Below are 61,613 nucleotides of genomic sequence, written 5' to 3' on the forward strand. Positions count from 1 at the left end.
TTTTCAGTGTGTCATTATGAAAGTGTATTTGTCAAGGTAGGAGGATAGATTTCTTGCCATTGCTTTTCTATGAGAAGCCCCTGATTCCCTTCCACGTGTTCCTCTGCTTTCCTTAGTGTAGACTGGATGCTTTTTGTTCCTGTGCTCTATCTAAAGGCCACTTAGTGAAGACAGTGGTGGAAGGTAGAATGCTGGAGATGTTGTTGATAAAGACGGGATGATGCAAGTGTAGGTGATAAGGCCTGGAGCACAATGCAGTTGGGGCTGACCTCCTTCCAATCCTTGCTTGGGTCCAGAAGACTTGGAAGTCCTGCCCAGCCAACAGAAAAGCAAGGCAGGAGGGCCAGCGGGCAGGGAGAGCAGACTTGCTTGAGCCCCGCCTGAGGGGTAGAATCGAGACAGGCAGTGCTGCTCAGTGGGTAAGAGCCGGCTCTGGAGTCCCAGCTCTACCATCTGCAAGCTGTGTGACCCTAGGTGAGTTACTTTGCCTCTCTCTGCCTCTGTTTACTCACCACTTCACATGGGGTTTTGTGAGGAGTAAGAGAGGTACTGAGAGTCAAGCACTTAGCAGAGAGCCTAGCACAGAGTAAGCGCTCAGTAAATGCAGCTGGTTTTGTTCTAACTCTAGGTTATAAGCTCCTGAGAGCAGAAATCCTATCTGTTTTATTTCCGTTGTTCGTTAGCATCTTGTACGTGTTCCGGGGGAAAAATGTTTAATGACTCCCTCCTCCCCTCTTCGGCCGCCCCCGCGGCGAGTACCCGGCAGCAGGCGGCGCCGGCTCTGCCCAGAAGCCACACCCCTCGGAGGGAGAGGGCGCGGGAGCCAGGCTATTGTTGTGGCCGAGATTCCTTCCGAAACGGAAAGCCCGGAATTGGGGGATAGCGGCTCTAATCGGTACGGGGCTCACCCACGGCCGGCGTAGGGGGGCTCCTCCTGTGATGCCGGGGCGTTACAGACCCCAGTCTGAGCCCCTCCCTCTCTCTGAACTCTCCACCTCCCACTGAACCCCCGTCCCCTGCCCTGAGGCCCCACCTCTCCTCTAAGCCCCCTTCTCTCACTGAGCCTGCCTTTGCTCGGTGTCCCCATCGCCTCCCTGCGCCCATCTCCTCACAGAAACCCCTCTCTTCCCTGTACCCCCTCTTCTTTCTAAGCCCTCTTGAGCACCGGCCCACATTCTCTCTCAGCAGCCGCCTTCCCTAGCCTCTTGCCCTCACTGAGACCCTGGCTCCTGCCGTCCCCTTAGCCTATTGCTCTCACCATCCCTCCCTCAACGCCCCCCCAACCCTGCCCTCTACAGCCTCCCCTCCCTCCCATCCCACCCCCATCAGAAATCCCCTCCAGACCCAGATCTGATACCCCCTCCTCTTTGAAAGCTCCCCACCCCAGCCCGGGCAGAACAGATGCCCCCCCAAGTGCCCCTGCTTTGTTCAACTTTGTTAACAGCAGTGCTGCTCACACTTGAGCTGTGATCAGTCCTTCACACTTATGTTCCCCCCACCCCTGCAGCAGGGTGAGCTCCCTGAGAGCAAAAGCCAGGTCTGACCCATCTGCTGCACAGGGCAGTGTTCAAAACGACTTGGTGATGTGGCTGAGAGTGAGACTGTGGGATGAGAAAAAGACCTAGGCCGTTGGGGTCGGGGAAGGCGCTGGAGGGTGAGACCTGAGAAGCCAAGACTCCTGAAATTTACAAGCACCTGAGGCACCAGGTGCTTTCTCAGGCACCACTTCTTTGCGCCACACAAAAGCTGGTCTTACTCCCATTTTACACAGAAGGAAACTCAGAGAGGTTAAGTTCTTGCCTGAGGCCTCAGAGCCAGTGACTGACAGACCAGGATTAGAATCAGAGGCACCGAGGTGTGCTTGCCTGTGGTGAGGGGGCAGTATCTGGCTGGTGAGGGAAGTGACACATTTCTCCTCTGCGACAGTGTGGATCTGGGGCCTGAGGCTGGAGCTGAAGGTTCTCCTGACCTGTCCTCATCACTCCTGACACTGACCAGAGATGTGTCCCCACCCTCCCACCACCCTCTCCTGGAAGGAGCCGGTTCTGACTCAGCCATTCCCATCTACCCTCATCCTCAAGGTGATCCGGGAATGAGCTCGGAAATAGGAAGGAAACATCCCTCAGATTTGGCCTCCCCCCTCAACAAAGGTCCTGGCTCTAGGGCCAGAAGGAGTCACTTTAAGGCTCTCCCTGGGGACCCATGACCAGAAAGACAGATGATCCGGTTCAAGTCAAGTGTGACCAAGAGACAGGCAGGGCAGGCAGCTGGATCTCCCACGATCTCCCCCACCTCCCACCTCTTTCAGGGCTGACTCCTTCAGGGCTCGCTCAGCCGAAAGCCAATCCAGTCAAACCTCGCCCCCATGACTCTGCTCTCCAGGATGGTAGTGTCTATTGACATCCTGGGATAGGGTACCATCACCCCTCAGACTGGGAGCTCCTGAAAGCAGGGTTCTTTGACCAGTCTCCACCCCCAGACTCCTGAGGGCAGGGCTGTGTCTGGCCCTTCTGACTGGGGACTCCCAGGGCTGGGGCTGTGTCTCCCTACTCTGAGCACTCCTGAGGGGAGGTGGGCTCACTTTTAGTCACCCTCATCAGACTGGGGGCTACCCCAGGGCAGCACCTGCATTGTACTCTGAATCCCCCTCTTTCTGTAGCCCAGTATCTGTCCGGAGCTGAGAAGGAGGCCCCTGCCTGCCCTGCCACCCAACCCGGATGCTCCTTTAAGACCAAAGGGATGGGGGTTGTATAAGAGTCAGACACAACAGCCCCATCCTCCCCCTCCTTCACAGGCCAGGTTTCCTGCCATTGACAGCATCCCAGCTGGGCCCTGCCCGGCCTCATGCTTAACCCCTTCATGACCAGATCTCAGGGCTACTGGCATGCACCTGCAAACTTCATCTATAAAATTAGGAAAATAATTGGGTTGTTTTGAGGATTAAATGTGTTAATCATTGTGTGAAGCACTCAGAACAGTGCCCTAGGATATATTAGTCTCTCAATAAAAATTAGCCGTTCTTCCTAATTGTGTGAGCTTGGGTTAGTCATTTCACATATCTGAGCCTCAGTCTCTTAAGCAGTCAAATGGAGAAAATAACAAACCTACTTCCGAAACATAGTCCTGGGGATGAACTGTGATAATGTATATGGGAGCATTTTGTAGAGTGCTGTAACAACACAATATGGAACTATCTATCATGAACAAAAAAAAATACTCCCTCTAACTAGGTAATAAAAATCTCTTACCAGGAGATGGGCCTTCTGGTTTTCAGACTTATTACCTTTCTTGACAGGCAGAAGGTACAGTGGAAAGAGTGGATTTGGGTTGGAAATAAGTACCCCCCTTTAATCCTGTTTCCTTACCCATAAAGTGGGGTGGTCACTCCTGCTGGGTCCTCTGTTTAGGGTCCTTGGGAGGGACAAAGGAGATCAGAGAGCACAGGTGTGAATGTGCTTTGCAAACATTAAAAAGTGCTAGAAGGGAGGGAAAGGGATTTGTGAAAAGTGGCCATGGGGTGGTGGTGCAGGAACCTCTTGGCAAGGACATTGGTCTTTGAGCTCTGGGTACTGCAGAGTTTACCCACTGGGGAGAGAAGAGGGGCTCTCTTGGAACCAGCATTGTGGAGCCTGGGCTCCCCCTTGAGACATGAGGTGTCAAATAAGAAGCTGTGCTAGCTCTAGAATTTCCCAATGGGGGCAGAGAAGGAAGGAGGTCCTTTACCCAGGCTTGGCCCCAGAATCATCCCTTCATCAACCTCTTCCCAGACAATCCCATTTGCCATCAGAGGACCTTGAGCAGAGGCAGCTCCAATGGGCTCTCTTGTGACCTTCATGCCAAGACTTGCTGGGAGGGGCTCACCCGGCACATCTGCAGCACCACTGCCCCCACCTTTAGGTTGCAGATTCCTGGCCTCACCCCTCGGGAGAGCAAGCTTGACACCATCCACACACCTGGACCAGGACAGGTCTCAACCTGCTACAGAGGGGAAAAGCTGGTTAACTAGAACCCTGCGCCTTCTCATCTGAATGAGGAGGATCTGCCAAGGCCCAGCAGAGGGGGCTGACCCCACGTGAATCGCATGTCCCCACCCCAGGCCTCTGGAGGAAGCTTGGGAATCAGGAGACCTTGTCTGGGGTGCTGGCTGTGCCCCAAGCTCACTGTGCCTCTGTGCAAATCACTTAACCTGTCAGGGACCGTTTGACCATCTGTAAAGTAAAGGAGCTGGATGTGGTCCAAAGGTCCTCTCCAGCACTGAGACTGTGACCAGGAAGGAGTTAACAGAGGCCAGGCTCCAGGTCAGGAAGGCAAGGGTTAACCTGGGGGGGTGGAGGCTCTCTTGGCTTTTCCTGTGTAGCGTGAGGTTTGGCTGCCACCAAAGTTACTTCCAGTCCCTGCTGTCCCTCCTGCCTTCAGTCTGGACCTGCCTGGGGACCCTGGCATTCAGCCTCACCATGCAGAGGTGAGTGCATCCTGAGCCCAGGGCTGGGGTGGGAGGGCACCCAGGGACCCAAGGGCAAGGAGGCTGGCACCAAGCCAGTGAGCACAGTCCCCTAGCCTGCATCTGCATCCAAAGCCAAATGCTTGGGCAAAGTTCGGACCACTAACCCCAGTACTGGAAGAGGGTGGGCAAAGGGATGGCGGGCACAAAGATGTCTGCCAGGCTTCTAGGGTGGAATGTCTGTGGTTGGGCACCAAGGCAGCCCAGAAGGCAGGGAAGAGGCAGTGGACAGCAAACTATTTTCGTCCCTGTGTTTAGGAACTTTTTATAGCCGCCTGCTCAGGGCTCGGAAGAGAAGGAGGGGACGGGAGGGTACCCTTGAGGTCAGACAAGCACAGTGCCCTCCTGGGACCTTGGAATCTGACCTACTGCCAAGTTTAGTCCTTGGGAGGCAGGAAGGAGGGCACTGCTAGGCTTCCCTTGCTGCCTGGTTTCCCAGTCACCAACTACCTATGGACTGACTTGCTAGACCCTAGATGGGTGTATGTACGTGTGTGTGTGGGGGGGGGAGTGGGTGGGTGTTGGTGTGTGTGTGTGTGTGTGTGTGTGTGTATACACACAGGCTGCCCTGGGGTGGGTAGGGTTGGCAGAGTCTCTGCCCCAAGGCCCCTTACCAGGGCTCCCCTCCCCCCATCCCTGGCAAGTTCTGTTCCTTTGTTGCCTGCAGACCCGAGGTCTCCTCAGCCCCCAGAACTGATGTGTCCCTCTCAGCTGAATGGAGGATGGGGGGAGCAGGGAAATGGGGATGGGGTAGAGTGTACTGAGCCGTGTGGGTGGCCCATTCTGTTACTGCCAAGGGAACTGTCAGCTCTTGATTTACAACCCCTCCGGCCCCCCTTCCCCAGCAGAAGGGAGCTGGATGAGAAGGGTCACGGGTTTTAGGATGAGGGACCCTGAGGGCAGATTTCTGGGAGCGCAGGTTATCGGGAAGAATTAGTGGAAGGACATTTTTAGTGAGATAAGGGGCCAATCTCTAGCAGAAAGTGCTTGGTTTTATAGCAGCAGGAATAGAAGCAAAACATAGAGGAAAGTTTTGACAGGCAAGTGAGATACTCATTTTGAACAAGTTCTGGACTGCAAAGCAAGAGATCTGGGTTCCAGTCCTGGGCCCAAACTCTCAGTAAGACCTGAACAAGCCTCCTCCTCTCTGGGCCAGTTTTCTCTTCTATGAAATGGAAATGCAGAGGTAAACAAGGTGATGTATACAGTTGGGCATTGTGGAATTCCCTTCGCAGGGGCACAGAGCAGGTGGCAGGTAGCTGGCTGAAGTGACCTGGTGACCATCTCCCTCTCTTTCCCTGATGGCCCTGCTGGGCCTGGGCAGGGCAGTTGGCTGCAATTACTGGAGGCTCCTACCCTGTGGTTATATCCCTGACCTCTGTGTTTGGGGGCGGGATGGGTGGGTCCTGCTGGAGCCAGCATGTGGCTGGGAAGCTTCCTTGTCTTGGACTCAAAGTTGCTAGGTTGGGAAGAGGTATTTTTTCCGGTTGAGGCTACTTTCGGGAATTGGGCAGGGACCAGCCCCATTTCCTTTTCCAAGTGTCCTGCTTGCTGATGCTTGCTTGGCATGGCCCTGTGGCCAGAATGGGGCACCCTCAAAGGGGCATATGTTTCTGGGTGGCCAGGGAGCCCCTGCCCATTGTCTCTGAGGGACGGGCGTGGGAGGGATACCTGAGCCTCTGCCCCCTGGGCATGGCACCTGGCTGACTTGGATGGGGGAGGGGTGGCTGGCTGAGCCTATTCCCAGGAATGCCCGCAGGAGACGGGCAGGGACATTTCCTACTCTCCCCCTGACCATTCCTCTTTCTCCGCAGGTCCCAGGAGGCCCCAGCCAATTGCTCTCAGCTCCTCAACTATCTGCCTACCTCCAGTGGCTTATGGGGCACTGTCCTGCCCAGTTCTGCTAAGATGCTCCTGGCCTCTCCCTCCACCCCATCCAGGGGACGGACCCCCAGCGCTGTGGAGAGGCTGGAGGCCGACAAAGCCAAGTACGTCAAGACGCACCAGGTGATAGCGCGACGCCAGGAGCCAGCTCTGCGTGGGGGTCCCGGGCCGCTCACCCCGCACCCCTGCAACGAGCTGGGGCCCCCTCCATCGCCCAGGACGCCCAGACCTGCCCGCCGGGGCAGTGGCAGGCGGCTTCCAAGGCCTGATTCCCTCATCTTCTACCGCCAGAAGCGGGACTGCAAGGCTTCAGTGAACAAAGAGAACGCCAAGGGCCAGGGGCTCGTGCGTCGCCTCTTCCTGGGCGCCCCCCGAGACGTCGCTTCAAGCAGCCCAGGCTCAACGGAGCGACCCGCGGCTCCTGGGGGTTGGGCCGCGCCCCAAGATGCCCCAGAAGCAGCGGGAAAGCGGGCATTGTGCCCCACGTGCTCGCTGCCCCTGTCGGAGAAGGAGCGCTTCTTCAACTACTGCGGTCTGGAGCGCGCGCTGGTGGAGGTGCTGGGCGCCGAGCGCTTCTCTCCGCAGAGCTGGGGCGCCGACACCAGCCCCCAGCCCGGAACGTCGCCGCCGCCCGGCTCTGGGGACGCCAGCGACTGGACGTCCAGCGACGGCGGCGCAGAACACCGGGACCGTGCGGAGGGCGGTGGCTCGGAAGCGGCGGGCTCGGCGCGGGACGGGCGCCCCCAGGTGTCGGTGGTGGAGCGCAACGCGCGCGTCATCCAGTGGCTGTACGGCTGCCAGCGCGCCCGCGGCCCGCCGCGCGAGTCCGAGGTGTGACTGCCGCCGCTCGTGAGCAGGCTCTGGTGGAGTCCGGAGTCCGGGGAAGGGCAAGGGGTGAGCGCGGGGCTGGACCCAGGCACGGGCGGGGACACCCTGCCTCTCACGCGCCGGGTGCTTTTGGGCAAACCCTTCCCTTTGGATCTCGGTTTCCCCTCATGAACCTTGGGAGGATGGAACAAAAAGATCCTGAAGGCCCTTCCCAGCGCAGGCGGCGGACGGGGAGGGGGCGGCCTCGTGGCCCCTGTGGAGGCCGGGAGGTTAGTGAAGACTGGGCGAGTGAAGACTGGGGTGGGAGATCAGAGAACCTGCTGAATAAAGTCAAAAAGTTATTTAAAGGAGTCGAGAGGCTGGATTACAGAGCAGACGCGCGAGGGTTTTTGGAGTGTGGGTTCCAGGCAGACTGTGCCTCTCGGGACCGCAGACACACCTCTCGGTGATCAAAGTATATTTGAAATGGTCACAAAGCGCTTGGCAAAGTTCCTGGCATATAGAAAGTGCTCAATAAACGAAGCCGCTATGACCACTACCGAATTAGCACTAACACTATTATGATCGTCTCCGCCACCGACCCCCCGGAGGGTCCAAATTAGAGCCGGGAGCCGGGAATCGCGCGTTTGGGGAGTTTTGGGGAGGGGTCTGCTCCAGAAATCTGGGGTTCACCAGCCCCTGACGGCTCCCATTCCTGGAGCTTTGCTACCCATTTTGGTTACTAGATATGAAGGGCTGAGATGTGGAGGATCCAGAATCGAGGACAATAAAGGACTCTTCAAACCAGGACTTTGCCAACCCGCAGCCTCACATCTTGTCACCGTCTTCCTTTCCCTCAAAGACAAACAAGGTCACCTGTTTTCCTCACACGTTCACACCTGTAAGTCTTTGTTCAAGGCCTCCTCCCTTTGCCTGGGTTATCTTCCCCTTTCTCTCCACTCATCCTTCTAAGATTACATATACGCATTCTCTCTCAGGAACTCCTGAATTTCCCAGCCGGGGTCATCTCCTCTGAGCTCCCAGCTACAGCCTTATTTTTGTGCCTCACCTTATCACCTTGTGTGGGACCCGCTGGTAGTCTGGGTTCTCTTGTTAGTCACTGACCTTCCCCTAGTACAGGGACAGCCCACGTAGCGAGGCCACAGGAAACGTTTGTCGAACTAAAAGGGGCTGGAGAGGGCGGCGGGACTTGTCCTTTAGGGTTCCCCAGATTCCTGGAAAGTTGGACCCTAAATCGAACACAATCTATCCTGATACCTAGGAGGTCTCTGGTCATTTTCTCCATGTACGTTTGTGGGGGGAGAAGGCGAGGACCACTCCAGCTGGACCCTGCCCTGAGGTTGCCCACCCAAAAGCAGCCTTCCCCGCCGTATGGACAAAAGCACGCGGTCACACGGGGTGTCGGGCCAGGGTTTTTTTTTTATCGCGGGAGGGGAGAGGCGGTCGCCCAGTTAGGCCGGCAGACTAGTCGCCCTTGGGCGCAGCTTTCACCCTCAACTCGGCCAGTTTGTGGGTGAGGAAGCCCCACTTGAAGCCGGCTGCGGGATCGGCTTCCCGCGTCTCGGGGCGCTCGGCGGCCTCGTCCCCGGCTTCAGGGTCCTGATCCGGAGTGGGTTCCGCGTCGCGTAGCATGGACGCTGCTGCCGCCGCCTGCTGCTGCTGCTGCTGCCACCTGCTGGCGAACGCGTCCCAGAACCCGGTCCCGCGCGTCTCCGCCGCCGGCGGAGAGGAGGGCTGCGCCGCCAGCGGGCTGCAGGAGAGAGGCGGGGTCAGGGGCTGGCCGAGAGGCCCCGGAGAGGACAAAGGACAGGAGGCGGGGTCAAGGGGCCAGTAGTGGGGCCAGTGGGGCCCGGGTGAGGTCAGGGGCTGGAGGGGCCCGGGAGACTGGGGGCAGGGCCTGGAGGCAAGGGGAGGGCTCAGAGGCACTGGGAAAGGGGGCGGGGGTGGGACAGGGTCAGGGGATTAGGTGAGGGGTCTGGGAAGAGGGGACAGGGATCAGGATCCCTGGGGAGAGAGCTGGGGTCAGGGGTTTACGGTAGAGGAGAGGGGCGAGGCCAGAGGAGGGGAGCCAGAGGCGCAGGGTCTGGGAAGGTGGAGGAGGAGGAGCCCTGAGAGAGGGGCGGGCGGAAGGATGCGAAGAGACTGTGGGACCAGAATGGGAACGTTAGATCCGGGGAGGGGGCGGGGTCAGACTCTGGGGGCGGTCGTTCCGGAACCCGAGGGCAGAGCCCTGGGGAAGGAGACGGGGCGGGGACAGGGGTCTGGCTCTGGGATGGAGGAAAAGAGGATGCAGAAAAATGAGGGACGCTGGGTAGAAGGATGGGTGGAGCGACCCCGAAGGGAAGGAGAAAGGCCTAGATCAAAGGCTTACGGGAGAGGGGGACTAGGGAGGTAGCAGGTAGATGTGGGGGGGAGGGCAATCAAGGAGCAGTGATGAGGCTTGAGGTAGGGAGAGGGAGTGAGCAGGAGGGAGAAAAGGAACCCTGGGGCAGGAGAGATGGGTGGGTCAGGGGGAACCTAGGGAAGAAAGGAATAGGGGAATGCCAAAAGGGAAGTGTGACTGGGCTGGAGGAAAGGGCAGAGATGGAGTGTGTGACAGAATAGAGCTAGGAGGAAGACAAGGCCCAGGGTCTGACCCTCTATGCCCCCAGCATCAAAGACCTGTTAAGACAGTGGTTCCTAAACTATTGTCCTCAAGTCTTCAGGGAGCTCGCTGAAAATATAGATACCAGGCCTCAGCCAACACCGGCTGAATCAAAAGCTTTGAGGGAGGGTCTGGGAATTTGTGTTTGTCTCAAGTTCCCTGGGAGGATGAGGATTTAGACCAATACTTGGGAACCACTGATCTGAACCACTCTCTGTTTCAACACCTAAAGCTTCTCTCCTGGGTTCCCTTCTTCTAGGGAGATGAGCCCTCCCACATGGATGGGGAGAGAGAGCCCATAATATCTTTTAGCATCTCAATCCCAACTGCTGGTAAATTCCTCCTGAGATCTAACCTAATCTCCCAGATATGCTGATTGGGCCTCTTGCCTGCTGAGAGAAACAGAAACAGCCAGGGGCTGGCCCTCCCTAGTCCTCCGTAGTCGGAAAGACAAACAAACCAGAAGGAAAGGACATGGGAGAAGGGGATCCCCAGGCCCATCCCAGACCCCCTCAACACACACACGTACTGGTCAGCACAGGGCTCTGGGGGCAGCAGCTTGTCCTCATCTTCTTTGTTAAACAGAGATGACATTGTCAGCCAGCCTCTCGCCCCAACCCCCTGAACCTGGGAGAGAGAGGGGCTGGGAGTCAAGGAGGGGTCCCCCAGGACTCCACAGCAGCTTCTGCCAGGCTCCCCAGGGTTGGGGTGGAAGAAGGGAGAACTCACCCGGCGGGCCAGCTGTGACATGGGATTGAAGGCCTCTTCAGCTGGTTCTGCTGCCTCAGACTCCACTAACGCTGGGTTCTCCTTCTAGGACACAAGACCCCTACCCAGCATGAGAGAGGCCCCAGAGGAATATGACTTCCCTCCCCCACTGCTAGCCTGATACACATAGACCTGGCACCCCAAACCCCATGGAACAAGACGCACACCTAGGCCCCTGACACCCTCCAAAAATACACGCAGCTGTACCTCTACGCAAAGCTACCTGTCACATATTTCCTGTACAGTTAATCCTTGCAGACACCTTTGAGCTCGCATACTGCCCACCCACAGACACATGCATACACCTGCAAAACATGTGGACAAGGGCTTGCACGCCAGTGTAGACACGCACCTGTACAGGAGCGTGCCTCCGCATGGCTACAACTCTTCACCTGTATGTACAGAGATATATGTGCTGTGAGGCACCTACACAAGGACACTTACACAGTTATACCATTCACACCTGTGCACTTCCACAACTGAAGACAGCTGCATGGAGGCCCACTCACAGCACACAAAACCTCTCCACCCATCCACAGACACCAAGACACAGATGTTCACACACACCCAAACACACATGCCATACAAACATGTACCTGCAAATGCCTGCATGCCTCTGTAGACTTCTGCCCCCCCAAAACACACCTGAAAATACCTGTAACCGGTTCACACCTGCACGCACACCTTAACTGGGGATTCCACACAGACGCCAATCCCAATACTGACCCACAGATACTTCTACACAGGGCCAGCCCTAGACACCAACCTGTGTAGACATACACGTGTTCACACTGACATACACACACCCCAGCACTAGTTCCTGCCTCTGCCATATCTGTGTGTGCAACTGCCATTTATCACAGCCTCCAGAGGTAAGACTGTTTTGGAGCCTTTTCAATTTTTCTTTTTAAATGTCAGAACAAACATGGTCCAAGTATGGCTCTGTTCTGTTGCTGCTACAGTAACCCTCAGTGTACAAGTGCCACTTCCCCTACTTCCCGGGGGCTTGCTTCCTCTCAAGGCGAGTCATCCTGCTTTTGCTCAGCTCTGCCCATTAGAAAGTTGTGTCAAGCTGAGTGTATCTGCGTGGGTACTGCCCATGGGTCCTAAAAGGATCCCTTCCGTGTGGCAGCCCTTGAGATCTTTGGAGACAGTGACCACTCTTCCAGTGCCCCCCAAGTCTTTTCTTCCTTGGTTTTCTGGAACGTCCTGACTTTCGGACACTGCACCGTGCCATTGGTCATCCATGAATTGCCAGTTGCTTTTGCACAAATCTTTCTCCCTCTCTCATAGCCAGTCCCTTGCCCTTCTTAGTATCTTTCACTCCTGCTGCCCCTCTGCCCATGCCCCATCCAGCAAGCAGGATACTACCCACCTCCTCTGCCAGGTCCTCCTCAGATTCCCCACTCAGGGTCTGTAGCACTTTGGACTTGTAGGTTTTCCAGAAGGTTTGGTTCATGGCTGCAGGGGAAATGGGCCTGGCACCCAGGCACAGGAGGCACCCAGTGTGTCTGGCTCCAGGAACTTGGTGAGGCTGAGAGCCTGTCCCAGGGATCAGGTGACCTCATTAAAGATGCACCAGCCTCCCCAGATGGCACAGTGCCCAGCAGGTGAACCCGATCCAAAGGAGTCTGTGGTGAGAGCCAGCTTCTGCCACCTCAGCCCCTCGTCTTGACCCATATTCGCCAAGAATAATGAAGACATAGTGAAGACTCCCTCCACAGAAGCCTCCTTCCTGGGCCTAGGAGTTCTTGAATTTGATCATTTGGAATGGCTCCAGAAATATCCTCTTCCATTCACGAATTCCATTTACAAAGTCCTTGGGCTCAGGACCCACAGTGGTTCCCCTGTGACTGTAGCCATACCAGCTGTGCCCTCAACAGGGCTCTGCCCTATGTCTGCACTCAGCCTCTGTGAACTGGAGTGGGAAGGTCCCAAGGCTCCCAGTCGGTGCCCTGGGCTTACATTTCACCGCTTTGTCTGGGCTGGAAACTGATTCCTCTCCCCAGGGATGCACGTGCTGGTCTCCCTGTTTCCTGGCAACAGGTTCCAAAGAACCCGGAGCTCCTGAATTATTGCTGAGTTCCTCTGGTCAGCCTGGAAGGCACCAGGCTCTGGTGCATGGGGAAAGGCTCTCTGGCCCTCTCCCCACTCTGAGCACACAACACCTGGGCTGTATCTCTCCCTTTGATGCCAGCCCACGCCTGGGAGTCCAGGGCTCAGAGAAGGGGCTCAAAGATGGGAGGTCCTTCTGTGAGCATCTCCTTTTCCTGTGAGAGGAGCCGACCCCTCTTGAGTCTAACAGTACGCCTAAGCACTGTGATCTCTGGGGAGGAATAAGTGGGGAGGGGTGAGAAGTGGCGAGGGCTTTCTCAGGGACTAGATGTATTTCTGTGGGGGCCGGGATCCCAAACTTACTCACTCTCATTCATTTATTAATGTATTAACATTGCAGACATTTTTCAGTGCCTCCCAAAGATGCAGCATCCCCCCCACACACACCAGCAACGCGGAGTCTAAGATCTGGGAACCAGGAAGGGGTGATAAGGCCAGAGGACGGTGCTGTGAGCCAGGCGGGGCGGGCAGGGCAGCGGACGGGCCGGCATCCCCCCAGGGCACGCACCACCCTGCCCTTCCAGCGACGGAAGAGGACGCTTCGTGGGGCCCGGCCCCGAGCTCCGTCACTGACGTCGACGGCCGCCTGGGGGCGCTCGAGGCGCGGCCAGCGCAAGTGACGTCATCAAAGGCGGTCTGGCAGAGCCTGATCATTCCCAGGGCGTCACAAGGCGTCATTGAGCAGTCCGGAAGCGCCCACACGTGTTCTCCCACCTCGGCTCTGGGACCCCTAGTCTTGCTGTCACCCGCCATGGGTCGCTCCCGCCGGACGGGCGCGCACCGAGCGCACTCCCTGGCCCGCCAGATGAAGGCGAAGCGGCGGCAGCCAGACCTGGATGAGATTCACCGCGATTTGCGGCCCCAGGTTGCCGCACGGCCCCGGCCAGACCCAGGCGCGGAACCCGATCCGGACCTGCCAGGGGGCGGCCTGCATCGCTGTCTGGCCTGCGCGTGAGTTCCGGCCGGGCCCAGCCTGAGGAGGAGAAGGGTCCGCGGTACGGGCCGGGGGTGTGAGATCCGGGTCCCGGGACGCGCAGGGTCTCTTCTCCTGGGACCAGTGGGTCTGCCGGCCTCCCATCCCTTTAAGCCCGGAGCCTAGCATCAGGGAATGAGCTAGGGTCAGGGAAATAGGCGTACCTGAGAGGTATCACCTTCTAACTATCCTCCTTACCCCCCATCCCTACAGGAGGTACTTCATCGATTCTGCCAACCTGAAGACCCACTTCCGATCCAAAGACCACAAGAAAAGGTATGAAGGAGTAAGGAGAGGATTGATGGATGTGTGCCGGGCAGACAGGGCTTGCATCTGGTCAGCTCTCAACTCCTGTTCTTTTCCCCAGGCTGAAGCAGCTGAGTGTGGAGCCCTACAGTCAGGAAGAAGCAGAGAGGGCAGCGGGTATGGGTTCCTATGTTCCTCCCCAAAGGCTGGCAGTGCCCACAGAAGTATCCACCGCAGTCCCTGAGATGGACACGTCTACCTGACAATGGCCTGAGGATGCAAGGCAGAGGAGCTGCCCATGGACAATGATGCAAGGGCCAGGCTGGGAGAGACTGTGCCAGCCTCTTTTGGTTTGGGAAGTAGATGGCCTCTTCCGGGTGCTCTCCCTCCCAATAAAAGAACTGGATAAAGAGGACTTGCCTGTGACTCGCTAACCTCCAGGCCACTCCTCCAAATTCAAGCTCTGTAAGGGTTTCTCTCTACTCCTGTGTACAGGGTCCAGGGTGTTTGCTCCCTACTTGATTCAGCTTTAGAACCTGCATCCTTTCCTTTCTTCAGGGGTCCTGGCATCTGAGCTGAAGCCCCCCATTGCAGCCCAGGTGTGTGGGGGGACGGGTAGGATCAGGTTTATACTTCCTTGCTTCCAATGAGGGCAGGGAGTGACCCCCCCACCCTCAGAAAAGAAGTAGGCTCCTGAGATTGTAGCCCCCGCGAGTCACCTACCCCGCAGGGCCGAGGTGAGAGGCTGCCCACTTCATCATGGAGCCTGTGGCGGCCGCCGCTGCCCCACCATCTTCCAGACAGCATAGCAGGAGCCGCCCAGCCCGAGGATAGCCAGCAGTGCAGCCACGATCCCCACCAGCGGACTCCGGGGCTCTGCCTTCAGCTCCCCGGCTATCTGCATCTGGAGGTGCACAGAGGGTCCACCTGAGGGGTCAGCTGAGACTTCTGGGAGGGTGGGGGGTGGAAAGGGGCTGAGAAGCTACAGCTGAGGGAAGGAGATATGGATACCATTGCTGCCCCAGGGAGATTCCACCCCAATCCCTCTCGCTTCACTGCCTATGTGGGCCCTGGCTGCTCAGGCGGCAGGGAACGTGACAGCCTGGCTGCTGGGTATCATCCCAGCCATGGTAGGGGGAGGAAGGGGTCGGTCCCAGAAGCCACCATTTGGGGTGCTTACCTGTAGCACTCGGAAGTAGCCAGGTGTCAGGCGTCGAAATCGCATGGTGGGTGCTGCTAGTCTTCCTGACGTCCTGTGGGATGGAAGCGGGAATGAGTACCAGTGGCGTTCATGGTGCCAAGAAGCGGAAATCAGGACAGAGAGGATGCTCACCAGCGTCTGCCTTCCCAGGTCTGGCAGGGGGCGGGGCAGCTAGACCTTTAAATCTGTCCCTTCCCCCGCCTGCCCGCCCTGCCAGCCTTAGGAGCAGCTGTCAGGAGAGATCAGCATCAGGCCTGAGCAGCACCTCCCCCACCCACCAGGGAGTCCAGGCCGGGTAGGCAGGAGATGCCTTGCCTGGCAGTGTTGAGAAGTCTCAGGCCTGGACCAGGTATGGGAGGGCCTCCCAGCCCTGGTCATGGCCCTAACCCTACCTCAGATGATTGGATGTCACCAGTCAGCTCTCAGCAAAGGAGGAGTTGGGTGCCTTATTAGCACCCCCTCCAAACAGGAATAGGCCTTTTTGACTTGGTTTCTGTTGGATCAACCACACCTACCTTGGGGGAAGGCACATTCCACCCCTTTCCCCAAGATGGAGTTCCTATAGGGACTTACTTATCTCAGCTTGGGGACAATAAAAGATCTGCATCTTAAGAAAGCTGTCTGGGGGCTTCCCTTGTGGCGCAGTGGTTGAGAGTCCGCCTGCCAATGCGGGGGGCGCGGGTTCGTGTCCCGGTCCAGGAGGGTCCCACGTGCCGCAGAGCGGCTGGGCCCGTGGGCCATGGCCGCTGGGCCTGCACGTCCGGAGCCTGTGCTCCGCAGCGGTGAGAGGCCCGTGTACCGCAAAAAAAAAAAAAAAAAGAAAGAAAGCTGTCTGAGGGCTTCCCTGGTGGCGCAGTGGTTAAGAATCCGCCTGCCAATGCAGGGGACACGTGTTTGAGCCCTGGTCCAGGAAGATTCCACATGCCGCGGAGCAACTAAGCCTGTGCACCACGTTTACTGAGCCTGCGCTCTAGAGCCTGCGAGCCACAACTACTGAGCCTGCGTGCCACAACTACTGAAGCCCACATGCCTAGAGCCTGTGCTCCGCAACAGGAGAAGCCACCGCAATGAGATGCCTGCGAACCGCAACGAAGAGTTGCCCCCGATCACTGCAACCAGAGAAAGCCTGTGCACAGCAGCAAAGACCCAATGCAGCCAAAAATAAATAAATAAAAATAAATAATAATAACATTTAAAAAAAAAGAAAGCTGTCTGAGGTGTGCTGAAAAATAGTAGCTGACTGGGAGTTCCCTGCTGGCCTAGTGGTTAGAATTCCAGGCTTTCACTGCCATGGTTTGGGTTCAATACCTGGATCCTGCAAGCCACGTGGCGTGGCCAAAAAGAAAAAATAGTAGCTGACTGTGCTGGGCATTATTCTATGATTTCATTTGGTATTGATTAACTCATAAAAATGGGGGGACAAGCATATTTCCAGAATAGCATGTAGAGTATCTGCATATAGAGAGGATGGAAGAACACCCAGAAAACTTAACAGTGGCCCAACCTGGGCAACAGGATGGGGACATGCTGGGGAAAGGGCATGTCCTCCTTCCAATTAATGACCTAGTTATCGCTGAAATTTTTACAGCGAATAGATCCAAAGACCTTTCATAAACTCACAAAACTACCTTCAAAATAGAAGCTGCCATTTACTGTGCCCCTAACTGCCTAGCCCTGCCACGTGTTGGGGGCCCAGAGTAAAGGCACTGGTGTGGTTGTTAGGACCCCAGTCCTTTACAGGGAGTATCTGAGTACACGTGGTGAGTTCTTGTTGGTTTCTCCCCTACAAGACTGTGAGTTCAGGGAGGGCAGAGGCTGGCTGGCTTCTCCCCTCTATCTTGTGCCAGCTCAGGGTAGGTGTTTGATGAAGTCAGGATGGTGGAGATAGGTCTGTGTTTATTGGGTTTTCCCAGAGTGCCACAGGGAGGCCAGTGTAAGAAGAGGCAAAAACATTAAAGGGGAAAGCACCGAGGAGTGTTAAAGGGATACACACAGTGCAGCGTTTGAGGACGTGAGGCCAAGGACAAAGCCAGAGAGGTGAGGGCCGAATTGCAAATTGGAAGCCTGCTGGTTCACAAATGAGGGAGCAAGTCCTGTGGGGACCTGGTGAGCTGGAGTCCCCTTGAAAGGAAGCAGCCGACAATCTGCACTCAGGTTTGATGCCACGTGTGAAGGTGGGATGGGGTGAACAGAGCTGGCCAAGTTTCAGAGAACTCAATTTGTATGTGAAATTGTTAAATGATGACAAAACACACACACCACATGGACATCTGTGGGCCAGATTCAGACTTCAGGTCTCTGGGTGACAATCAAGATCATGACAGGCTTTGGAGGCCAGGTATTGGGGCACTGGTAGAGATTCCAAGTTAGGTGACACAGAGGGGGCAGGCCTCCCAGGCCCCTCCCCACGGAATTAAAGCAATAATAACTCATATCTACCTCATATTACAGATTTCAAAATATTTAAAAGACATCCTCACAGAGCTAAGGTCTAGTCACACACCCCCAGCCCCTGGCTTTTAGAGAGGAAGAAACAGGTTCAGAGAGGTGTAAGGGGTGGGCTCAGTCACATAGCAAGTGGAGCTGATTTTTTTTTTTTTTTTTGGCTGCCCTGGGTCTTAGTTGAGGCACGTGGGATCTTTTTCAGTTGCAGCACGTGGACTCTTAGTTGCGGCGTGTGGAATCTAGTTCCCCAACCAGGGATCCAACCCAGGCCCCCTGAATTGGGAGCATGGAGTCTTACCCACTGGACCACCAGGAAAGTCCTGGAACTGATTATTTTTTTAATTGAGATGTAGTTAATTTACAATGTGTTAGTTTCAGGTGTACAGCAAAGTGATTCAGTGATATATATATATAAGAATACATATTATATATATATATATATTTTTTTTTTTTTTCCTTTTTTTGGCTGCACCACACGGCATGCGGAACTTCCCTGACCAGAGATCAAACCCGTGCCCCCTGCAGTGTAAGTGCAGCGTCTTAACCACTGGACCACCAGGGAAGTCCAAGAATATATATATATTCTCGCATATATATTCAAATTCTTTTCCCTTATAGATTAGTACAAAATATTGAGTATAGTTCCCTGTGCTATATAGTAGGTCCTCGCTGGTTATCTATTTTATACATAACAGTGTGTATGTTCATCTCAAACAAGTGGAACTGATTCTGCCTGATTCCAAAGTCGTGGGAGTCCCCTGGCCTGGGATGATGATAATGATGATGATAACTGCAGACACTTAGTCTGTGTCAGACATTGTTCTAGAGGAAAGCTCTTAACCCGTGCTTCCCAACTCAGGGGGCCTATAAACTTGCATGGCAAAAAAATTATATATTTATTTTCACTAACCTCTAACTGAAATTTACCACTTCCTTCTTCATGGATTGAAATAGTAGCAGTATCTGTGGCTTTGTCACCAGTAGAAATCACAGATATTTTCATATCAAATTGTAGTTATCACAAGTATCCCAAAATATCACTTACGCTCATAACGATCTCAAAATGGTGACAGTTATGAACCCACTGCTAAATCACACTGTTTCAGACACTCCTGCAGCATAGCTGCCATTGATGGTGCCCAGTAGAGGGTCAGTGACCAAATGCTGAATCCATCTGCTCTCACATTGGTCACTCAGCTTATTTGTTACTCTCTTGCAACCTCTATCTGTAGGTGTTTGCTGATCAATAAGTGCAAGGAGGTGAGTCAGAGGCCACCTCCACAGTTCAGTGTTATTCACGCTGAGTAACAACATGCTGATCATTAGAAAAGGAGTTTAATTTGCCAGTCTTGTTATTTAATGCTGATAAATGCATATTACTATATCATAAATTTGTGGTTTTTAATATATTTTGATAACAACTGTCCTCCTTGTAATCTTCAGCATTTTGCTTTATGCTTTTAAAAGCATCATTCTAAGAAACTGTCCAGGGTTTCCACCAGATTGCCAAAAGGGTCCACGGTGCAAAAAAAGAGGGGGCTAAAAACCAGTTCTAAAGATTGTAGAGCCATTAACACAGGTACTCTGCATAGCAGCCCTCTGAAGTAGGAACTATTATATCCATTTTACAGACAGGGCAAGTGATGCCTGGTAGGTAAGCTTAGCCCTTGGTCACACAGCTAACAAGCTGCCAAGTCAAGATTTGCACCCAGGCTCTGGCTTCCTAACCTCTGCGCTTTGCTACCGTGCTCACTGCTCACTTTTTGGCCCCTTTTTGAGGAGCCTTGAAGGTCAGGGTCGCACCCTGCCATTTGAGGCCAGTTTTGGGCGGGGATCCCAGGCCAGCTCTGAGGTCCCCTGGGTCACACATCAGTGGCACCACCCCCAGGTCTGGCAGCCCAGCTGCCCTAGGATGCCTGAAGGGCAGGGCAGGAGGTGGACAGTCAGTAGACCAATGGCTGTCACAGCACCTCACCTAGCCAGCTTTGTGGGCCCAGGTATGCTAGTGGCTCCGCCCCCAGCCCAGCCCAGCCTCTCCCCAGGTCAGAGCTCTGGGAGCGGAAATTCCTGCGCGGGCGAGACGGAGCTGGTGCGGATACGAGAAGCCGAACTTGGCCATGGAGCCAGTAGCGACCTGGACCCCCGGGAAGGTGGCGGCTTGGCTGAGAGGTGGGTGGGGCTGGGGCAGCGTCGGGCGTGAGGGGCACCGGGACGGGGAGAGGAAAAGGACAAAGGACCTGCCGAGTTTGTCAGTTGGTTAGTCAGTCAACAAGTATTTACAGTGCCTGCCGTGAGCCTGGCAGAAGGATAATGGACATGACCCCGGGGGGCCCCCCCGGAGGACCCAGAGGGGGTCTCCCATCCCTCCAGAAGCCCAAGAAGCCTCCAGGGTGGCAATGGGGAGGCAGTGGTTGTGTAGGGAACGCAGACGGTGTCTCCCCAGCTGCCCGCCCCCACTGTATCTCCTTCATCTTCCCTCTGCCCCAGGGCGCAGTGGGCTCTCATTAAACCCATTTTTCAGAAGCCGAAAACTACACACTGAGCCAGGAAGTGATTTGCTGAGGCTTTGGAATAGGGCCGGTGGGGTGTCTTTTCCCTTCCCCCCACCCCGAAGCTCCCAGTGAGAGCAGAAGCCCCGGCCTGACTGGAGGGGTCAGCACAGCCCCTCCCTAGGCCTCCAGGGGGGATGAGCCCAGTTGGGTGGGAAAGGTCCCAGACTGTCAGCCGACTCAGAGAAGTGAAGACCTTCTGACATGCAGCTGGGAGCCGGGAGGTGAGTCAGGACACTCCTCCTACAGGGAGGAGCCAGAGTGGAGGGGGCAGCCGGAGTCCACTGAGGGCAGGCTCAGGGTGACCAGCCCCGGTGAAAGCAGGGATTCAGGGCTGGCGTCAGCCTCCCAGACTGAGTTCCAGGCCCAGCCCCTCCACTCACCAGTTGTGTGACCACAAGTCTCAGTTTCCCTATCCATAAAATGGCAAAGGCAACTCTGATCTCATGAAGTGAACCAAATAAGACAATCATGTTAAGGGCCTGGCGCGTGCAGTTCAACATCAGGGTCTGTTGGGAGGGAGGCAGCACAGCACATTTGCTGTGTGCACAGGAAGGGAGGTGCTCGAGGGCCCAGAGCCACGGAGCAACAGGTTCACGAACTCCTAGTCAAGTGCTCTTAATGTCACACAGGGAATGAGGGAGAGCTATTGATCACAAAAGACCCTGGCTTGGAATGGCAGGGGTTCCTTCAAAGAGTGAGAAAGCTAACTGTTAACCTCTATTTGTATGTTTTCCCACCTGTAAAATGAGGATAACAGTATCTCTGCTTTCTAGATTCGGTGAGGATTAAATGTGTTAGTATGTATAAAGCCCTTAAATTTTTCCTAACACATAGTAAGCATTCACTAGATATTTTTCTTACTTGTGAGTGTCTACCTTGTAAGAGGCCTGGGCTGGAATTAGAGATGAACACTTGTTTAAGGCCCAGTCCTTGAAGAGCTCGTGATCAAGTAGGAGAGGTTAGTGCTTTGATGCAGGGGTTTGTGGAGGTGCAAGGGGCAGTGAGAGCAGCCCCCACCCCGGCCTGAGGAGTTGTGGAAGGCTTCCTGGAAGGAGTAAGATGAAAAGGGACGTGAAGGAGCTGTAAGAGCAGTCCAGGCAGAAGGAAGAGCACATCTGAGAACCCTGAAGCAAGAGAGCATTCCACGAGCTGCAGGGAGTTAGTGCTCTGGATCTGCAGTGTCGAGTTTGAGGGGCTGTGCGCCAAGAGATGACTGTAGAGGCAGGTGGCGGCCGGATCATACAGGGCCTTGGGGATCACGGTAAAGAGTCTGGCAATAATAATACGGGGGCTGTTACTGACTGTCTACCATGAACCAAGGCAGTTGGCCAAGTGCTTGACATGTGTCGTGTCATTTAATATACATGATTAGAAGGTAGGTGTTTCAATTTTCCCCATTTTATAGGTGAGGAAACTGAGGCACGGAGTAATTAATTAAGCTCAATCGCTGTCACTCAGGTCTCCCTGACTCCAAAGCTCCATCAAGCATGACTTCAGCAGCATCAGAACACCTGGAGGATTTGTTAGAATGCAAATTGCTGGGCCCTGACCCTGAGTTCTGATTCAGCAGATGTGAGAATTCGTTTGTTTTTGTTTTTTTGGCCATGCTGTGTGGCTTGCAGGATCTTCGTTCCCCGACCAGGGATTGAGCCTTGAGCCGGGGCCATGGCAGTGAAAGCCCAGAATCCTAACCATAGTCACCATGCTGTACATTACATCCCCAAAACTGACTTATAAATAGAAGTTTGTACCTTTGGACCACCTTCACCCATTTCCCCTATCCCCTCATACCCTGCCTCTGGCAATCATCAATCTGTTCTGTTTCTATGAATTTGGGTGTTTGGGATTCCACAAGTAAGTGAGATAATACGGTATTTGTCTTTCTCTGATTTATTTCACTTAGCATAATGCCCTCAAGGTCCATCCATGTTGCTGCAAATGGCGAGATTTCCTTCTTTATGCCTGAATAATATTTGTGTGTGTGTGTGTGTGTGTGTGTGTGTGTGTGTGAGACATTTTCTTTATCCATTCATCTGTCAGTGGGCACTTAGGTTGTTTCCATGTTTTGGCTATTTTTCTTTTTTTTTTTTTTTGGCCATGCCACACGGCTTGTGGGTTCTTAGTTCCCCGACCAGGAATTGAACCTGGGCCACAGCTATGAAAACACTGAGTCCTAATCACTGGACCACCAGGGAATTCCCAGAATTTGTATTTCTAACAAGTTTTCCAGTGAGGCTGCAGCTGCTGGTCTGGGGACCATTCTTTGAGAACCACTGCCCTATATGACCCTACTTCTCAACTCAGTAGGCTTATCTGTGAAATGGGCAGGGCAGAACACTGCCTGGGTCTCAGGGTCATTAGGAGAAGGACTTGTGCACTGATCAGAAAGGCCTTGACACCCCCTGGCTCCCCCATGCTGACCCTCATTCTTCCACCAGGCCTCGATGATTCCCTGCAGGACTATCACTTTGAGGACTGGGAGCTGCCTGGCAAGTACCTGCTCCAGCTCTGCCCCCGAAGCCTGGAAGCTCTAACTGTGTGGCCTCTGGGCCACCAGGAGCTCATCCTGGAAGGGGTAGAACAGCTCCGGGCCCTGGTGAGTGAATGGCGGCCACACTGGCTGCAGCTTCCACCCACCCTGGGGGTGCTGATGGGGGGCTGGCCGCTGCCAGGAATTAACCTGTCCCTCTGTGGTACAGAGCTCCGGGCTACAGTCAGAGAACCTGCAGAGCCTGACAGAGGGGCTGCTGGAGGGGATCCGGGCATTCCAGAGCTTAGTCCAAGGTCGCTTGGGGGGCTGTGCTGAGCCTCCTGCAGATGTCCTCAGCGCAGCCATAGAGCTGGTGCATGAGGCCCGTTCCCTCCTCTTCTGGCTCAACAGGTACTTCGGTCTCCTCCTAGGGTCTGAGTAACTGGTGAGGGGACCCTTCTCATCCTTGGCTTCCTCTGGGACCTGGGAGAGAAAAATAGAGCTTTGCTCTTGTTCAGATATAGTGGAACTGGGCAAAGAGGTTAATTGGTCTGTGTAGGGGCACTGGGTTGCCTGGGTTCCCACCCCACCTCCAGCTTGTAATCATGACAGTCACATCAACAGCATTATATAAAGAGCTCTCTACCCCCTTCACTGGCCGCTGCTTGCCCCATAGGTCCCAGCTCTAATGTCACCTCCTCGGGGAAGCCTTTCCTGTCACACAGTCTCAGAGCTCCCTACACTTCACAGCAGTAGAAGTTAAATCATTATTGATGTAATTAGATGTTTCATGTCTGTCTCCCCAGTGCCTAGAACAGTGCCTGGCATTTATTAGGCACTTGACTAAGGTCTTTAGATGTATCAGTCATCTCCTTTACCCCAAATCAAAACCCATCAGAGTCTCAGATGCGTAGCCGGCGCAGGGTGGTTCAGTGGCTTGACTGTTAAGCTCAGTTCCTTAACTACTGCTCCATCCTTCCCTCTGCCAGGTACCTCTTCTCCCACTTAAATGACTTCTCATCCTGCCAGGAGATTGGGGAATTGTGCGGGGAGCTGGGCCAGGCCTTGCAGGAGGTAGGAGAACCAGAGGCCAGGCTTGGCCCAGGCTGTAGAGACCAAGTCAGGCTAGAGCTTTTTATAACTTGTGAATCAGCACAGGATCAGGTGTGAGAGCTGGAAGAGGCGAGGGCAGAAAGAGAGGAGGCCCGGCCGCTGGGTAGGGGGTGATGGGGGTGTGGGAGCTCTCACTGGCGAGGGCAACACAGGAAGTTTGATTCTCAGGAGGGGGTGGAGCGGGGGAGGGCATGTGTGGTGACTTCTGGGGGCCTGGCGTCAGGGGGATGAGACCTTGGGGCGAAAGCTCTAAGGGCATGTAGTTCTGGGAAGGGGGCCAGGGTACAGGACGCCGGGAGGGACTGCAGGGAATCCCCCTGCCCTCAGGCGAAGGCAGTGCGCCCTGCTCACTCTGCTTCCAGGACTGTCCAGCGGCTGAGAAGGAGAGCAAAGTCCTGAGGATTGTGAGTCTGGGGGGTGAGTGGGGTGTGGGGATGGGGTGGGACGGGGCTCAGGCTAGACATCCTGCTCTCCATCCGCCAGAGCAGCCACGTGGCCGGGATCTGCCACAACATCCTGAGCTGCAGCCCAGAGGAGCTGCTGGAGCAGAAGGCCGTGCTACAGCACGTGCCGCTGGACGATCCTTCGGTGAGCCCTGACCTCTCAATTCTCACCCCTGACCCCTCGGCAGCCTTGTCTGGGCCCTGAAATCTGGTTCTAGGATCCCACAGAATCCTATACTGTCACAGCTGGAAGACCCTGTTTTTTTTTTCTTTTTTTGGCTGAACCACGTGGCATGTGGGATCTTAGATCCCCCACCAGGGATCAAACTTGCGCCCCCTGCAGTGCAAGCATGGAATCTTAACCACTGGACTTCCAGGGACTTTTTGTACAGATGTTAAAGGCCCAGAGGACTTCCCTGGGGTCTCACCGTCCTTCAGCCCCTGCTCCGGTCCTGAGGGGCTGCAGCTGGTGTGGTCTCAGGTGACACATCCCAGCCCTGGGACACGGACCTAGGGGAGAGGGGAGAGGACATGAACTTTCTTGCTTTAATCTTTGACCAGTTGGGAAAACCAGAGGCCCCAGCCCTGCCCTGTCCCGCTTCTGTCCCTGAGGTATGAGATGCTTCAGGAAAGTTGCTGAGAATCTCATACCTCAGAAGTCTGCAACCCGCTCCCCTCAGCCCTTAGGGGAGGAGGAGGCAGAGCTCAGAGAGGCGCAGCGCTGAGCCCGAAGTCACACAACAAGTCGAGCGGTGCCAAGCTGAGGCCAGCTCTCTCCCCCATTCCACTCACCTGTGAGTCCTGGTGCCTAACAGGCATCCTGGTCCAGCGGTCCCCACACCCTTAGTGACTGCAGCCTCTGCCCTGCAGGGCCTGGAGATCTACACCACCAGCAACTGCCTGCACTTTGTGTCTCGAGTGGGCACCCAGGTGAGACTCTTACACCCTTCTCAGCCGCCCACCCCCGTGGCCCTCCAACCTGCCAGCCAAGCCAGCTTCCAGCCCCATGAGGGTGCACCCTCTGAATCCCACCCCCCACCAGGTCCCCACTGATTCCCGGCTGCAGATCCTGCCTGGAGACGAGATTGTCCAGATCAATGAGCAGGTGGTGGTGAGTGAGGGGAGGGGCGTGGTGGGAGGAAGGGGGTCCCGAGTAGAACTCAGGTCGGTGGGTGGGGAGGTTCCCTTGGGGAGACCAGGGCTGTGGGAGCTGCCTTCTGTGAGGCCAGGCAGCTCACACAGGTCAGAGGGGCTCGTGGAGGCTTCCTGGAGGAGGACGAGGTGAGGCTGAGCGGGAGGCTGAGGGAGTGCTCTGAGGCCAAGGGCTGTCGGGTTGCCTCAGAGCCTCCTGCCCAGTTCAGTCCCGCCCAGCATCCCTGCCCTGCCCTCTGCCCTGTCCCCCAGGTGGGCTGGCCCCATAAAAACGTGGTGAGGGAGCTGCTCCGGGAGCCAGACGGGGTCAGCTTAGTGCTGAAGAAGGTCCCAGAGCCGGAGACACTCTCACAGGTACCTGCCGCCCGCCCCTGCCCCCAGTCTGCTTTCAGACCCCTGTCTGTCGCCAGCTCCATCACCTGTTTCTGATTATTCCTCAGAGCCCTCCTCAGGCCCTGGGCCCTCCACGCCCAGTGAGCCCATCACTGGCTCCGGCCTTGCCGTCTCCCAGGTGACAGGCTCGGGTCCCGGGTAGGTCTTGGCCCCGGGTAGGTCTTGGCGGGTGGGCCATGGCTCACCTCATCTCTCCCTGATCTCTCCAGGGCCCCATCGGAAGACATCTTCGCCTCCAACCTGACTTCAAACCCAAGTCCCGGACCCAGCCCTGCTGCCTGGACAGGTAATTTCAAAGCCCCACCAGTCGGCAGATGCCCTGGACAAGGCATGTGGGCTGCCTGACCCTGGACTCTTACACCCCGCCCCTACCACTGGGCCCGGGTCTGAGCTCAGGGACCCTCCCTCTCTCTCCTCCCTCCCTGACAGCCTCGACCTCCCTTGACCCGGAGCCCCTGCCCAGCCCCCATGCACCCTCAGCCACACTCCTAGCTGGGGTAGCAGACGCTCCAGAGCCCCCAGAACACCCTGACAAGGTAAGCTCTGGGGCTCAGCAAGGAGGGGTGTGTGGCTTTGAACCCATACGCTTCTCTAACCTCCTGTGGTCTTTTCAGAGTCCTGTCCCTGGTCGCAAGAAATCAAAAGGTATGAAATGCACCTGACGGGGTGGGGGTGATGCCCTGATAGGAGGAGCTCTTAAAAGTCTTTACAGTGCTGGGCAAGACCACCCCCTCCCCCCACCAACACACACTTCACACACAGCCTCTCCTGGAAACAGCTCTGTTTCTGGGGTCAGACAGACCTATGCTCCCAGCCTGGGCCTCTCGCCAGCTCTGTGACTTCGGACAAACAGCTCATCCTCTGATCTTCAGCTTCCCTGTCTCTAAAATGGGAAGAGTCATCCCCACCTCAGAAGTGACACGTGTAACATTCTGAGCCCAGAGCATGGGTTCAGAAATATCAGCTGGGGGTGCTTGTGGGGGGCAAGGGAGCAGGTTGGGGGTCCGGGACACCCCGCCAGCCCCTCACTGACCAGCCGCGATGTGCTGCTGCAGGCGTGGCGACGCAACTGAGCCGCCGGCGGGTGTCCTGCCGGGAGCTGGGCCGGCCTGACTGTGACGGCTGGCTCCTGCTGCGCAAGGTGCCCGGGGGCTTCATGGGCCCTCGCTGGCGCCGCTGCTGGTTTGTGCTCAAGGGACACACGCTCTACTGGTACCGCCAGCCTCAGGTGAGACCCCATACACACACACAGGTAAGCAAGTGAGTCACCTCAGGGCCTCGGCTCTTGTCCCTCCTCCACGGTCCACTCCCATCTGTGGTCACAGGTGGGCCCCAGTGTTCCTATGTGTAAAATGGGGACACTCCTCAGAGAGAACTGAGCAGATGTGTGTATAAAAGCGGTCTGGAAAAGGTATCACAGGCCGGGTAGAATCTCTTTGATTCCACCTGCCTTTCCTTCCTCTTCTGTTAATCTGTTCATCCTAGTTATGGGCCGTTCAAGCAATTGTTTATTCATTCAACTAACATTCAAGGTGCCTACTGTACACCCAGCTCTGGGCCGGGCCCTGGGCCACAGGGAAGAATTGGACCGTTTCCATTACTCAGGCTGGTGGGGAGAGGGATGAATACACACTCAGGGACAATATGGGAACACAAACTGTGATGGCAGAAGAGCCAGGGGTGGGTGGGAACCCAGCAAAGGTGGCCAGTCCACCTGAAGAGTGGTGAAGGCTTCCTGAAAAATCAGTGCCTGAGAGTTAGTCAGATGGAAAGGAGAAAGAAAACCAGGCAGGGAGAGGAGCATTTGCAAAGCAGCTTTGTCTGTGTCTGTGATGGAGCAAATGCATGAGGGGGCTCCTCTTCCTTGGCTGTTTCTCTGGATATCTTTGGCTCCCCGTGCCAGGCTCAGAGGCACCCCTTGGTCACACCTCCTGACCTCACCCCAGCTTCCTGCCCTGAGCTCTGGGCACTGAGAGATGAGCGGTTAGAGAGCCCAGGAAATGCCCTCTCCCCTCCCCCGCCCTTAGGAGCCTGACTGGGCCTTGAGGGTATTGGGGCTTCAAGCTGACCCTCACACTATGATCTCCCCAGGATGAGAAGGCTGAGGGCCTCATCAATGTCTCCAACTACAGTCTGGAAAGTGGACAAGATCAGAAGAAAAAATAGTTAAGTCCTGAGGTGTGACAAGCTGGGGGTGGGGAGAGAAAGGGAGAGGAGGTGACAGGAGGGGCGGATGGGGGCAGCAGGTAGCCGGGATGCCCAGTCCGGCCTCTCTGCGTTCTGGATGGGCACCCCCAGGTGAGTGAGGCCCCTCTGCTCCCTGGCAGTGTGTTCCAGCTCACCCATACCGTGTACAAACCCTTCATCTTCGCTGCTGATACCCTGACGGACCTGAGCATGTGAGTGCCACCCCCTTCACCTCCACAGCTTGCACGGGAGTGCCCAGGGGCTTGGGCTCAGGAGCCTGGATTCAGAGCCCAGCTCTCTGATACGGCTCATCAAGACACTCACTCCTCTAAGCCTCAGTTTCATCTTCTCTAAACTGGACTAGTAAGAATTCCTATCTCTCAGAGTTGCTCTGAGGATTAAATTAGAAGATGATATAGGCGAAAGCCCCTGGCATACAGTAAGTGGAAACTCCCTGAGACCCATCTGCCCCTCCACAGGTGGGTGCGCCATCTCATTACCTGCATTTCCAAGTACCGGTCTCCAGGCCGCGCCCCCTTGCCCCGAGAGGAAGGTGGGTGCCTCACAGGGCTGGGTCTCCCCTGAGCCTCTGCCTTCCCTGGGACGGGGGCTGGGAGCTCAATTCCCCCGAGCCCACCCCCTGGCCTGCCCAAACCCTGTGAAGCTGAGTGGGTTCCCCAGCCACTCTTGTCCACCCCAGACTGCTACAGTGAGACGGAAGCAGAAGACCCCGACGATGACGCAGGATCCTGCTCAGCCTCGGTGAGTGGGAGCTGACGCGGGGTGAAGGGCAGGCGTGGAACTCAGACTGATACCCTCCTCTCCTTCCACCCTGCCCCCAGCCCAGCCCGGCCCAAGCTGGGAGTTCGCTCCACGGAGACACATCACCTGTGGCCGCCCTCACGGAGGGCAGCCCACAGACCTCCTTCGGTCCTCCGACAGGTGCCGAGCCAAGCGGGGGGGCGGTGTGTGTGCTGGGAGCCGAGACGGAGGGCTGGGGGCGGGGGCGGGCACACGCTCACCCTGCTCCCCCTCCCACAGACAGCAGCGAAGGGGCCCTGGAAGGAATGGTACGGGGGCTGAGGCTGGGTGGCGTGTCCTTCCTGGGCAGGCCACAGCCCCTCACTCACGAGCAATGGCGGAGCTCTTTCATGCGGCGCAACCTAGACCCCCAGCTCAATGAGCGAGTGCACCGCGCGCGGGCGCTGCAGAGCACGCTCAAGGTCAGCGGGCGCAGGGCACCGTTAGGGGCTGGGCTCGGGGCTTTCGGCTCGGTTCCTGGCCCTCAGCCCTGGGCTCTGCTGTGGACTGGGCCGAGTTCTAGGTTCCTGGAGCCAGGCCCTCGATTTGAGGATGGGGGCTGGACCGGGCCAGGTGCTGGGTTCTAGACCACTGGACTCCAGAGCTAGCTCTGGACTCAGGCTCTGCCCGCTCCCCGGGTGATCATGGCCCTAACCCCTACCCCTCTTCCAGGCAAAGCTGCAGGAGCTGCAGGCCCTGGAGGAGGTGCTAGGCGACCCCGAGCTCACTGGGGAGAAATTCCGCAGGTGGAAGGAGCAGAACCAGGAGCTCTACTCAGAGGGCCTGGGGGCCTGCGGAGTGGAGCGGGCCGAGGGCAGCTCCCAAGTCCCGAACTCTGACTCCGGGGAACCGTCTTCCCACCCCCCACCCTCTCAGCCTGAGGAGCACTCCTGTCTCTGCCCCCTGACCCCAGAGAGTGACCTCTGACCTCCTGACTTCTAACTCTGACCAGTACCCTAGTTCCTGACCTCTGGCCTTGAGGACCACCTCTGACACATCTAGGACTGAGCATCCCTGCATTCTGTTCCAGTCTGGAAGTAGTGCTTGTCCGTGGTTCTGTCCCAAGCTGACTGCCTCTTCCTGAGCTGCTGCCATTTCTGCTCCTTCCTCCCCTGGAGTGGGGTGAAGTGAAGTGAGCTTTGTGCCAAGGAAGGAGCAAGAGGCGGGGCCGAAAGAACTCTCTCCTACCCTGTGCTCTCTGGGGTCACAGACCTGCCCCCTCCGCCCCGCAGCACTTCATTCCCCAAGCCAGTCTGTACGGGTGTTCTTCACTTTACCCAGGAGACACTTTTCAACTAAATAAAGTCAGTTTCTTTTAACAAATCTACATGTGCCTTTGACTTCTGTATTAGAATCTGGAATCTGCTTCCCGGAGGGGACTGGGATAAAAAGCTGTCAAAGGGGGGGTGAGCGCTTTTGGTCACTAGCCCACCGTGTGGCCCACCAGCCTGGGTTCTGTACCTGAAGCCCCATGCCTACCAGGGTGGTGGGGACTCCTACCCATGCCCATCTCTCCCCAGCCCTTCAGAGACTGGAGTGCTGTCCTGCCCCATCTCCAGGGGCGAAAGGTGAAAAATAGAGAACAGCCTTTCACTCTACAGCTGGGGAAACGTACCTTGCCTGGAAAGGCGGCCGGGGGGGTGGGCAGCCCTGGAGACTGGAGTGGTGGGATGGGGTAGCTGGCGGGCAGGGTTGCAGGCTGAGGTCTGCTAGGAGGAGGACCACAGAACGAAACACCTTTCTCCTCTTCTCTCCTTAGCCCAGTCTCACCTCCAGCTCCTAGACGCAGAGCAGGGACCCGCCCCTGTGTCTCCATCCAGGCTGCACAGGAGACCTGACCTGCTCTCATCAGCCTCTGACCTCTGACCCCACCCAGCCCCTTGGTGTCCGTGGCCTCCTCTGTGGCATACTGAGGTGAGTCAGTGGGAAGAGCTTCTCTTGGTATGAGAATTCCTTGGTGGAATGTGGACAGGTGGAGGTCACAGAGGCCTCTATGATATCACCACAAAGGGGGGCAGGACGGCTTGGAATGAAGTTTCTTTGAGGAGTGGGAGGGACTGAGCAACTATGGCGGATAACCAGAGGACCTGGTGGCAGCACTGGACCGACACCACCTATATCAAGCCTTTGAACCACATGGTAGGTGGTACCTGCCTGGCTGCCCTGCCCAAGCTGGGCATCCTGGGGCGGGACGGGGCACTGGAGGACCATACTGAGTCCGGAGGGGCAGTGGCTGCACTGATGGGCCCTCTCCTCACCCTTGCAGAGGGCCGCTCACGAGCCCTACCTCCAGCCAGAGGAGCAAATGCTCATCAACCGCCGAGATATCACCAGCAGTAAGGTAAGGCCGAGGCCGGGCCTGCAGCCTGTCGGGGGGCCTGCAGCAGTCCTCACCCCCACAGTGACCCTTGTGCAGCTGTGTCTATGGGGCAACCGGCCCTCAGAATACCACTGCCCCTTCTGCCTTCTAAATGTCCCAGCTGTGATCCCTGCAGTGACCACCCCCTCCATGGTATGTTAGTAACCACCCGGCTGTGCCCCTACAGGAGCCCCTATATAATGACAGCCACTCCCCAGCAGAGACCCCAAAAGAGTCTCCCTTACAATGACCCCAACAAAGACCACCCAGCAGTGACCCGCTTTTAGTGGCCATTTAGGTAGTGACCTCTACATTGAGGCCCCTGTTCCATGATCCCTTCTCAGGCAACTTCTTTCCCAAGAGTGGCCCCCAAGGGTCCCTATTTACTGAGAGCAAACTTCCAGGCAGAGGCCTCCTATGGTGACACCTGCCTGAAGGAAGGTCCCCCGCCCTCTCCCAGGATGCCTGGGACACGCAGGAGTTCATCACTCGCATGTATGTCAAGAAGCTGCTCCGACACCCGGCCTTCCAGCTGCTGCTGGCCGTGCTGCTGGTGGTCAACGCCATCACCATCGCTCTCCGCACTAACTCCGTTCTTGGCCAGGTGGGACTCCAGCCTGACCTCTGACCCCACTGATCTAACAGGGGCCTGGGCAAGCCACTTCCCTCTCTGGGCCTCAGGTTCCTCATCTGTTCATGATGGTTGGATTGGATGCTCTTCAAGGGCCTGTCAGTGCTGACTTTCCTAGAGATCAAGGAAGACTTCGTGGTTGGGGGGACCCAGCTTTGAGAAATGCATTGGATTTGCAGAGGAAGGGCAAGAGAAAAATGGTGTGAGCAGAGGCAGGCAAATGGGTGCCTTATGGGGAAGGGTATCCCATTTTAATCAATAGCCACTAAGTGAGAATCACTCTGTACCAGATACTGCACTCAGTGCCAGGTATGGACACAACAGACCCAGTTCTGTCTCAGATAGACAGACATATCATTCCAAATGCCTGAGTGTCACAGAGTATGTGGAAGCTCAAAGGAGGCATTGACCCTAATCTGGGGGTCAGGGAAGGCTTCCTGGAGAAAGGGACATTTAAGCAGAGAGCAAAGAATGAATAGGAGTTAGCCAGGCAGAGAGAGGTGGAGAAGAGTGTTTTGGGCAGAACAAACAGCATGGAAGTGAGTTCTGTGTGTCCAGCTTGAAGCTTGCTATGGCTTGGGTCTTACCCTTGATGTTTTAATTTCTTACAAGGAGTCTACCACATACATGAATTGTGCTATTGAAGATCAATATTTTTAAAATGTCTAGTGTGGTGACTGATGAGTTCAGAGAGGTGGTCAGCAGCCAGATCACACAGGGTCTTTAAGTTTTGTTAAAGAGGATGGGTTTTATCCTATGTCATTGGAAAGCCAATGTTTATTTTATTTTACTTTACTTTTATTTTTTAATTGAAGTATAGTTGATTTACAATGTTGAGTTAATTTCTGCTGTACAGCAAAGTGATTCAGTTATATATATATATATATATATATACACATTCTTTTTTTATATTTTTTCCTTTGTGGTTTATCATAGGATATTGTATAGTTCCCTGTGCTATACAGTAGGACTTGTTGTTTATCCAGGAAAGCCAGGGTTTAAAGTATGGCAACGTGAGAGTGACTGGCATCTAGGTGGGTGGTTGCCGAAGCTCAAGGAATGGATGAGGTTGGCTGGAGAGAGTGTTGAGTGAGGAGAGGACCAAGACAGAGCTCTGAGAAGAGGACCAAGACAGAGCTCTGAGGAGAGCCTCCAAGTAGAGGGCAGAAAATAGAGGAGGAGATGCCAAAGGATGCTTAGGAGGAGTGGCCAGAGGACTGGGAGGAACCCCAGGAGAGCACATTACCAAGGAAGCAGGCACAGGGTCAGGTGTGGCTAGGAGACAAGGCAAGGAAAGGACTCTGAAGCATCCCTTGTTTAGCTCTTGTGACCTTGACAAGAGCTGCTTCTGATGTGGTGGAGGCAGAAACCCAATTGCCAAGGTTTGCAGAATGCATGGACTAGAGGGCAGATCAAAACCCATCAATGGCTCATGAAATGTGTTCAGAGTGTAGATAGCAGCATTTTGAAGTAGAATGAAATAAAATGAAAAAGAATGAAGTAGAAGTTGTAGTGGGGGAGAGGGAGGGAGGGGAGGAGGGGAGAGGGAGAGAAAGCATTATGGTGTAAAATGTAAAATATATTTCTTTGAGTCCCAGTCAAAAATGCTAAAATCCCTGATATAGGGTATGTGCCCATGAAGGTCAAATCCTAGAGACTTGTGAATGCCAGACTGGTTTTGAACCTCACCCTGCGGGCCATAGGGGACCATGGAAGCTTTGTGGGTGGAGAAGGCAACTCTGATTTAGCCACAGATGTTCATGACTTGGAGAAGGCAGGGGGACTGTTTAGGAAGCTCTTTCAATAAATAGTAAGGAGAGCCTATTGCCACCAGTGGCCAGTGGGGTAGAGCTGAAGGGAAAGATGAAGGGAAAGAAAGCCCTTCCTTGTTGTAGGCAGACGTCCCTGGCCCATGATGCCCTTTGGAATTTGGAACAGGCTGGAAGCCCATAAACTTTAGCTCCCATCTGAGTTTCAGAGGCTCTGCCTAGAGAATTCCCTGGTGGTCCAGTGGTTAGGACTCCACGCTTCCACTGCAGGGGGCCTGGGTTCGATCCCTGGTCGGGGAACTAAGATCCCACATGCTGCGTGGTGTGGCCAAAAAAAAAAAAAAGAAGAAGAAGAAACTCTGCCCAGCCTCGCATTGGCTGGTGGATGGGGTTGGTGGCAAGGTGTGGGGAGCAAGAGGCTTGAAGCACTGAGTCTGTGGGCCATGGAGGTGAGGAAAGGGAGGAGTCCAGGTGACTTTGGTAACTGCCAGGGTAGAGTCAGGGGCTGGGAGCTGTTCATGTCCCAAACTATAGCAGAGTCACAGCTTAACAGGAGATTGCGTGAACGTGAGTTGGGTTTTAAACAGAATTCAAAGTCATGGATCCACCCATCAATCCATCCACCCAGGGAACATGTCTTGGACCCGTGAGTAGGGGGATACCCAGGAGTTTGGTCAGGCCTGTCTGGGGGGGATTTGGGAGCTGGAGCAGCAGGAGTGGTTGGGACAATCAGAGAAGCAAGGATGGGCCTTGGTGTCCTCCATCTCAAGGGCCAGGTCTTTTCCTCCCAATCCTGGAGTCTGTTCTGCCTTTCTCCACCTCCCTTTTCCTACTCTAGAGGTTAAGAACAAGGGTTTGTAGTCAGACAACAGTCTTTATCATTAACTGTCTGACCTTGGGCACCTCTCTGAGGTTCCCATCAAGTGCAAGATGGAAATAAAACCTACTTCATAGGACGATGGTGATGGTAACATGAAATAATACATTTGTGGTCTTAGCATGGTCCTACAAAGATGCTGAGGATGAAGAGCAGTAAGAACCTGGGCTTCCCCTCCCCTGCAGACATGCTCTCTCCCTGGTCTTGCCACCCCCCTTACTCACCTCTCTGCCCTTCCTTTTCTCTGTCTTCCATGTAGAAACACTATGAGTTGTTCTCTACCATAGATGACATTGTGCTGACTATCCTTATCTGTGAAGTTCTCCTCGGCTGGTTAAATGGCTTCTGGATTTTCTGGAAGGTGAGATCCTGGGCCCTCCCTGCCATCACATCTATTCCTCCCATCCCCACCCCATCCCCCTCCCCATCCCTGTGCACCTGGCCCTGCAAGGTGCACAGGGGGAGGGGTGTGTGTGCATGTGTGTGCATGTGTGCTCATGCAGAAGGAGAAACTAACTACTTCTGAGATGTCTGTGATGGAGCAGAAAGTAATTTGTACTCAAAGTGCAGCCTCCCGGGGTTCCAATTCCTGACCCAGCCTTCCCTAGTTCTGCGATCTTGGGCAAACCTTGATTTCCTTATTGGAGAAATACAGTTGAGAGTAACCACCTTAACTTACAGGGTTCAAGAGCAGGGGTCAGCAAAGATTTTCTGTAAAGGGTGTTGACCTTAAGAATAAAACAGTCAGTTATTTTACCAGCAAAAAAGGGTTTATTTGGGAATAGCAGAGGAATCGCAAATCAGGACTAGCAAACTACAGCAAAAGCCAAAGGCTAGTCCAACAGACAATGGAGAGGAATGTTATTTTATAGAGAAAAAGGAGGAAGTTGGGAAGGGTTGTTCTGAACCAAAATCTACTGGAGAAAAGTGAGAGATCAGGGTGATGATGGTCTCTCATTGGCTGAGTTGCTGGAATAGTTGATTTCTTGTAGGAGATGCAATGTACATCTTTTCCTGTTGGGGCCTGTAATTGATGATTCTTTCCCCTTTGAGATTTTTCTGTTGAAGTCTGTAATTGACAATTCTTCCTGTAATTGACATCCAGTGATACTGCGTGAGAGCTCCCCCTTTTGGCCTCCCAATTCCATTGTAGTGACGTTTTCCTTTATTAATTTTCACAAGGGCCAGATAAACATTTTAAGCTTAAATATTTTAAGCTTTGTGGACCATACAGTCTCTGTTGCAAACACTCACTTCTGCTGTGAGAGCACAAAAGCAGCCATAGACGGTACATAGACAAATGAGCATGGCTATGTTCCATATCAGTTTTATTTGTGAATACTAAAATTTGAACTTTATGTAATTTTCACATCACAAAACAGTATTCTTCTTTTGATTTTCCCCCTAACCATTTAAAAATATAAAAGCCATTCTAAACCTGAGGGTCTTTAGAAAGAGGGGCTGCTGGTCAATTTGACTCTTGGGCTATAGTTTGCCTACCCCTCTTCTGGAGGTTATCAAAAAGCTGTCTGGGTGGGAACAGATCTTAACATTACATAAAATGAGACAAAGACTCAAATTCTTTGTTTGAATAGGACTTCTAGAGTCAAGGGATTTCTGGAGACAAGGGATTTATCTTGTCTTTGGGCATGTGCAAGAAGAGGCTTTAAAAAAAACACCTATCAGATTTTTATACGTTTCATAAAAAGGAATCATCATTTAAATACCTTTACCAGGAAAACCAATTAGAATTACAAGCTTTCCAGGGCTTAGAGGTGTCACTTCATAGAACACAGAATGTAGAACCTAGAACAATATTTCTGAAGTCCAGATGTCTTTTTTTTAATATAAATTTATTTATTTATTTATTTATTTTTGGCTGTGTTGGGTCTTCGTTGCTGCACACGGGCTTTCTCTAGTTGCGGCGAGCAGGGGCTACTCTTCTTTGCGGTGCACAGGCTTCTCATTGCGGTGGCTCCTCTTGTTGCGGAGCACGGACTCTAGAGCACAGGCTCAGTAGTTGTGGTGAACAGGCTTCGTTGCTCCGCGGCATGTGGGATCTTCCCGGACCAGGGCTCGAACCCGTGTCCCCTGTATTGGCGGGCGGATTCTTAACCACTGTGCCACCAGGGAAGCCCCAGATGTCTTAAAGACTGCTTTGTGAAAACAACACTTGGGAGGATGTTTATTAACAGAAAATATAATAGGATGGTGCATATTTACATGTCTCACACTGGAGAGGAGAATAGGTACCATGCTTTTTGTGAATATTTTAATGCACCAATTTTTCAGAACTAGCTCTAGGTTACAGGCAGACATCTGTTGCATAAGAGAGAACATTTCTTCCTTCCTGTAGACGTGAGATTTCTTTTGTTACCCGCCAGGGTTCTTGGCCTCCTTAATTAATAGAAACTGATCAGAGGCCAGACAAGAAATTCAGGCAAGGCTTTATTGGGGCCCCTGCTGCAGCAGGGGGGAGAGAGAACAAGTAACAAATTCCCTTGCTCACTCGCTTCGGAGGGGGGATGAGCTTGTGGCTTGGGTGGTTTGCCCACCCCTTTGGTGATGTTGTGTGCAAGGGGCATGCACAGTACCCTGCTTTTGATCCCAACCCCCTGCCTTTGCTCCCTGCTCTTCAGAAGTGGCATTTGGACCTTTTGTATCTTTTTATCCATAATTTGCCCCAGCTGCTCATGCGGGCAGTTATTTTTAGTCCCTTATAGTTTCTTTGTATTTTGTTGCTCCAGGAGTCGTGTATCAGGTGCAAGCACTGCAGCCAAGGGTCCCAGGTCCCAGCCTGCCTCACTTTTAGCAGTTAGGAAGGCCTGCACTTTCAAGGGGGCTGCACTTTCAAAGCTAAGCTCCAGCGTTTCATTAGCACAAGGGAACTGGAGCAAGCCTGAGAAACTTCTGTTCTTCCAAGCCACTCTGCTTGTCCTATCAAGGACAAGATTTCTCAACCTTGGCACAGTTGACATGTTGGCCTGGATAATTCTGTTGTTGGGGGACTGTCCTGTGCATTGTAGGATGTTTAGCAGCATTCCTGGCCTCTACCCATTAGATGCCATTAGCACCCTCCTACCTGTGACAATCAAGGATGTCCCCAGACATTGCCAGATGTCCTCTGGAAGGCAAAACCACCCTCCAGAACTAATGGCTGAGAACTAATGTCCCAAACCCTAACCTTCATCTGGGGCCAGCCTCCCAGGGCCAAAAGCCAGGGCTTGTTAGAGGCCCTCTGCTGTCTCCTTCCCCACCCCCAACCCCTCCCCTGGTCCCAGTGTACAAGGACTGCTCCCTGTTGAATGGGTAGATGGAAAGGGAGAATGCGGGGGAGGGAGGAAAGTCTGCAAGTTAATATCTCAAATATTACCCAGGCACGTGGGGATCCCCAGAGTTTTGCCCCCAGTGCCCCCTTTTCTATGGCCCTTGTGTGACTCCTCCCTCTCCTTACCTCCACAGCCCATTAATTACTATTTCACCACCTAAATATTTCTCAGATTTCTTGCTGCCTCTGCATCTCTGCTATCCCTGTTCTAGCTCTTACTTTGTCTTCTCTGACCAGGATGTTGCTATGGCTTCCTGCGTACCCCACCTGCCATCAAAGTAATTTTCCGAAGGCCCAAGACAAAGTACCCTTAAACTACTCCAGTGGCTCCCTGTCGTTTATAGGATCAGGGCTAAATGCCTCACTGTGCTTAAGGCCTTCCATGATGTGGCTCTTGCTTGCTTTTGCAGCCTCATCACTCCTGGCCTTACCCTTGGGTATTCCAGCTACATCAAGCTGCTTGTAGTGGCATTCCCCAACACACACTTTCAAGTGCATGCGCGCACACACACACACACACACACACACTGCTGTTTCTCACCTCATGCCCATGCTGACCCCTAGTCTACAAAATCTCTTTGCCACTTACTCACTTGCTTTCCTCCTACTTACAGCTTAAGACTCTTGCAGATGTCTTCTCTTCCAGGAAGTCTTCCTGTCTCTCCCAGGCTAGGTTAGTTGTTGCTCTGTCTCCCTAATGCTTTGTACTCACCTCTCACCTGGAGTTAAAATTTACTGTCTATCCACCTCCCTCAAAATAGTCTGTGAGCCGAGCAGGGCAGAAATCCTATATCTTCAGGATCTGATTTGAGGTGTGGAATATAGTAGGAGCTTAATACTGAATGGATAGAGGGATGGATCTGTAGACAGGCAGACTTGTGTCTCCCTGTGTATGTTTAGGCACCGACACTTTGAATGTGAAACACCGGGAGGGCTTGTGTTTATTGGACTGCCTAATAAATTTAAGAACTTTTTCTCCATTAAAAATCATTTTTTGAATATTTAATGCAGCTACATATTGGTCAAAACTATTGAGAGACTGTCATATAGAATGAAGTAAGTCAGAAAGAAAAAAACATTAACACATATATGTGGAATCTAGAAAAATGGTAGAAATGAACTTATTTGCAAAGCAGAAATAGAGACATGGACGTAGAGAACAAATGAATGGATACCAAGCAGGGAAGGGGGGGTGGTGGGATGGATTGGGAGATTGGGATTGACATATATATACTACTATGTATAAAACAGATAACTAATGAGAACAGACTGTATGGCACAGGGAACTCTACTCGGTGCTCTGTGGTGACCTAAATGTGAAGGAAATCCAAGGAAGAGGGGATATATGTGTACGTGTGGCTGATTCACTTTGCTGTACAGCAGAAACCAACACAATACTGTAAAGCAACTATACTACAATTAAAAAAAAAAAAGACTGTATTGAAAGGCACACACAGAATTCTTGTTCCCACTCCTGACCCTTCATCCCTTTCCCTCACCCACACCCTCTTCAGATAATCTTCATTATTTATAATCTCTTGTTTATCCTCCTAGTGTTTATTTTGCAATCATAAGCAAATATGTACATATTTTTAGTCTTCCCTTTCCTAACAGTAGCATATTGTAAACACTGTTCTGCACTTTCCTTTTTGTCACTTAATGGATCTTTCTATATCAGTACATGGAGACCTTTCTCATTATTCTGTACTCCACTGAATGAACGTGCAGTAGTTTATTCAACCAGTGTCCCAATTGCTGAACACTTTGGTTATTTTCAGCCTTCTACGAATGTCATTTTGTACTTGTACTAGAGTTTGTGTGGGTCGGATTTCGAGAAGTGGGATCACTGGTCAAAGGTAAATGCGGATTGTTTATTAGAGCGAATTCTCCTCTGTAGTGGTTGTGCTCAAATTTGTCATACACATGAACTTCCTTCCTCCATCCCTATTCTAAAAGAGTTTGTGCCATATTGGACAAAGGGCTTGCAAAATGTGCCTTTCTTCCACAGTGAGAGTTAGTTCACCTCTGACCTGACTATTGAAGCACTGTTTCTTAATGTTGTTTTTTCTTTTTTTTTTGCCGTACGCGGGCCTCTCACTGTTGCAGCCTCTCCCGTTGCGGAGCACAGGCTCCGGACGCGCAGGCTCAGCGGGCATGGTTCACGGGCCCAGCCGCTCCGTGTCATGTGGGATCTTCCCGGACCAGGGCACGAACCTGTGTCCCCTGCATCGGCAGGCGGACTCTCAACCACTGCGCCACCAGGGAAGCCCCCTTAATGTTTTAATCAGTATTTATTTTCATTTTATTATTAATTGTAGTGTGTGTCACACAAAGTTGGAGCATCCAAACACTCTCAGGTCGCCTAACTGCAGGGCAAGGCCATTGTCAGCAGCGCACTAGCCAAGGTGGGCACTCAGCTTAGGAGCTGGCTGTGTATATGTGAGAGACTCCACTGTGTGCTTCAGACACTGCACTTGGCTATTGACACATGTATGAGACAGCGAGCGCATGCATGTTTTGTGGCATGTTTGGGGCAACAGCAGGATGAGTAACAGCAGTGGATGGCAGATGACTGGCCCTGCTTCGAGAGGACCATTGAGTGCCCCATCCTTGGGGTGTAGGGAGGGCAGACCCAGGATGAACCCATGGGCTGCGCCTGACAGACCCTGCTGGGGCTGGCCCACCCCCCAGGACGGCTGGAACATCCTCAACTTCCTTATCATCTTTATCTTGCTCGTGGGGTTCTTCGTTAATGAACTCAGTGCCATCTCTATCACCTACACCCTCAGGTAAGCTGGGAACTCTGAGAAAGGAAGGGACCTGTCTGGACCCGGGGAAAGAGAGGAAGGGGTTGTTACCCGGTGGGGATCAGCTCTGCCTTTCTGGGCAGATGGGGGGACGGTGAGGAGGAGGGGTCTGGGAAGGGCCGAGGGGCACCCCCTGAGAGGCTCTGCCACAGGGCACTTCGTCTCGTGCACGTGTGCATGGCGGTGGAGCCCCTGGCCCGGATCATCCGTGTCATCCTGCAGTCAGTGCCCGACATGGCCAACATCATGGCCCTCATCCTCTTCTTCATGCTGGTCAGTGCCCTCCCCTGCCCCCGGCTACTCCCCTTCCCTGAACAGGCCCCTAGGTCCCTGGGGATACAGGGTGTCTGGAGAAGAGGAGAGGCTATGGGCCTGAAGCCCTGTGACTCCCCTGGCAGCTCATTTGCATGTCCTGTCCCCAAGTCCCTCGGGTGAAGTCCGGGCGGTCTCTGGTCTCTCTGGCAGGTGTTCTCAGTATTTGGGGTCACTCTCTTTGGTGCGTTCGTGCCCAAGCATTTCCAGAACATGCAGGTTGCCCTGTATACCCTCTTCGTCTGCATCACCCAGGATGGCTGGGTGGACATCTACAGTGACTTTCAGTGAGTGCCCATGGGGCTTCCAGGGTTGGGGGGACCAGTCCAGGCGAGCTAAGCAGGGAGGGGCTGGGCTCCCAGGGGCAAAAAACTGACTGGGGAGGGAGACAGGCTCTTGGGCGGGAGTGCGGCTCCAGGGCTTGGGATGAGGACGGCACAGCAGGAGGGGGATGCCTGGGGCTTTAAACTGGAGAAAAGCAGACTCCCTGGAGCTGAGGGCTCTGGGTTTGTAGTCTACTTGAAGAGTCATCCCAATGAAAACTCCACCCATTCAAGGTCCCACTGCAGGCTATTCATGGAGATTTCTCCCATTATGCTCAGCAGCTGGGCAGCTAGGCCTCGGGCAAGGGAGCAGGTCTGTGGTTGCATCTAGGGTTCCAAGGCAGCCTCCCAGCCCACACTGGAGCCCACCAAACTGCCTGGACTCCTGAGAACTTAGGGTCTCATTTATTCATTGAGACCCACTGCCCAAGGTCATTATTGGCCACAGATGGCTACCTGGGTTCTGTTCTTTACCTCTTTCCCATTAAGCCTAAACCCTATTTGTTTCCAGTCCACTCCAGGGAGTGGGTCCCCCTGAGTGATTTTCTTTTTATCTTCTTCGTGTGAGAGTAGAAGCCCAGTTGGTAAAGGGGCTTCTGCACTCACTACCCATTATGATGTAGGTAGTGGAAAAATCATGGAGTGTGCAATAAAGGTGGCCTGGGGTCTTGAGTCTGCCCCACTGCACTAGCCATGCAGCCGTATGAGCCTCAGTTTCCTCATCTGTCAACTGGGGATTATTAACCGTGTCATGGATTGCTGTGAGAATTAGTAGAGACTGGCACTGTGTGCACACACATGCACACACACGCATAGCAAGAGAGAGAAAACTATTATTTGGGAAAGTATTTTATGGGAGATTTACAATAGGTATTAACAGTGAGTGGGATTTTTTTCCTGTATATTTTCCTTCTGATCTTTCTATAATGAGCTTGAATTACTTTTTATAATAAGAACGACATGACTAAAGAACATGGCCAATAGATTAAATTCGATAATGCTGACATACAAATCCCTACCTTGCAGGGCTGGCTTGAGGACCGCCCACTGTCTGGCAGTACAGCTGGTGCTCAGTAAAGAGCAGCTGCGGGGACAATTAGGAGTAAGGCATTAGAGCTCCACAACAGCAGAGAGGCAGCAGAAGTCCCAGTGGGCCTTGAGATAATTTCCCCATTTCACAGATGAGGAAACTGAGGCCCAAAGGGCCAGGGAGGTGATAGGGCCCCTGACTGCCATCTCCAGGATGGAGACAAGGGAGTACGGAGTGGAGATTGGGGGCGCCATCTACTTTGCCATCTTCATCACCGTCGGTGCCTTCATTGGCATCAACCTGTTGGTCGTCGTGGTGACCACCAATCTGGAGCAAATGATAAAGGCAGACGAACAGGGTCAACCGCATCAAATAGCCTTCAGTGAGGTGAGTGAGACGGGGAGGGCAGAGGGGGGAGAGGCAGAGTGTATATGAGTGCTGAATTGAGCATGTGTGTTTGTGTGCACGCGCACACGAGAGGGCCTGAAGAAAGCCAAGCCTGAGATGCAGAGGCAGCATTGCCCACGGCCAACTCAGCAACGGGGGCTTCTGAGGGGTGTGGAGTTCCTAGGTGTCTTGTTCTATGGCAACTAAAATCTAAGCAGCTGAGTGACCTTAGGGCGTTTAACCAATCTAAGCCTCAATTTCTTCTCCTGTAAAATGATAATAGTACTTCATAGGGCTATTATGATAATTTCATGGGTAAACGAACAGTACTTGGCACATACTAAGAACTCAGTAAATATTAGCTATAGTGTTATTCATTCAGGGGTAGAGCTTCCGAAAGGCTGGAGAGTGTAGGGTGGAGTATTGCCTAAAATGTTGAGTGCTGTGGGCTGTGACTTGAGAGTAGATAGGGTTTCAGAAGTTTGCTGGGTAGGATTTATCAGGAGTGAAATGGTGGGGGAAGCACTAAGTTTTGAAAAGGGGTGAGAATTTCCAGAAAGGTGAGGGATGAGCTCACACATTTCAAGTTGAGCTCCCACAGCAAAGGAGAGAGCCTAAGATTGGTTAGAGCTGAAACAAGGGGCATTAGAACCCTGGTGTCCTGAGACTGATCCTCCCTGAAGCCAAGCAGGAAGGGATAAGGGGAGGGGGTGCCGGCTGAGCTGTCCTTCCCTCTCCATTTCCCCCTCCCCAGACAGGCAACGAGGAGGGAAATGGGAATAACGAGCTGCCGCTGGTGCACTGTGTGGTCGCCCGTTTGGAGACATCTGGCGTCCCCCAGGAGCCGTTTATGGAGGGCCTCCCGACGAACCTCTCAGAAAACACATTCGACAACTTTTGCTTGGTGCTCGAGGCAATACAGGAGAACCTGATGCAGTACAAGGAGATCCGAGATGAGCTCAACATGTAGGGCGGGTACTGGGGGTACCCTCGAGTCTCGTGAGTCAGGGCTGAGTGGAGCCTCAGATTCTTCTGGCCTCAAACCCTCACCATTTTTTTTTTTTTTCGGTACGCGGGCCTCTCACTGTTGTGGCCTCTCCCGTTGCGGAGCACAGGCTCCGGACGCACAGGCTCAGCGGCCATGGCTCACGGGGCCCAGCCGCTCCGCGGCATGTGGGATCTTCCCGGACCGGGCCATGAACCCGCGTCCCCTGCATCGGCAGGCGGACTCTCAACCACTGTGCCACCAGGGAAGCTCACGCCCTCACCATTTTATAATGCGGACCCTGGGGCCCAGAGAGGTTAAGTGAATTGCCCAGGTTTCCCCAGCCTGTCGGTGAGGGAACTGGAATCCAGACCTCCCGGTTCCTCGCATCTCACAAGAGCCTTGAGCCTCGGCCTGGGTCTCTCTCAGAGTAAAGGGGGAGGGCGAAGGGGGCTGGACACTAGGGAAAAGATGGGAAGGCAGCCTTCCAACCCTCACCCTCGGAACGCACTCACCCCTCCGCCCTCAGGATAGTGGACGAAGTACGCTCCATCCGCTTCAACCAGGAACAGGAGGAGGAGCTGATGCACAGGCACTTGTCGTGGAGCCCGTCGAGTGTGAGCGGGTCCTCCATAGCCATCCGTGAGATGACTTGCCAGCAAGACTTGATCACCGCGCTCGTCAACAGGGAAAAGGTGCAGCTTCCCTCTCCTACCCAATGGGTACTCACCTCGCCACGCCACCCAGCTCAGCCTCAACCCCATTAGTGAAGGTCTCTGTCTATTCCAAGATCTGGCCGGCCCCCTAGACTCCCAAGCACCCCAGCAGTCACCGCCAATCTGGTTAGGTTCCAATTTTTCCTTCTTCTGGAGGCCCCGGCCCTCCCATAGGGCTCCACCCACTGAGCCATCTCTGTCTTCAGCACCGTCAAACCTACCCTTTCTTAGTGAGACTTGAGAGGTTCAGTTCCTGCTTAGTGACAGATACTCAGGCCCACTGGGGGCATAGGACCCACTGGGGGCATAGGACCCCCAGGTCCTGTCTAGGGTGCATAAGAGGAGCAGCCTCCTGAGGGAGGAAGATTCTATGGAGAAAAAGTCACTCTCTCACATTATTTAGTTTCTTTCTGCTTCCCACACCATCAGACTGGGAGCCTTGTGAATGTCCACGGCCTGAGCTCCCACGGTCGGAGAGCAGACTCGGCAGGCTAGAGTTAGACGTGAAGGACTTCCTGCCAGGCCTGGATGAACAGCTGTTGAGCTGAAGGAGGGGAGTAAGGGGGTGTCTGCCATGTCAGGGTGGGGGTATTGACAAGAAGACCTCTTGGTTTGCAGGTTCAGGAATCCAACACAAATGTACTCCTTAACAAACACAAGTCCAGCCGCAGAGAGGGCAGGACGGGAGCCAACGGGCATGAGCACACACACTCAGCCACTGCATCTTCTGCATCACTAGCATGACTTGGCACATCCTGGCCTGAACCCATCCTCTCCCTTACACCCAGGCAGATGCCTGGGGATGGAAGGGGGCAGCATCTCTAGGGCTTGTGCCTGTGAGCCCCAGGTCCAGAGGAGCTGGGATGGAGAAGGATGCTGGATGAGAGTGGGAGCCCTACCATGAGGATGAGCACAGAAGTGGGTGCTGGCCAAGGCAGCCAGGATTTGCCCTAAGGATGGGCATCCCTGGAATCCTGCTAGACCAGAACTAGATGGAGTCTAAGTGGGCCCAAGCACCGAGAGAAGAAAGGTGAAGCCAGTGGGGCCAGGTATCTGTATCAACAATAAACTTTTGTGTTGGGACCAATGTGTCTGAGTGGTGGATCTCCAAACCCTTGGGGCAGCCTTGCCCCTCAAAAGCCTGTTTGTCCAATGGGAGAGTCACTGACTGTCCTCCAGAGCTTCCAGTCTAATGGGAAAGAAAATCCACACCCTGAAAATTGTTGACTTAATGGTAGAGATATAATCCCTGCCCTTAGGGTCCTAAATTCGGGGGGTGAAAATCTGGTCCTCACAGTTGGGAGTGCCTCTCTTATGAAGGAGAGGAGACACCCTACCCTCGCTCTGTGTCTGAAGGTGTAGGAGACTGGTCCTCATTCTGGGGAGTTCTAGTCTGATGGGGTCACCATCGACCAAGTCATGCAGGTACAGGAAGCTCTATCCTGGATCAATGGAGAATAGCTGGGCGAAGTGTGGGTCCTGGCCGGCTCTCTGGGGGAGAACAGCACTGAAGCTTCCTGGAAGGCATCAGGAGGAATTTGAGGGTCAGGTGAATGAAATCCGGTGGAGAACTTGGGACCTGTGAGACCTCTTTGGGAGCTTCATACCAAAGAGCCACAGCAGGTTTCTGAGCCAGGCAATGCAGAGGCTGAGAAAGCTGTGGCAGTCGTGGGCGCTATGAAGAGCTGCCTTGGTGGATTCTCATCCTTGGGCAAATCACTGGGCCTCATTTTCCCCATCTGTGCAATCGGAAGAGGATACGAATGAGCACCAGCTCTAAAATCAAATGGCCAGCACTCAGCCCCAGAGTTGGGAGACTGATGAGATCAGCTGTATGACTGAGACTCAGGTTCCCTGATGTTGTGTGAGGGGAAAGGTGGAAGAAATGTGTGAGAGTTCTACCCAGCGGTTCAGCAAAGACTGACAACTAGGGGCCTTGGGGATATTCACCAGTTGGAATGGGAATCCCCAGAGGCCCACTGATTGCAGGTGATGGGAAACTCCACCCTTCATCCCCTCCCACTGGCATTGCTTCCAGCCCTGAAAAGCCCCCTGGGGCCTGCTGGGAAGGAGTCTGGACAACTGGGGCAGGGGTGGTGCACTCAGCAGGCAGGTGAGAGGTGGCACCCCAGCAGTGCTTCACTGTCTTGGAGTGCTATCTGTTCCCCTGTTTGGGCCAAGACTCCAGGACCATCAACCAGCAGAACGATGGGCAGCCAGTGGCTTTTGCTGCTGCTGCTGCTATTTACTGGGAATGGAGCCCTCAATCTGCCTGGTGAGTAGCCACATACACCCTTTCCATCCATCCTTCTCTGGGGGCTCTCACAGCCTTCTTCTGGCTCACCAGGGAGGGGAAGAAGGTGGTGGAAGGTCAAGTAGTGTCCCCAGGAAGATCTCATGTGAGCACAGCCATCCCCCAACCCACCCCTAAATTGTCTGAAAGGCTTGGGGCACCAATGAGCTTGGGGGCAGGAACATGATGGGATGACCTCCAAAGAGCTTCTGGCTTTGCCCATCCATCCTCATCCAGGATGCTATATTTGTCTGTCTATTCCCTCCATTCTGTCTGTCATCTCAGCTGTCTTCCCTTTTCTGTCTGTTCTTTCCATCTGGGCTGGGCCAATAGCTTGGGGTTTCAGTAGGCTAGTTCCCTCTCAATCTGGCCCAGAACTGAGGGCCCAGGGGCTTGGCCCCCTGCTGCCCTCCCCTGCCCTACTCCAGCAAAGATCAGCCGCCACCCCCAATGCCTCACGGAGCCCGATGGAGGAGTGCAGCCCTGGATCCTGAGCTCCTAGGACAATATAGGGGAAGATATTGGGAGGTGGCAGGAAATTGCATGTCTTAGCAATCCCATGAGTCATGACTTTTTCCAAGGCCAGGAGTATCCTTGGCAAAACACCCAGGAAGCAGATAACAGTTTTGGTAGGAGGCACAGAAGGGGATAATTATTATCAATAGCAGTTTCTACTTATTGAGCACCTACTGTATGCTAAGCACTGTGCTAAGTGCTTCACATGCATTATCTCATTTAATCCTCATGACCACCAGTGAGGTAAGTATTGTTATCACTGCTGTTTTACAGTTGAGGAAACCGAGACTCAGAGACATAAAGTGATTTGTCCCCTCATCAGAGCTGGGAGTCTGTCCCAGGTCTGACTTAGAGTTCAGGCCACATTCCATTGTTTCTCAAAGGAGCTGCTGTTGGCAGGAAACTTCAGTATCATATAAATGTCAGTTCTTACCAAATCTTTAATTGCGACACACTTCCAATCAAAATCCTAACAGGGTTTTTTGTAGAAGTTGATATGCGGATTCTAATACACATAAGGGAGAACAAAAGGCCAGCAATAGCCAAGATAACTTTGAAGAGCAAGATGGGAGACTCACTCTACCAGATACTAAGACTTACATTAAAGTAAGATCATGTGGTGTTGTTGCAACAATAGACAAGCAAACCAATGGAATGAAAGAGCAGGGAAATCGGTCTGGATGCGTAATAACAGGTAGCATGACAAATCGATCAGTGGGAAAAGGATGGACTTTTCCATAAGGGGGCAGGGACAACTGGTTAACCACATGGAAAAAACATAAAATCAGATCCAGTGGAAGCATCTCTTCCTGCAAGTAAAAACTCGAGACTCCCGTAGCAAGACATCTGTTCATTTCAGCCTGGAATTTTGTTGCAAACAGACCCACGGATCACTAGAGTTTAGAGGACTCTTGTGATATTAAGCCCAAGTCCCTCACTGTGCTGAGGGGGATGTAGAAGCACTGAGAGTGGTGGGGGTCTTCCGCAAGACTACACAGCAAGTCAGTAATAGAGCCAGGTCAAAAGCCTAGAGCCGGGCTTCCCTGGTGGCGTAGTGGTTGAGAGTCCGCCTGCCGATGCAGGGGACACGGGTTCGTGCCCCGGTCTGGGAGGATCCCACATGCCACGGCGCGGCTGGGCCCGTGAGCTGTGGCCGCTGAGCCTGCGCGTCCGGAGCCTGTGCTCTGCAACGGGAGAGGCCACAACAGTGAGAGGCCCGCGTACCGCAAAAAAAAAAAAAAAAAAAAAAGCCTAGATCCCCCACTCTTTCTGTGCATCCTGGCCAGCACTCCTGCCCTATTGTGACCTCTTAGCTCTATTCAGGGCTAGAAGAAAGTGGGAGGTGGAAGGAGCAGATGCCAGATGGGGGCGGGGTCAGGGAGAAGGATCAGTGCCTCTTTGGAGTTAGGTTGTGGGAAGGACAAGCCCATCACCTCCAGTTTTCTGAATTAGTCCTTTGACAAAGACCAAGGTTGCAATGACAGGGCATCAGGTGATGTGCCTATTTCTGCCCATTGCCCAGGGGAAAGGGGAAGGTTTCCAAGGGATCCAGCTCAGTGTAGCTGATTTGGGCCTTTTTCTCTAGAGAGAGTGGCTGGCTCGGACATGAGAAGGAAGCAATGTCTTTGTGAGGCAGTGCAGCGTGGTAGGGAAGACATTGGGCTCTGGGATTTGATGGATCTGATTTCAAATCCAGTGCCACCACTTCCTGGCTGTGTGACCTTGAACAGATGCCTTCACCTGTCTGAGCCTCAGTTTCTTCATCTGATAAATAGAAATAATTGTCCTTACTTCAGGGTGGATGTGAGGATTCAGTGCACCAACACTTGCACATTGGAACAGCACCTTACTCAGACAAGACGAAAAACCAAAGTTTGTCAAAATTATCTTTGACTGCTATTGCACTAAATGAAGCACTTGGCTTTTGATTAGGGGTCACGTTGTAAAAAAAAAAAATTGTGTATCTTTAAATATTAGAATCATATTCAATGCAGTAGGAAACTCACATCAAAAAAGGCATTGAGGGCTTCCCTGGTGGCGCAGTGGTTGAGAGTCCGCCTGCCGATGTAGGGGACGCAGGTTCGTGCCCTGGTCTGGGAAGATCCCACATGCCGTGGAGCGACTGGGCCCGTGAGCCATGGCTGCTGAGCCTGCGCGTCCGGAGTCTGTGCTCCGCAACGGGAGAGGCCACAACAGTGAGAGGCCCACGTACTGCAAAAAAAGGCATCGAGAAATCAAAGATCAAGGGTGATAATAGATTTCCATCTTTTTCTGACTCTGTCTATGTAATAGTTCTTGAGTGGAATGAGACATAGTTGCCAGAATTAGTTAAATTCGCTCTCCCTGGCATGCATCAGCTGAGATCTATTAGCACAGAGCTGGCACATAAATGAATGCGCTCCAGTAAAAATGTAGTTGGTGTTTTGTTTTTTGTTTTTGTTTTTGGCTGCGTTGGGTCTTTGTTGCTGTGCGCAGGCTGTCTCTAGTTGCGGCGAACGGGGGCTACTCTTCATTGCGGTGCACGGGCTTCTCATGGCAGTGGCTTCTCTTGTGGAGCACGGGCTCTAGGCGCGCAGGCTTCAGCAGTTGTGGCACGCGGGTTCAGTAGTTGTGGCTCGCAGTCTCTAGAGTGCAGGCTCAGTAGTTGTGGCTCACAGGCTTAGTTGCTTCGCGTCATGTGGGATCTTCCCAGACCAGGGCTCAAACCTGTGTCCCCTGCATTGGCAGGTGGATTCTTAACCACTGTGCCACCAGGGAAGTCCCATGTAGTTGGTGTTGATATCTTTTTTCTTTTTTTGCGATACACGGGCCTCTTACTGTTGTGGCCTCTCCCGTTACGGAGCACAGGCTCCGGACGCACAGGCTCAGCGGCCATGGCTCACGGGCCCAGCTGCTCCACGGCATGTGGGATCTTTCCAGACCGGGGCACGAACCCACGTCCCCTACATCGGCAGGCGGACTCTCAACCACTGCGCCACCAGGGAAGCCCTTGATATCATTTTTATTGAATCTTCCAATAAGGATATTTGATAAAGTGAGAACATCTGAGAAGAACTCTGGATTGGTGGAGGGAACGGGTATATAGGTTTCTTTTTGTTTGTTTGTTTGTTTGTTTTACAGGCATTATGACAACCTGGATGTCAGCTACAACATCTTCCACGAAAGACTCTGGAACTGTGGGAACTATAGAGTGTTCCTCCACAATTTCATCTCCATCCAACAATGGGAGAGACAATGGCCCTGCAGTTCCACCTAACGCCTCACCAACAACCGGCAGGACAGAACCATCTGAGTCCCAGCAGCATATCACATCAACTGCTCCTCCAGTTTCACTACCAGCCAGCAGCTCTGCTGGGTCCACTGAGCAGACAACCCCAGCACATGAGACTCAAGAGGAGAGATTAAATACAGTTATCACCACAACCTCTGAGGGCACAACGCTGCCAAATTCCATGATGACTTCCACATTGAAGGACCAGAGAGGGACAACCAGAAGCACAGCCTCATCCAGCATGGCCACGTCAGCAAACCCCTCAAAACAGAACCAGTGTGCTCCAGCTGCAACCCCATTCGCATCAAGCTCCGGAGCCAATGGATTGGAGTCATCAGTGGTCGCTGACTCTCCAAAAGTCAGCCACGATCACAGCTCCAACGGCCTTAAACACACCAGGCAATGACGTCACATCATCGGGGTCCATGAGAACCACTGTCTCTGAGAAGTCAGCTACAATGCCATCCCCCGCAACATTGGACAAAATCACTGATGTGAAAGAATCTTTACCTGTGACAAGCAGTGCAGTTACACCGCTTCGCTAACCATGACCACCTGGAGACAGACATACCTGGCACTCAGGAAGGAGTAACTACCGCTGCACCCCCAACCCCAGTAACAACCCCTACGATGAGCATGCTGTCCAGAAGACATCACAACACCATCACACAAGCACCTTCCCATCCAGTGGAATCAGCCCCCAGTGCTGGCGCTGCAATGGCCCAGTCACCTGAGACAACAGCTGCTCATTCAACAACCCTTATCGCCAGCTCCTCAGGGATGACAAAATCTGCTGCCAGCACTGGAGCCAGTCAAGCATCCCCTAAACACACCAAGAACAGTAGTCCTGGAGCAGGAGTCTGTACTTCGGATGACTACCCAGCGGACAGGAGAGTTTGTATGTGCAATAACAGCTACTATGCCCACTCAGGTAAGTCTGAGGAACTCATGTCAGTACGGCGAACAACTCTTCACAACTCTGTGAAGGCCCAGATGAACACATGTCCAAAGGGTGTGGGAGGGCCAGTGAGGTTTGGTCAGACATTGACATCTAAAGAGTCCATCTGGGCAGAGGTGATTTCTAGTGAGAGGAAAGGTAGCTGAGCATATGAATTCGTCTTAGTCAATTCAGGCTGCTATAACAAAATACCATGCACTGGGTGGCTTATGAACAGAAACATTTCTCACATTTCTGGAGGCTGGAAGTTCAAGATCAAGGCACCGGTAGGTTTGCTATTAGGTGAGGGCCCACGTCCTGGTTCATAGAGAGCTGTCCTCTTGCTGTGTCCTCACATGATGGAAGGGCCAAGGGAGCTCTCTGGGGTCTCCTTTATAAGGGCACTAATCCCATTCATAAGGGCTCCACCCTCATGACCTAATCACCTCCCAAAGGCCCCACCTCCTAATACTGTCACATTGAACATTAGGATTTAACGTATGGATTTGGGGTGGGGGTGTGTGCAAATATTCAGTACATAGCAGAGGTAGAATGGACAATTCATCAACCCCCAGCCCCCAGGATTCTAATTATTGACCAGAGATTAAGCCTTCCTGGGGGGAGTAGATGATGATCCACCAAAGAAAAAGGCTGTAGCCCCAACACAGGCCTGGAGGGCTAGACAGGGAAACTGAGGCAAAAATCTTGTTGAGACAAGACCAGTGTGGCTGCGTTCACAGGGTCTCCCTGTGTTAGTAGCAGTACAACTAACACCCAGGCTCACCCTCTGGCAGGGCAGAAGCTGGGTCCTGGGAACCAAAAAAGATAATGGTGTCCCTCAAACATATGCCTCCTACAGTTGAAATAGATCTAACCCCCAAAAACTTCTCAAGTTAGCAAAATTCTGATTTTCCTAAAATGACTAGCCTGCTTTTTTTTTTCTTTTTTTGGCTGTGTTGGGTCTTTGTTGCTGCATGGGCTTTCTCTAGTTGCAGTGAGCGGGGGCTACTCTTCGTTGCTGTGTGCAGGCTTCTCAATGCAGTAGCTTCTCTTGTTGCAGAGCACAGGCTTCACTATTTGTGGCTCGTGGGCTCTAGAGCACAGGCTCAGTAGTTGTGGCACATGGGCTTAGTTGCTCTGTGGCATGTGGGATCTTCCTGGACCAGGGATCAAATCTGTCTCCCCTGCATTGGCAGGCAGATTCTTAACCACTGCACCACTAGGGAAGTCCTACCCTGCTTTTTAAAATATCAAATTTCTTCAAAAAATATTTCTTTGGCATTCCTGCTTTGGTCTATTGGATAATCCAGCCTTAGGATGAAGCTCCTATTACATTTAAAACTAAGCAGTGCTTAACTTATGGGCCAGTATTTTCCAAAATGTATTTTGTGGGACACCAATGCTATGGGATTTCAATAGACATTACACTAAAACAAAAGGGTTGTATTGTCAAATATATTTTGGAAATACTGGATTAAACAAAACTGGTTTTTGACTGCAGGACTTTTCAGAGCCTTCAATATTTAGTATTCCACTGTTCACTGTGACTCCTTTCAAAGTCAGAATTTTAAAACAGATTATGGCATGCATTTTCCAAGAGGGTCCCCAGAAACCTCATTCTTAGAAACATTTAAGCAGTACCTTGGAATATACCCTGTTGCCAACGAGGGAATTCAGATGAGAGTTGAGCAGGCTGGGCAAGGTAGAAGTGACCAGGATGACAAGTCTGACCCAGGGGGACTTTAGTCAAACTCTGGCTCATTAGAGGTTTGTCCCCATCTCAACAAACTCTCCTGGGGAGACCAGGGTTATGTGCCCACTTGTACAACGCAACGTGTGTCCTTCCACAGAATATAGGAAGTATATCATTGTGTTTTCACACATTGAGAATGAGACACCTTTTCTTTTCGTGTTAACTTTCTTCCCTGTGAGTAAGAACATGGACTCTGCAAGATAGACTGTCTGGGTTTGAATCATGACTCATTTTCTTCTGCTGGAGATAATATGATCACATTTACTTCAGGGCATCCGTTTTTGAGTGTTAGCTATTACTGATATTATTATTTGGCATTCCATATCACAATATACTATTGTTGCAATAGCAGAAAGTTATGTGACTGACTTACACTGCTCCTCTTCCACCAACTCAGGTTGGTACAAAACATCTGCTCTTTTTTTTTGGGTGGGGGAACTTCCCCCACCAGGGATTGAACCCGGGCCACAGCAGTGAAAGCCTGGAATCCTAACCACTAGGCCACCAGGGAACTCCCAAAGCACCTGCTCTAATATTGCAGCCCATCCCTCTGACCAAACATGCCTTCCAAGATAGAATCAGTGAGCTTTTAAAAAAAGGAAAGGAAAACAAAATCTTTAAATTCAAAGTAATAAAACAAGTCCAGAAATATTTAGTATTTCCATAACATTTTACATTTTCTTCCCTTTTTGCTTTTTTTTTTTTTTTTTTTTTTTTTGCGGTACGCGGGCCTCTCACTGCTGTGGCCTCTCCCGTTGTGGAGCACAGGCTCCGGACGCGCAGGCCCAGCGGACATGGCTCACAGGCACAGCCGCTCCGCGGCATGTGGGATCTTCCTGGACCGGGGCACAAACCCGTGTCCCCTGCATCGGCAGGCGGACCCTCAACCACTGCGCCACCAGGGAAGCCCACATATTACTTTTTAATGACTAACTATAAGCAGTTCATCCCAAATTCAACAGCAAGTGTGGAAAGAGCAGACACAGAAAGAGGGAAGGGTTAAATATAGATATTAGCTTCTCCTTCATCACCTGAAACCACTGGTGCCTCACATGTATCAGGGCACCATGTGGTGCCAGGGGCAGAAAATCAACACTAACTGGCTTGAGCAAAATTAATTAATTAATTAATTTAAAAAAATTGAAAACATGAAACAAAATAAAACAAAATTTGTTGCCTCATGAAACTAAGAAATCCTAAAAAGGACTTGAAGACTCACCCCTCTCCCTCATGGCTCTCAAAGGCACTCCCTCCCTCTCCTCCCTCAGTAATGTCTCTTTGGGATTTTAGGCTTTTATAAAACAGAAAGAGCCATTGATTTCAGACAGTTTAGGTCCCTCAAAAAACCCCCAAGGCCCAGGTTACCTGCTGGAATGAGAAGGAAATCAAAGAACAAAACAAATAATATCTCCAAAAATAATCTTCCAGGCAAGTAACAGAAACCAACGGGGCTGGAGAAGGGGAAACAGGAGAATTTATTACAAGGGCATCTCATGGAGCCCAAGGATAGCCTCCAACCAGGGTCTCCAGGGACTTGGAACCATGCATGTGGTGGAACCCAGGGAGTTGCCTCTCTCTTCTCTCAGTCTTGCTTCTCCCCTTCTGCACCTGTACCTGCTTTGTTCCCTTCTCCACACACTGGCTTGTCCTGCCTCTCAGCCCACGTGGCAGAAGAGGGCTCCCTCACAACTCTCAAGCTTTATACCGCCTCCTTTCAGGCTCAGTTCCTGGGAAAGTGGTTCTGAGTGGATCAGCTAAGTCCAGGAATCAGGGTCCCCCTGTGCAATCATAGCAGAGGGGTCTCACCTCCCGCTGGGGAGAGTCTTCATTTAAGCGAGTTGTTATGGGTTGGGCTAATATCCCCACAGTGTTTCCTCCACCCAGATTAGAATGCATACCCTTGCCCATGGCATCATCCCAGGAGCCTCAGGAGGCCTCTGCCCTGGCTCTTGTCCTCCTGCAGAACTATCCAGGGTGTTGGTGGCCCTGCTCTGCCAGCCGCAGGAAATTGAGGTGGTCCTGAGCAGCTGCTTCCTGAAGACTCGCCACTGGATCTTGGAAGAAGGTGCCTTTTCAGGATGCTCCAGTGTCAGTAAGACAGAGGAAGGTCTTAGTGTCCAGGTCTTCACAGTGGAGAAGAAGGAGGGTACCTGTGGACTCCGCCTCTCTGTGAGCAATCTGGGAGGGGCCCTCTGATAGGAAGTTGGGCTGTATATGTGTTTTGGGGAGGGACTGGGAAATGAATGATCGGACACCAGTTATGACTTTATTTCCATTTAACCGAAGAATAATTATCTGGAATGGAGTCCAGTCTTAGCAGTCAGACCAGTCTTTTTGGGGAAGAGACCACGTTGTCCCCCATCAGATTGGGAATGCCTTTATAAATGGTGCCATGATTGATGGACTGGGAAATTGGTTTCCAAACTTGTCAGCCACAGAATCCTTTAAAATAATAACTACCACAACCACAACCAATATTTATAAATTTCTTACCATGTACCATGTGCTGTGGGTCAAATTCTTTTTTACATGCACTATCTCACTAAATCTTCACAATAATCCTGTGAGGTTCCCATTTTACAGATGAGCAATCTAAGGCTCAGAGAAGTTGAGGGATTTTCCCAAGTCACACAGCTAGTTATTAACAGAGCTGGTTTGTGCTCCTAACTGCTCACTGTGCTGTCACCTCCTTTCCTTGGAAGGGATCTTACATAAAAGCCAAATATAAAAATAAATATATAAAAGCAGGGCCGGTCTGATTGAATGGAGTGGGAGGAAGAGTGCTCTCCTGGGTCAGCTTCCCCCTAGCACATAGGTGGGCTTTAACGCCCCTTCAAAGAGGCTCTGGAGCTCCCCGGGCTCACTTTGAAAACTAGACTTTGTTCTAACGGCAGGGTGGGGTGGGTGATTTAGTTCCCCCAGTGTCTTGTTCTGCCACCCACAGATTCATGGTTTCTCTTGCCTAAGTCACAGAACAGAATCGGCAGTTGCAACATGTAATAGCTAAGTCCTTGGGTCTGCCCCTAGAATTCTCTATCAGTGTTCTTTTTTACTAAACTGCTGGATTTATAGCAATAAAACAAATCATTTTGATTCCTTTTTTAAAATCCTATGGAAACAATGAAATACCAAAAAGATATCTGAATCTTGGGATAAGGACCAGGACTTGGCACTTTTAACAAGCCCCACAGTGATTCTTTTATTTTTTTCCAAGAGATTCTAAAATGCACATTGAAATTTGAGAACCACTGGCACAGAGGTTAAGAACATGGGCTCTGGGATCAGAGAGATGTTGAATTCTGGCTTTGTTAGTTGCTTTGGGCAAATCTTTTTACTTTCTAAGCCTCAGTTTACTGTTCTGGGAATTCCGTGGCGGTCCAGTGGTTAGGGCTCTGTGCTTTCACTGCTGAGGGCCCGGGTTCAATCCCTGGTCGGGGAACTAAGATCCCGCAAGCCACATGGCGCGGCCAAAAAAAAAAAACTTCAGTTTACTCTTCTGTAAAATGGGACTAATAACAGAACCCTCCTCAGAGAGTAGTGGTCAGGCCACAGTGCCTGGAATACAACCCACACTCAGTAAACTTTAGTCATTACTCTTATTTAAATCAACGACTTGAAGCAAATGGTGATGGAAGAAAGTGATTCCCCTGGAGATCTGAGAGTAATGGCTGCCTCCCTGTTTCTTCTAGACCAACAACAGCCATGCCCTTTATTCTCTGGAGGCTCAGATTCTGCAGGTTCACCCTGACTATACCAGTACTGGCTCCACAATGCTCAACTTCAGCTGCACGTACCCTCTGGTGGTAAATGTCAGCCAGACTCACCCCTACCCGGTGGTCTTCTTCCCGTGAGTTCCTTTCTGTCAGCTGCCTCTTGGGCTGGGCCCTGCGGAGGCTCTCGAGTTCCCACTGCTACCTATAACCAGGCAAAATGAGTCAACACCCTCAGGATGTTGCCCCGCCATGCCCACCCATCATAGGTACCTCTTAGATTGAGACTCGGAGTATTATTGGAAGAAAAAGATGTTCTGTGAAGTAACGCATAATGGGTTGTTTATGTAAATTACCTTGAGGTAGGATGGCTCAGATGGCTTCAAGGGTCCTGGGGTCTGGGGATCTGTGATGTGGCCCCTCACTTTTTAGGACGTCCAGGAGGAAGGTTAGCAGATTTGCTCCTCCCCTCCCCTAGTTCTCTATGGCTACCAGTGCTCAGTGACCTAGGGTGCAAGGCAAAATGCGAGTGATGCCCCTACCTCTAGGGTTTGGTGGTGAGGGTCTCATTCCCGTCCCTCTCCAGATATATCACCATCCATATTACGGGCACTGGGTACACCACTGTCATCCTGGGCATCTTCACAGACCCTCAGCTCTCATCTCCACTTGAGAAGAGACCAGTTCCCCTTGGCAAGCCTCTCTACGTGGTCCTCAGAGCCACAAGCAGTGACCCAGACAGATTTGCCCTGGTGGCCAATGAGGTCTTTACCAGCACCAACATCTCCAGGACAGGTGCTGTTAAGGCCACCTACTACTTTGTGAAGGAGAGGTAAGTACCTGTTGGACTCTGGTAACCTCTTTTCAGTGCCACACTAGCTCTTGGACTGTAGCTTGTGCTGGATGGTTTTGCACCTATGAGCACAGATCCTGTCACTCTTCTCTGTATCGCTGGTACATAGACAGTGGGAGAAAGTAAGTGCTGGGTGAATGTTTGTTGAAAAATATGCAAGTATTATTACCATTCCCATTTTTCAGATGAGTAAATTAAGGCGTTGGGAGATTAAGGTCTGTCCAAGATTACAGCCAGTTAATGACACTCATTCCTTGTATTCTTTCCTCAAACAATTACTGAGGACCTACAGTGATAAAAGTAAAAAACAAAAACAAAACTAACATTTCAGGGTGCTATACACTATGTAATATATTTGACATTTACTCCATGCCTGACACTGTTCAAATCACTTCACATATATTAACCCACTTAAGCCTCACAACACACTCTATGAGATAGTTATATTTTTGTTCCCATTTTATAGATAGAGAAACTTAGACTCAGTTCACACAACTCGAAGTAGGAGATCTTGCTAAGTGCTGGGCCAAGTCCTTACCCTCAACAGCTCATGGTCTAGGGAAGGAGCTGTGTCTCCTGTCTTCTGGTTGTATTTCATTAATATTAACAAGTCTTCGCAGAACACAGTGAATCATTCATTACCTCATTTATATCTGAAAACAACACTGTGAATTATTATTTCCCCCACTTTAAAGATGAGGGGATTAGAGAGGGTACAGAGTTTAATGACTAGACCAAGGACATAATGCTGGTCTACTCATGCTCCAGAGTCCCGGTTCTGAAATACCTCAAAAACAGTCCTAGCGTGCAATTCTTCCTTTGTCAGGAGGAAAGAGAACCTAGTGATTAAGGGTATGGGAGGGCACTGCAGCCAGGTTGCTACCTGAAGAAACTTGGACAACCTACTTAACTTCTCTGAGCCTCAGCTTCCTCATCTTTAAAAAAGAAAAAGACCATCAAGGGCGGAAACTAGAATGGACTTATTGATGGTGAGTTTGATTCCTGGAATAAAGATCACAGGGTAAAAAAGACTAAATGGGCTTCAGGAAGCACAAGAGACAGAGTTCAGAGAGGTGACTCCCTAATGCCCACAGGAGGTAGTGTCTGTGTGGCTGGTAACTCAGTGGGAAGATAATTTGCTGTCCCTTAGTCTTTTGCATTGGCTGTTTTCTCTTCCTGGAACCCTGAACTCCCTGATACCCATATGGCAAATTCTCCTCTCCTTAGTCTTTGCTAAAATGGTACCATTTCAATGAAACCCATCCCGTTCATGCTATGTAAAATTGCAGCTACCTTCCACTCATCCAGTCTAGATCCCTATTTCTTTCTTCTATCTACTTAACACCTCCTATTATATACTACATTACATGAGATCATTTACTTTTTTTATTAAGTTGTTTATTGTCTGTCTCCCCTCACCCACAAGAGAATATGAGGTTTGGTCTGTTTTGTTTACTCAGTTTTCTAATTCTCCCAAGCACCTAGAACAGGGCCTATGTAAAATAAGACTTTCTTTCTGCCCATGGACTCTACACCACAGGTCTATCCAAATACTACCAGTTATAGTGAAGGGGTTACATCTAGGTTATTGTTATCTCAAAAAAAGTCACCATGACAATAACATGAACAGTTCAAGCCTATCTATTTCCGAATCTCTTAGCTCAGAATTTTCTATGTCTACCAGAGTGTCACCAGCAACTAAAGTTTCCTTTTTTAATGTGGAGAAGTTACTGCTAATAAGTGATCACTGATAAGCTATGCCCGGTCAAGAAGCAAACTTTATTGAGGGGAGAGCCTTAGAAAAACAAACAAACAGGAAAATTAGAGGTCATCTTGCCATGATTTACTACCACCACACCGTCAAAATAATAATAGAAGAGGGGAAGGAGAAGAAAGGAAAAGACAGAGGGAGAGAAAATGTGTTAGGAAAAAAAAAAAGGAAGGAAGGAAAGAGAAAGAAAGAAAAAAGGGAGGGACAGAGAGAGAGGGAAGGAAAGAGGGAAAGAGGGAAGGAAGGGAGAGAGGGAGGGAGGAAGAAAGGAAGAAAGAGGACGGGGGCAAAACTGTCTTCCTGCTAGCACTGATGTGAGGATGAAATGAAATAATGCATGTAAATTTTCATTATGAGACCCAGCATCTACACCCACAGGACAAGCAAAAAAGGGGAAATCAGTGTTTGCCGGGGCTCCTAGCAGTGGGTGACAATAAATGCTTATAAAATAATCCACCAGACAACACTTAATGCATGGGAAAGTAGCTCTAATTACATGATTATGAAGATGCAGTTAATTTTCTCACTTTCCTTGGTTAAATTAGGGTGGGACATAACTGGCCAACTCTAATCTTTTTTCAGTCATGTCAGGTGATAGTTCCATTCATATATCTTACTGAAATATGCAAGTGGTTTTTTTTTTGAATTTTATTTTTTATACAGCAGGTTCTTATTAGTTATCCATTTTATACATATTAGTGTGTATATGTCAATCCCAATCTCCCAATTCATCACCCCCCAGCACCCCCACCACCACTTTCCCCCCTTGGTGTCCATATGTTTGTTCTCTACATCTGTGTCTCTATTTCTGCCCTGCAAACCGGTTCATCTGTACCATTTTTCTAGGTTTCACATATATGTGTTAATATACGATATTTGTTTTTCTCTTTCTGACTTAACTTCACTCTGTATGACAGTCTCTAGATCCATCCACGTCTCTACAAATGACCCAATTTCGTTCCTTTTTGTGGCTGAGTAATATTCCATTGTATATATGTACTTCTTTATCCATTCATCTGTCGATGGGCATTTAGGTTGCTTTCATGACCTGGCTGTTGTAAATAGTGTGCAGCAAGTGTTTTAAAATAATAAAGTAACTGAAGATTTACTATGTCATAACTAAAAATTGTGAACATTCTCTGAAATTAGTGCCAAAATTTTTCGTTAAAATATAAATGAGGAGTCATTCACATTTGAAAATTGGTATTATAATAATGGAGTTACCTTTAAAAAATAATGGAGTTACCTTTAAAATATAGATACCCATTGGAGAAAACTGTACAAGTGTACTGTTTGCCAGTTGTAAATTTAAATCTCAGCACTTCCACTGTTCCCAGTCTGGTTTCTCTTCCATTCTCCGTATCAGCTTTTCAAATCTTCCCCATTCTTCTCAGCCCTCTACATGCCTCTGTTCCCTCCCTCCTTACAGTTGCTTTTTACCAAAGAAATAGAAGCCATCAAGTGGGTGTTCCTACCACCCACCAGCCCACAAATTTACTCATTTACACACCTATCCTTACCATTTATATTTTAATAAAGACTTCTGGTCTTAATTTCAGAGAATACTCCCTAAATTCATCTATCATATCATACCCAGATTCATTATCGATTAAATCTTATTTTCTGCCATCTATATTCTTACCTTAAAACACTATAAGAGAGGGCAAGTGATAGAACCCCAGAGCCCTTCCTTTAGAGTGAATTTGGTCTGGTAATTAACTCTTTATGTCTGGTTCTTCAAAGTTAAGAAATCACACAACTTTTATTTTTCTTTTGTTGAGTTATAATTGGCATACAGCACTGTATAAGCTTAAAGTGTACAGCATAATGACTTGACTTATACATTATGAAATGATTATCACAGTAAGTTTAGTGAACATCCATCATCTCATACAGATGCAAAAGTAAAGAAATAAAAAAGAATATTTTTCCTTGTGATGAGAACTCAGGATTTACTCTTTCATATATAAAATACAGCACCGTTAATTATATTTATCATGTTGTATCACACAACTTTTTAATGCCTCTCCCTCCCAAGTCGAGTTTCCAGATACCTGGAATTTTAAACAACTTCAGTCTGATTTTTCAAGTATGTATTAATGCAAATAAACTTAGTTCCTTTTCCTACTGACCGAGTTTGAGTAGGGAGGCAAGATTGACCCCTTACCCTTCAACCTGAGTCCTGATCACAGATTGACCACTGACTCTAATCCAGACCAAGCCCTGACCCTGGTAAGACAGTGACTCTGGCCACACCCTGACTCCTGGT

At 52.0% G+C, this 61,613-nt stretch overlaps 6 protein-coding genes across 6 annotated transcripts; 4 read left to right on the top strand and 2 right to left on the bottom strand.

Moving 5' to 3' along the window:
• The first annotated feature begins 6,394 nt into the window (after positions 1-6,394).
• FAM110D (family with sequence similarity 110 member D) lies at positions 6,395-7,469 on the top strand. The gene has a single exon (XM_079698456.1). It carries the CDS (start codon positions 6,410-6,412, stop codon positions 7,220-7,222), a length of 813 nt encoding a protein of 270 aa, XP_079554582.1. The 5' UTR covers positions 6,395-6,409; the 3' UTR covers positions 7,223-7,469.
• Positions 7,470-8,677: 1,208 nt separating this feature from the next.
• Positions 8,678-12,084, bottom strand: LOC307068513 (uncharacterized protein C1orf232; the record flags this gene model as incomplete). The annotated part of the gene is made up of 4 exons (XM_079726396.1): positions 8,678-8,963; positions 10,387-10,484; positions 10,587-10,670; positions 12,001-12,084. 4 exons carry the CDS (start codon positions 12,082-12,084, stop codon positions 8,678-8,680), a joined length of 552 nt encoding a protein of 183 aa, XP_079582522.1.
• A 1,145-nt stretch (positions 12,085-13,229) lies between these two features.
• Positions 13,230-14,369, top strand: ZNF593 (zinc finger protein 593). The gene is made up of 3 exons (XM_079697513.1): positions 13,230-13,691; positions 13,927-13,989; positions 14,081-14,369. Exons 1-3 carry the CDS (start codon positions 13,492-13,494, stop codon positions 14,220-14,222), a joined length of 405 nt encoding a protein of 134 aa, XP_079553639.1. The 5' UTR covers positions 13,230-13,491; the 3' UTR covers positions 14,223-14,369.
• A 347-nt stretch (positions 14,370-14,716) lies between these two features.
• ZNF593OS (ZNF593 opposite strand) lies at positions 14,717-15,184 on the bottom strand (the record flags this gene model as incomplete). The annotated part of the gene is made up of 2 exons (XM_079697702.1): positions 14,717-14,863; positions 15,140-15,184. The coding sequence occupies 2 exons, from the start codon at positions 15,182-15,184 to the stop codon at positions 14,717-14,719; spliced, it is 192 nt and encodes a 63-aa protein (XP_079553828.1).
• Positions 15,185-19,722: 4,538 nt separating this feature from the next.
• CNKSR1 (connector enhancer of kinase suppressor of Ras 1) lies at positions 19,723-30,033 on the top strand (the record flags this gene model as incomplete). Its single annotated transcript, XM_079728432.1, has 21 exons — positions 19,723-19,774; positions 22,596-22,753; positions 22,857-23,038; positions 23,617-23,701; positions 24,103-24,144; positions 24,224-24,328; positions 25,054-25,113; positions 25,226-25,294; positions 25,588-25,689; positions 25,776-25,846; positions 25,938-26,014; positions 26,158-26,264; positions 26,343-26,373; positions 26,784-26,956; positions 27,820-27,893; positions 28,056-28,127; positions 28,395-28,468; positions 28,616-28,677; positions 28,758-28,857; positions 28,957-29,138; positions 29,389-30,033. The coding sequence occupies 21 exons, from the start codon at positions 19,723-19,725 to the stop codon at positions 29,641-29,643; spliced, it is 2,133 nt and encodes a 710-aa protein (XP_079584558.1). The 3' UTR covers positions 29,644-30,033.
• Positions 30,034-30,783: 750 nt separating this feature from the next.
• CATSPER4 (cation channel sperm associated 4) lies at positions 30,784-44,984 on the top strand (the record flags this gene model as incomplete). The annotated part of the gene is made up of 11 exons (XM_079720251.1): positions 30,784-30,855; positions 30,983-31,057; positions 31,536-31,679; positions 34,612-34,713; positions 40,372-40,469; positions 40,640-40,760; positions 40,953-41,086; positions 42,365-42,539; positions 43,294-43,505; positions 44,054-44,219; positions 44,859-44,984. 11 exons carry the CDS (start codon positions 30,784-30,786, stop codon positions 44,982-44,984), a joined length of 1,425 nt encoding a protein of 474 aa, XP_079576377.1.
• Positions 44,985-61,613: the final 16,629 nt, after the last annotated feature.

The sequence above is a fragment of the Hyperoodon ampullatus genome, assembly GCF_949752795.1.
Source record: "Hyperoodon ampullatus genome assembly, chromosome: 2".
Taxonomy (NCBI): Eukaryota; Metazoa; Chordata; class Mammalia; order Artiodactyla; family Ziphiidae; genus Hyperoodon; species Hyperoodon ampullatus.

Excerpts from the sequence above, each read along its gene's own strand:
- FAM110D (XM_079698456.1), top strand. The coding sequence starts at position 6,410 with ATGCTCCTGGCCTCTCCCTCCACCCCATCCAGGGGACGGACCCCCAGC.
- ZNF593 (XM_079697513.1), top strand. The coding sequence starts at position 13,492 with ATGGGTCGCTCCCGCCGGACGGGCGCGCACCGAGCGCACTCCCTGGCC. Across the intron at positions 13,692-13,926 it reads CATCGCTGTCTGGCCTGCGC|GAGGTACTTCATCGATTCTG; the intron begins GTGAGTTCCGGC and ends CCATCCCTACAG. Across the intron at positions 13,990-14,080 it reads TCCAAAGACCACAAGAAAAG|GCTGAAGCAGCTGAGTGTGG; the intron begins GTATGAAGGAGT and ends TCTTTTCCCCAG.